This window comes from Sphaerodactylus townsendi, linkage group LG01, assembly GCF_021028975.2.
Source record: "Sphaerodactylus townsendi isolate TG3544 linkage group LG01, MPM_Stown_v2.3, whole genome shotgun sequence".
In the NCBI taxonomy this organism is placed as follows: Eukaryota; Metazoa; Chordata; class Lepidosauria; order Squamata; family Sphaerodactylidae; genus Sphaerodactylus; species Sphaerodactylus townsendi.
Window position 1 is genome coordinate 76,659,418 of NC_059425.1, and position 52,197 is coordinate 76,711,614.

General features: G+C 40.8%; 2 protein-coding genes across 3 annotated transcripts in view; both read right to left on the minus strand.

Annotated features, from left to right (window-relative positions):
• Positions 1–1,885: 1,885 nt before the first annotated feature.
• On the minus strand, positions 1,886–29,022 carry LOC125426222 (opsin-5-like). Of its 2 annotated transcripts, XM_048484486.1 has the most exons (6): positions 28,854–29,022; positions 25,775–25,980; positions 12,738–12,837; positions 10,549–10,653; positions 7,742–7,965; positions 1,886–5,933 (listed from the first exon to the last, which is right to left on the minus strand). In XM_048484486.1, exons 1-6 carry the CDS (start codon positions 28,972–28,974, stop codon positions 5,490–5,492), a joined length of 1,200 nt encoding a protein of 399 aa, XP_048340443.1. In that variant the 5' UTR covers positions 28,975–29,022; the 3' UTR covers positions 1,886–5,489. The 2 variants fall into 2 exon arrangements, with proteins under 2 accessions (XP_048340443.1, XP_048340449.1); XM_048484492.1 differs by lacking the exon at positions 10,549–10,653.
• A 15,626-nt stretch (positions 29,023–44,648) lies between these two features.
• Positions 44,649–52,197, minus strand: part of FEZ2 (fasciculation and elongation protein zeta 2) — a 33,579-nt gene continuing 26,030 nt past the window's right edge. Inside the window, exons 5-6 of the mRNA XM_048484514.1 lie at positions 49,778–49,843; positions 44,649–45,539 (exon numbers count right to left, since the gene is read on the minus strand). Of these exons, the coding sequence (XP_048340471.1) occupies positions 45,523–45,539; positions 49,778–49,843 (83 nt within the window). The 3' untranslated portion in view covers positions 44,649–45,522. The remainder of the gene's footprint in view (positions 45,540–49,777; positions 49,844–52,197) is intronic.

Genomic DNA, 52,197 nt, shown 5'->3' on the forward strand with positions numbered 1-52,197 from the left:
TGTTGTGTGGTAGTGTAGTGGAGTTGAGGGCACGAGAGTGAAAGTTACCTGCGTCAATGAGAGGGAACCCCACCTGACGTCTCACATGGCAACATGCGTATGTGTTTCATGTCCACTTGAGTTATTGCCTATGTACTGTTTTCACTGCTCATATCTGGCCATCTGAGCGAACAATCTAAGGGCAGGAACATTCTAAGGGTGACAGTTACACACAGACAGCTTCATGGCCTGGTCCACCAGGAAAAAGATATTTTACCTGGCTCAGGTGTGTTGTCTGACAGCGGAAGATATGTAAGAACACAGTCGGGGGGATGAGTAAGTGTCTGTGAAATTTTCAGAGCGTTTGGGTCAGCAGGTTTGGGGTTATTCTTGAAGCAACAAACACATGGTTCCATTTTTATATATATAGATATGTTAAACTGAAAATATTTTGTTCTTTTCCTGTGCTCTGGCTGGCTTTCTATTGATTTGTTTTTAACACTTTATTGTAATTATTTTATGCTGCTTTATGTTTTTATCATGTTTTATTTTGTAAGCTGCCTCAAGCAGGTTCTCTGGAGAGGTGGAATAGAAATTTTCTAAATAAATAAATGATACCCCACCCCCATCCCGATCTGCCTTCCTGACTCCCAAGGCCAAGTGTGTCTGTGTTATATAAGTGTTTTAAATTGTATCACAAACACTGCATGCTGTCATATTATCCCAGGGGACTATATTTTAGTCCACTAAGTTTTGAACATACTGATTGTCACCTGTCTGTGCAGATTCAAAGGTAGCACGTGCAACTGAAACTGGTTGATTTTAAATGATGCACAACTTGCCCATTTTGAGCCAGGGGCATGTGTATTCCAACAAAGCCAGTCATTTGTGAGAATGCGCCAGGCGCAGCTTCTCAACCAGTTGTCCTAAAAATGCCACTGACAGGACAGGTGCAAAGCTAATCACAATGTTGCTTGTTTTAAATCATCGATATGATCCATGGGATGCTTGACTTGAGAGAAAGTGGACATCAGCTGAAAAATGGATCACTATAAGAGAAATACCAAAACAGGTAAGTAGAGTTTCTGTGGCCTCTTTATTGACATCCTGATTCTATTTCTTAAGTCAAAAACAAGAATTGGTTGTTTGTGTCATTGGTTCCATGTGCTTCTGGGGTGATCAGAGAAACATACATCTGTTAGCTTTTCATTAGTTATGGTAACAAAGTCCAAAAAAGTCCCAATTTTGTCCTAAAAATAAATGTGCATTCAGTGGAAATTTGTGACCATGAAAGAAATCATAGTTTGCTTTCTTATTACTTATAAAGTTTATTTGTTTTAAAATTGGAAGTAGAGATGATAATCTCAAAACAAATATACATAGGGAGGAAAGGAAGGTGGGCTTTTTTGTAACCATCCCAAGGAACATGAATAAAAAAGGTAGTTTTTGCAAAAATGTATTTGCTTCCCCAGCCCTCTTGGACTGTGTAAGAGGTCATGGTTTTTCAAAATTGTTAATGTTTTTCTTCATTTTTATTTATTTATTTATTTATTTATTTATTTATTTATTTATTTATTTTCATTCATTCATTCATTCATTCATTCATTCATTCATTCATTCATTCATTCATTCATTCATTCATTCATTCATTCATTCATTCATTCATTCATTCATTCATTCCACTTTTATACCGCCCTCCCCCAAAGGGCTCAGGGCGGTTTACAACATAATTACAGGCAAGTGGATAAACAGGATAAAATGCTAAAAATTAATACCAGTTAAAATGCAGCGCTCCAAATCCATAAATATTTAAAACAGATGGCGTTCAACCATTAACTCCTCTAACTCTGAGAGGGGAACAGCGGATCTCAGTTGTTAATGGGCACCTATCAGCAGCCGGCCTCCCCATTTAAAGATGAGATGTATGAACACCATTCTTTAAACATATGTGTGCTCAAAAAGAACATTTCAGGAGGCAGGATTTTACCATATGTATCAATCCATTAGTTCAATTTGTTAATCTGTTTGACAGACTAAAATGCATATGGTGATAACATGTTGAGGGGGGTATTTCAGCAAGATCCACCCTTTGACTCGGGGCATTCACTCGATTTTTAAATTAAATCTAATAAAGACAGAAATTACACTGTTTACTTCTGTACTGAAAATGCTATAGCAGGTCCTAGAGTTATTGTTGAAGCATTACAAAAAACCCTCAACCAAGCACCCATACCATTTATGATACACAGCAATCATGCTATATGGGATGGTACCCTATACAGGGCAAGTATTATACTGAATAGTCCAGGTTTGATCCTAGGCATTTTAAGGACTCTCCGGAAGAAGTGCATGTGAACTCCAACATGCTAGACGACAGTGAAAGTGTGAGACTCTGAGAACCAAACTACATGTTATGTGGTCCCAGGTCCAACCTGTGGCAGCTGATTCCAATTTAGAGGAAAACAGAGAAGTTTAGAAATTGCTATGAGGCAGCACCAGATGATCTTGTTCTGTTTCTAGTGTTTTTCAAGTATGGGGGAGGGAAGGTGAGTGAAAAAGTACAGGGGAGGAAAGGTGCCTGGAACAAGATCGGGGGCCACTGCATCAGAGCCAGTTTTGAAAAGCTAAATTGTCTTCTAAAATAGCATTGGCTACCACAGGTTGGACCCAAAACTGCCATAATATGTAGCTTGGCTTTGAGCCTACTACATTGGCAATGCCTATCTAGGTTTAGCACCTTCATACAAGTATATGAACTTCCCTTAAAAAATCTGTTTGTTACACTTTTATCTAATAGCTAAGTACTGACCCCTGTGTGGATCAAAAAAGGGAGGGGGCTACTTCTGACTTCAATTTACACTTGTACTAATTCAAGGGAACCCCTGGGTTTAATGAAAAATCCAGTTACCAAAAAAATTGTGTGGAAAAGGACCGATGATCTCTAGCAAGCAACACAAAAACCTAATCAGGTTTCTTGCAATATAAAAACTGCCTAGCAAGAATATTGTTGCCATTCTTAAAGAACCACAGAATGCCAAGAAGATATGTTTCTGGAAATCTGCTATAGGGTTTTGTGCCCACTTCCAAGCATCTAGTGCCAGGTGGGTTGCTCAATGCTTGGGGGGTAGGTACTAGGCAATACAAATACAAAACTTGTAGGAAGGGGGATCCATCTCTCACACACACATCCTTCAGGGATGGGGGAGAAATTCCATCTCCCCCTCACAGGATGGGGGGGGGGTGAATCCCCCTTACTGTAAAGCCTAAATAATTGTTATGCACCTTTTGTGGCAGCGGCAGGGACCCAGGATGGCCTCAGGCATCTGCTACCACTGTGGCCATCCCTGGAGCAGCCCCAGGAATCCCACCACGATGGCTGCACAGCCTAGTAGCCATGCCTGGCAACATGATGTGGGCCTGGCTGTCTTCAGTGGTGGCAGCCACCATCATTTTTATATGCTCAAACAACATTTTAAAAAGATTGGGAAGATTTGACCCTACTTTTTTTATTTAAGATTTTTTGGCAGAACTAGGTGGTTCCCGCAAGTCTGAAGAGACATCTAGTTGGGATGAGTGTGCCCCCACCTGTGAATTTAGGTATCCACAGAAAGGGGGTACATGTCGGAATTAGATATATAGATAGGCAGACATCTTGATGTTGTGTAGCACTCTTGGTGGTCCTGGACAATATCAGTGGCTACAGGAAGTAAGTGGTGGAGAAGCAGAGGGGGAGGCAGCAAGGGAAGAAAGCATTTTCCTTTATTCCACTAGTCCTCTCAGGCATTGGTAGAGATAGGAAAGGGTGATAAATCAAAGGAACTACAAAAAGATGTTGAGAATGAACATTGATAAAATGGGGGATGGTTTGGTGAAACAAAGAGCAAGGTATCTAAAGCGGGAAGTTAAGGGAATGAGATGTGGAGAGTCAACATGAACTTAAGGGAGAGAGGAAGGAAGGGGGGTGAAAGCTTGCAAGAAAGGTCTTGCAAGAGAATGGCATGAGGCACTTAATGAGTGCTGTAGAGGCAGTTGAGAGATTACAAAATCAGAAGATGGAAGTGGGGCTTAAGTGGAGCGGGTACTAGGACCACAATGATGAACAGGTCTTGGGGGCAGGTTTGGAAGGGGATGATAGAGATGTAAAAGATGACATCTGAAAACAACATGCTTTGGGAGGAGGGTAACGGGGAAAGGGAACAAGAATGGCAAGCAGTTGATGCTCAGGAAAGGTATGACAGAAGGACTGTTATGAGGAAAGGGAATGATTATGGCATGATGTATTATATGTAGGGAGAACAGGGAAAGAAGGAAGTGGAATTATATAAAGGGAATAGTGGCTAAAAAGAAAATGTATAAGGGGGTGACTAAGGGGAAGCAGAGATCTAAAACAAGTGTTTTTAATCTGCTCCCCTTTGGCTCTGTGAGTCATGCACCATATTGCCATTCAGATTTAATTCTAAGAAAGCTAGAAACAATCTACAATATTTTATTGTGGGTTCCCATTTGTTTAATAATAGTTTCAAAGTATGTCTTCCCTTGTTTGTTTGGGAGAATTCATTATCTACATGTTCAGCGCAGCTTCTCAAAAATTAACGGGATTTCATTCTGCTTAGCTAAAGAATGTTTAAAAATAAAAGACAATTTTTGAAGGGCCAGTTTGCCACAAGGCAAAAATAAGCTTATTCAGGTATTGGATTCCCGAGAAGGGCACCATTTCCTTGCCTCTTCCAGCTGCCACCTCTTACAAAATGAACACAAGGAAGGTGTCATTTTGATGTCTCACTTAGGCCAGTACTGTAGCAATAGTAATAAGAGGAATGTGAGTTGAAGTAGGAAGTAGAAAGGCCAGCAGTGTTATCCACAGTTCACAGTTTTGTATTTAACTTTTTTATGCTATTAAAAGTGATGATGATGACTAGCTCAGGGTGCAGTTATTGCTACAGACCTAAGACTTAGTTGTGGCTCCAGTGGCCAGAATGAAGCCTTCAAACAAAGAGCAGGGTTCTGCTGTCAGGACAGGCATGTGAAATATTTAGTCTCTCACAAGAACAGTAGCTAATGGCCACCCTCTGGTGGCTGATTGTGGCACAGCATACCTGTACCATGCCTCCAGGTGATCTTTTCCACAGATCCCTGAATAAATGCCTGCTTGTTGAAGCTGGGAGCAAAACTGAATAAAATTGGAATTCTGAACAAAGAATAAAACTGGAATCCTAAACAAGCAATTCTGAATGAAATGTCAGAAAACGTTGTAATATCTAAATTAAATTATATGAATTTGTTTTTAAATGCAAATGGAATTATTTTCACATAAAACTTTTCATTTGCTGTTGTGCAGCTGTGGGGAAACACTTTTTCACTCACGCTGGAGTTGCCCCCCCCCCTTTGTATTTAATCTGCTACAATTGTACTGATGTGTCATTAGTGCTAGTGGAAAAAATGGAGATAAAGGTGATTGGGAAGCATTTGTGTTGTTTTCATCTGCTGTATAACGCACAGAGCCAGAGTGCTCACAGTCGAACGCATTCAATGTCAGAGTTGTTGGATGGCATATCAAAAGCAGTAAAATATGCCTCTTTGGTTACAGGTGGAGGGGTGTTAGAACGACTCCCCACCCCAGAATCAGGACTTAGTGCAGGCTGAACAATTTCCACATATTTCTCTTCAGTCTGAGAAGGTGAATTCTCCTGTTTCTGCCTGAGATTCTTGAACCGTTTGAGCTTCACTGGATCCTTGATCTCTCTGGCACAGTGAAGCAAGATGAAAATGTCCCGCCGGAATTTGGAGCTCATTCCAAAGTAAATGATGGGGTTGTAGAAACTGGCAGACTTTGCAAAAAGGCTGGCAAAGATGCTCGTTAAACTAGGCACAGGATAACCATAGGCAGACCACATAGAGCTGACTGCATATGGAGACCATGCTGTAATAAAGGCTGTGCAAATGACTATGGAGACCTAGAGGAGAGAAGAATGAGACCAATCATTTCACATTTTCCTACCCCAAAAAAGACAGCATTGTAGTGAAGGCAGAGTTATATTATTGGGTTAATGGGAACTTGGAAAAATGATATGTTTTTAGACTCATGTTAGTCCCCTCTCTCTTAGCTTGCTGACCTTTTATAGATTGTCAATGTTTTTTACATTGGAAAAGGTGATGATTTACACCAACTGCCCTCTCAGTTGATAACCCAGAAATAAGCAGGTATGGTGGAGGAAGAAGTAACTCTGTTGTGAGATGGGGGATCTGAGGTTACCTCCTTCTATATTTACTTCATAGCAGTCCCTTCTGTAATGCTAGTTGCTGACCAGAGATTTAAACGTGGTTTTACCAAAGGATGAAAATAAAATTGCTGTCTACTTACTAAAGGATTCTCAAGTGATTAAGCATCTGCTTTTTGACTGAGAGCCCCATCCAAAGAGGGGAGACTTAAAGGGCTTGTGAGAGCAGCGCACCCTCGCACCAGCATGTTTGCTCTCCCTGGGGAACTTACTCTGGCGGAGAGGTGAAACCGCTTGTGTGTGGATGCCGCCAACCTCCTCTGGCACTTGAACATGGTGTGGGATGCTGGTGCATCTCTGCCATCACTGGTGCGACGGGTGTGGTCCAGGGACGTGGCCAGAAGTGGAGCTGACATTAGGCGGCTGTGTTAGGCTGGTGGTGGGAAATTTAAAGGGTTGTGCAAGTCTATTTAGCCCTATAGAGGCTTCTTAGTGGCAGGGAAGCTGTTTTGTTTTGCAAGCCTCTCCATGCCGCTGGGGAGCCTCTCTGGGAGGTCTGGGCTGGCATGGTTGAGGTGTAGACCCACTTTTTAAAAAAAATAATGATCAGGAATAGGAAGCTGGATTCAGTTTACCTTCCACAAACCACTGAACAGTTAATAGATGGCATTTTCACTTTTCTTGCACATGCATTCCTGGACTTTGGACTGGAAGGGGAACCGCATGTAGAGGATTCGTTTGTGTGTGCAGTTTCTCCTCCTGTTAGCTATGGACTTGGCTAAAGGCTGCATCCATGCATGCACTGCCCTTCTTTGGATTGGAGCATAGATATTTCAACCACGGATTATCCATAACATATTAATTTTCCTTAATCTCTATTTGTCTTTGTTCCCCCCTCTTCTTGATTCAGTGGCCAAATTCCCACTGAAAATTCAATCTAGATACAACCAAGTTTCAAAAGAATCGGCACCTTTTCATCCAGGTTCCAAGATCCTCACTGCAGCATGTTTCTAGTGAAGACATCTAGGCCTGCCCCTTGTGTGTGTGGGGGTGTGTGTGTGCCTGCTGTCAGGGGTGCAATTGTTAAGCTAGCAGCACCAAAATTTCAGAGTATCTTTAGGAGACCCTCCTGATGATACCACCCAGGTTTGGTGAATTTTGGTTCATGGGTGCCAAAGTTATGGACCCTCAAATGTGTAGCCCCCATCACCTATTAGCTCCCACTAGAGTTTTTTTTCCCAAAAAGGTGCATATACAAGCAGGTCCAGGAAAAACCTGTGATAAGGGAGGAGAAGCACCAGAAACAAGACTGATCTGTACTCCATGGTTCGACTGTGAGGACATCCCAAGGGAACCTGGATATTTCAGGTGACTATCCCAGGATTAATCGCCAGTGAGGATATCACTAGTGACAGCTTTTCTGTTTTGTTTTTGATCCCCTGATATTTATTTTCCACCACTAAATCTAATTTGGAGTATTTAGACTGGGACAGAAGATAACTGCTCTGCCTTGGATATACACTTTTAAACATTTCCAGACTGACCCTTGTGACACTTCGTTCTGTGCGTCTCTGCCTGTCAGTTGGATCACCCATTCCATTTAGTGCATGGCTTGACTTGACTGTATTGATGATGGACACATATGAGAAAATCATGATAGTCACAGGTAGAAAGAAACAGCAGATGAAAATGGAGACAATGTAGGCCTTGTAGAATGTTGAATAGTTGGCTTTTGCCCAGTCTATTTCACATGTTCCATACATGCGGTCTAAAAAAAATACAATTTGGTTAATTTTTTTAGAAATTGGCTAATACAGAAGTCTTTACTTGATGCCCGATTCTTCCCTTGGATCTTTGCTTTGGCTTCCTGGGGGTGCCAAAAACAAAGTAGGTTAATATCTGCTTCCACCAAGGACTCTTTCTCCTACCATAGTCATACATCTAGCCCTCTATGCCTGTGTTGCTGTTAAGAGGCTCTGCACCTCCCATTACACTCCTAAAAGAAAGTGCAGGAACAATATATTGCCACTTCATAATCTTGAGCTATCATGATCTGAGGATGATGAGCTTATCTGCTGCACTTCCCCATTACCATACTCAGACTGAAAGACCAGATAGGCATAGTGTTTTCCCAGACTTAGAGCATTAAAAAAATAACATTGAATAAATAGACAATAAGAATATAAATGTCCAGTTCAAGTATTTCAGGTATAGCAGGGAAAGAAAGAAAAGGTGAAAACACACAGTCCACATTCACTAAACTCAGAACTTATCCTAAAAGATGTTCAATGAGGATAGGCTAGCTTTACTTCAAGTTATAATGGTTTAAAATTCAGCATTACCTTATCATGATTAGGACTTCTCTCCATTGTTACTCGCTGCTTAGGTAAGATGCTTAGGTAAAAGCTTAATGCATCATGACGTGCTCCGAAGCCAGCAGCAAAATGCAGGAGAACTTTTGCCACCTTCCTGTCCTGAGTTTAAGTAACCTCTGTCTTTCTCCTTTCCCTCTTGGGATGATCTTACTGTCCTCTCCTGTCCCAAAGGAATAGTTTTCATTTTATCACTCTCTGACATTTTCCCGATGGGATGAGAAGGTGAAACATCCCAGTTTGGCCATGACTTCTGCATGGGTTCTGGGTCTAACTCGGGCCCGCCCCGTGAGGTTTCCCTTACCCCTCGCCTTTCAAAAAAAATGATAAAATTGGTGGTTCTTTTAAAAAACCTGCTCTGATCTCTCTCCCATGCAAACATTGTGGGAGACAGACTGGTTTATTTTTCCCGCCTCACCGCCTGCAGCCAATCAGAATGTCAGAAAGACAGGACAATTCACGCATGCGCAGCAACATCGGCAAGGAAAATGAAACTAAACAGGGGCTATGCAAGTTCTTCTTCCCGGCCTGAATGTGCTGACAGGCTGCTGTGCAGAGGGAGAAACCAAGATAGAAACATCCCAGTGTGTATGATCCCAGTTTTCCCATCAGGACATTTTGTCCGACTGGAAAACGCCTCTATCTTTCCAGTTTTATGACTGCAGTATGTGTGATGAAAAACCATTATTTTGCTCTTTGGCTGGAGTCATTAGCATAACAAAGAGCTTGACTGCTCTGTGCTTGTAGCTTGACAGAGGCAAATTGCTTCTGATTGCCCACATGGTGGGGTAGATGTGTAAAGGGATAATAAAGTAAAGGAGGATAGTCACTCAAGGAGAATCAAGGGCACATGCAAGGCAAATCAAATGAGACAGTGTGGTGGTGGTTCTATGCTAATGCCAGAAGCTTCCAAGTGAAAATGTATAGTTGGTTCCAAGGGAACACACAGATGTATTTAAAGGAAAACACAGAGGATTACAGAAACCTCATGGAAGGGAGAGAACCAGTGGAATATGCTAATCCCTGGATACAAACTCAAAAGAAATGACATGAAAGGGTGTATTATAGTGGGTATGGCTATGTACATCAAGGAAGGCATTTATTTCTAATGAACTAGAAACTATAAAAAGGGCGTACTTTTCTACAGAACCCTTGTGGGTGATAATAGCAGGCACAAATATAATTTAGTACATGGGACATTCTGTGGGCCCCCTGACCAACAGGGTGATCTAGAGACAGAGAATGAAATCAGGGAGGGGTCCAAAGTGATGAAGTAGTAACAATGGAAGATTTTGTCTACCCCTCATATTGACTGGATAAATGCATGCTCCAGTCAAGCCAAAGAGATAAACTTTCTAGACATCCTCAATGGCTGTGCACTTGAACAGATGGTCATGGACCCAACCACAGGGGAGGCAACCCTAGAGCAACCCTACTCAATGGTGCTGCCAGAGACTTAATGTAGGATGTGGGTGTAGTTGAACCAACTGACAACAGTGACCACAACAGCATCAACTTTATATATATGTGGGAAACTGCAAGGGAAATCTCACACAATTACATTTGACTTTAAAAGAGGGAACTTGTGATGATGGCTGCCAATTTGGAAGGCTTGAAGTGGGGTGAGGGTGTTCATGGAGGATAGGACTACATGATGCATACCTGTTCTCTCCGGTGTCAGTGGAGCATGCTTATTATATTAGGTACTGTGGAACACAGACAGGACAATGCTGCATCAATTGTCTTGTTTGTGAAATTCCTAGAGGCACCATGTGAGCAGACTGATGGATTTGAAGGGCCTTGATCTCATCCAGCATGGCTTTTCTTGTGTTCTTATGTTCTAAATTTAAAGGCCTGAAATTCAATTTGTCGAACTAAACAATAGAAATGCAACAATTCATGCAACAATATCCATCTGGGAAAATAAATTACTGGATTAACACAGATATCTAATTGATTCCCGTGGAGAAAACCATTACCTGTATAACTGCCCCATCCCAGAACTGGAGCTACTGACCAGAAGAAAGCTGCTACCCATATAAATACAAGGGTCACAATGATGCTGCTGCTGCTGATACAATGCACTGGAATACAAAACAGCAGATGCTGTTGACATGCAACACATTTTACAATTATATGAGACACCTAACTAGAATCAAGAAAATTATATTAATAAATCTGGAGGTCTACAAATTCAATTACCTTTACATAATCTCTGAAAAAGCCCCCCCCCACCTACTTTCAAGACAACTGTATACATTTAAAAGGTGAAATGTTAATTACTTAAATATACCATATAACTACAGTCAAAGCTAACTGACCATACATAAGGTAGCCTCACCTAAAATCTCTCAAGCCTCTCAGGTGTGGGCTGCGTGGATTGTCTAATCTTTCTGAAAGCTCTTTAGTGATAATCTTAGAAATTGTATTTTATAATTTTGAGATAGATAAGATGCAACATGTATTTGGTAGTGTTGCAATGAATTAGCAGAGTAAATAATATAGCAGAAATGCAAGTGTGTTGTTTTGTAGAAATTTATTGGATAACAAAATAAAGTTACACTAAATATAGGAACAGAAAACTATCTATGCAAGTGCTCAGTTTGGGTGTCTGTGCAGTCCATCTGTGCCTGTGTGTCTGCCTCTCCTCTTTTGCTGAAAGAAAAAAGGAGAGATCTTTCCAGAAGCTCATGTGATTCTTGGCATGTGACTTTAGCAGTTAACTCTCGCTTGATTGAATGAAACAGGCACTTGTACAATCCTAACAATATTCCTCTATTTCTAATTCTATTGACTTACACAAGTGTTTTTGTATCATTGTGATTCTTTTATATTAAATCATTTCAACAGTGATTAGACTGATTTTACATAACAATTTTAGATAACGTAACTGATCTTTGACTGTGGTGCAAAGTTTTCACTTGACACCTGGAATAAACAAATTCTGACTTCACTCAGAGGCCTGGCTACCTGGAAAGAATGGTTGTAGGAGAGAATAATCATCTCAGTGGTCTAGTGATTAATGTGTTGTTTTGAAACAGACAAGCAGACTCTTAATTTCCATGTGTCTGCTTTGAAGGCAATGAATTCTGCACAAGAGGAATAAAAACCTGTGTCAATATGAGACTTAATTTGGCTTCAGGAGCAGTTCTTGTTTTAGAAGGAAGTAATTATTACCATGCATCCCTTTATCTGTTTGTGAAGCTTAAATTGGGGGAGGGGGGAGAGAGAAAGAGAGAAGGTAGCATGATGTTGCAAAATACTGTATATCAAAATAATCCTCATACTTCTATAGGATCCAAACCAAGGCTTCTAGATCTTGTGATATGCTCATGATAGTGCTTCTGTCTTCAAAGCTCCTATTCAGCTGAAGTTGTTAGGACATAACTTTTACATTAAACTTATGAGTTGTGTAGAATATAGTGTTTCTGGACATTTCGATATATTCTGTATTGGCCATTTCTACTCTAGACAATCAAACATTAAATCAAGTAATCATTTTGGCAGATCTGTCTACTTGGTTTCTGGTTTGTTAGTGGGGTGAAATTATTAAGTATGATAAAAAGTATAACAACCCATATTAGGTTGAATGCAATTAATTTTGGCAAAGATCTGTAGCTGTTTTTGTGTTCTGTACCATGACTAAATGTATTAATAAAATGGTGTTGTAGAATGAGGATTGACAACATTCTTTGTTAAGATAGGACCATCTTTCTACATTGGAATGTTCGTAATGGCCGATTACCCACTGCAGCTGTTCCCCGCCCTTGTCCCACTCCAGCGCAAAACGTCGCACCAGAAGTGCTCTCACTTTCCCCGCAGAAAGTGAAGAGCGCGCACTGGGCAAAAGGAAGTGCTCCAGGAAAAGAAATCTTGCCCCAACGTTCCTCCTCTCTCAGCACGCCACAAAGAGGAAGCATGTCAGGACAAGATTTTTTGCTTCGATACGCTTCCAGTTCCACCATGTGCCAGAATGCCAGTGGGTAATCAAGCCATTGTGTCTGCACATTGAACAATGAACCTGATTTTCTGTGCGTATCATTTTTAGTGGTGCAAGTATAGCGTAAAGCAGTATATTGCTAAATTATTTTGCTTTTCTAACCCCATGAGAAAGTAAATCAGGCTATAATAATGCAAAACAATAAAATCAGTATTTTCAATTACTTACCTTTATTGGGATGGCAGCCTTTTATGTAGCGGGTCACACTTATCACTGTGAGTGTGTTAATGCTAGCAAGGCCAAACAAAAATGTCAGAAATCCATCAATCTGGGAAAAATAATTAGTAAAGAAGTTGTTACTTCTACTCAGCTTCAGAATGTCAACAGCAATTAAAAACTATTCAGATTGTCTTAGTGACCCTAAATTATTATGCTCTGAAATGAACAAGCATCCTAAACGCCATGAGATATCAAATGCCAAGGAAGATATAATTCATATGATCAGAGAACATATAGATATAAGAAAAACGGATGGATCATGTGGATCAGATATACTTTAACTAAGCCAATGAAGGTCTAGATACATAGACGTGAGTTGTTGAAATGAAAATGGCAGAAAGAAAAGATGGAATACTTTGTACACAAAGAGAACAATATTTTGTGCGCAGAGAATGAGCAGCATAGCTAATAACTTTTCTTATCCACTGAAATCAGTAGTAATTAAGTTATTAAATCAACAGAAGTGAAAAGCTGCTCATTTTTGTTGGAATAGGGCCAAAAGAAATATGTAAGACCTTTTGAGTGACCTTGCTGCTGCACAAGGGTCAGGTCTGGCCAGACCACTGGGCAAATGTGGGTGGTCACCTAGACCATCAGATTGGCATTTTCCGCATGGTCCAAATATCCTGGAATGGGAAGGTGAAATATCCCAGTCTACTCATGATTTTTGCATGGTTTCCGGTCCTAAATCACCCCATGAGATTTCCCTTATCCTGGGTTTTTCAAAAATCGGTAAATTGGTGGTTTTTTAAAAAATACCCCATGCTGATCCCGCTGCCATGCAAACACTGCCGGAGAAGGACCAGTTTATTCTTCCTGCCTCACTGCCTGCTCTCCCCGCCCCTGTGCTTGTCCAGGGTCTTGCTGCCACTGCTCCTTCCTTCTCTGCCACTGCCCCCCCCCCCGTTCAACCCGTTCAACGAACAGTGAGCTGGGCATCGTCCCGCTGGAGGGGCAGGTAGTGCCTTCCTCTTCCTCTCCCTCCTGCACTCGGATGAGCGGTGGCGGTGGGGGAGCCAAGCAAAAGGAAGAAGCTGCGGTGATGGACAGGCAGCGGCAGCACCCAGTGGGGAAACCCCCCACCCACCCATTTGTGTTGTAAATTACAAAGAAACCAGCCCGTTTGCATTGTAAATACAAAGAAACCGGGGGTTCATGCAAAATTAACTGGAGTACTTCAACTCAATACCTTCATGGAAATGGACAGCCATGTAAAGGGAGAAACCGAGATACAAACAACCCAGTATGTATGAGCCTGATTCTACCCCAGAGTAATTGTGGTGTGCGGAAAACGCCATTGTTAGGCATACCAAAAAGGTGAGAGGAGTCTCCTGTTTCTGCCTTTCTTCTGGAGGCTGCAGGGAAGCCATAGGTCACCTGGCACCCTATTCTACCCAAACAGAGGCAGTCTCTGCTATCATTGCTCTGCCATCACCACTCGGTAAGGGGCTGTGGAAGCAACAGCAGCACCCAGTCTGCTCTCACCTCAGGGCCCACAAGAGGATGAGGATGAGGCAGGTGGAGGAGAAGCCAAAACTTGTTTTGCAGGAGCTGAGTTGCTGCAGCCCATGCTGTCTCCCAGTTTCCATCACCCCTTTGCTAGCATTCTGAGCAGCAGCACTTGCATCACCTTAGGATAGAGCTCTCAACTGCTCACCAGGGTGAAAGTTCCCCTACCAATGGGATTGCCTTCCCACCAGAGAAATCAGGAGGAAAATAGCCGCTGCATTAGGAATTCACACATGTGGAATGGTTGCAAGATATTAATGCTCTCACTCTACTCTTGAGGGTATTAAGAAGAGGAAGGATGGAAAGCTACAGTGTCCTGGGCCATCAACCTCAGTAACCAGCTGTGCATGCCTGCTCTAAAGATTTAGGTAGGCAACAGCATCAATAATTCTGTTGCTCGCGTCAGCCTGCAGAATAAGGGTGTTCTCATTCTGCCATGGTCATATGTGACTCTTATTTATGGACCACCTGTTGCAGTAGGACAAGGCAGTGCACCTTGGGTCCCTATATCACCACCACCTCTGGACATGCTTAACAGAACTGAGGAGGACCTGTCCTCCAACATGAGACTCTATGTGCTACTTGGAATGCAATGATGAAAGAAAGTCAGAATATAAGAAGTCATAAATAAATGCTGTGATCCAGCAGCCATGCAACTCTAGACAGATAACCTATACCTGCCTTGTTGCTGGCAAGTTCACTAGTGCTTCTGGAGGAGGGGGCACAAGTTTAATCACAGGTTGGATTTGCTGATTTCAAACATCCGTACTGCAGTGGTAGCTTGAAGGAACGCATTAATGGGCTTCTAAAATCTCTACATCTGTTGACTCTGGTCTTCTGCAGCTGCCATGATGGAACATGGAGGGATTTTGAAAAGCATGTCTAGTTTTACTTTTACATTTTTCATTTTGAATGCTCGGTAAATAAAGTATTAATCTTCTCAGTTTTATTTCTGTTGGGCTGGACACCAAAGTCATAGTTTGTCCAGAAAAATTTGGACTTGCCCTGGCTAGGGTATCCAACCTCAAAATTAGGCTTGAAATTCTCCTGGAATTACAACTCATATTCAGACTGCAGAGACCTTGGAAGGTTTTCAAGGCAAGAGATGTTGGGTTTTCAAGGCAAGAGACATTCAGAGGTGGTTTGCCATTGCCTGCCTCTATGTAGTGACCCTAGTATTGCTTGGTGGTCTCCCATCCCGTTACTAATCAGAGTCAACCCCATGTAGCTTCTGATGAGATTGGGCTAGCCTGGATTATCCAGGTCAGGGCACCATAGAGTCTAGGAGAAATGAAGGTCCTGGAGTGGCTATGAATAGTAGTAGGATTTCTATTTCTCCTATGGTATACCACAGAGACTAAAAGAAACTGATAGTCAGTGGTAAAGACATTATTGAAAGATGGATGAAATTGCTGTTGGCTGGTATTCTTTTTCCTAAGCACAGAGAAAAACCTGAAAACCATTATGAGAGGATTTTTTTTAAGGCTGAGTGATATGAGGCTGGAAATTTCAATTTAAAATTTGATTTTGGATGGAAGAGGTGAGAAATTGGAAGAACTGACCTTTAACCCAGTTTTGTCTGAGTACCCATCCTTCCAAAATTATGTCCTTCCTAGGTACCATGAACAAATCTCTCCAAATTTTCCAAACTACAGGTGGCAATCCTATCTTACACCTTTAGCAGCAGCTTGAATAACACAAAATCAAGGTGGTAAAACTTTTCCCATTCTTTTATCACCATGATAGGAAAAATGGCACCTGCTGAACAACTGAGTGGCAGGATGCTGTTAGCCAGATGTGCAGAGTAATAATTATAAGCAGTATTAACAGATTCTCTGACAGATAATTGTTGTATCCTTACAACTACCATTGCAGTGTGCTGAAACACAAATCCTCTCCCTGTTCTCCTTTGGAACACTGGAAAAAAACTGATGCTGGTTAACACAAGACCCATGTGCAGGGGTAGTCTAAGCATCCCCTGAGGTGGGGCAGGGATTCTGGCAGGCCCACCACTGTCACCTCTACCCAGTCACTTGCTACCGCTCTGCCACTCATGTTCCCAGATGCTCATCTTGATAGTGTTGCTGAGGAATGGACTGCAGGCAGTACAGGTGGCTACAAGCAATGGAGCTAGGAGGGCTCTGGAAAAGGTACCTACTGGCTTGTTCCTGTGCCCACTCGCAGCAAGTGAGGCGTTTCCCAGTATTTATACAGTACACATTGCACATGGTCACCTGATATGTTACACATTAGTCTGCTTTTAAAGGCAGAGTTACAATGATCTGTTAAAAAGCTGTAAAATCTTAGGCTTATTCCAGACATGCAGAATAATGCACTTTCAAACTGCTTTCAGTGCTCTTTGAAGCTGGGCAGAATAGCAAAATCCACTTGCAAACAGTTGTGAAAGTGGTTTGAAAATGCATTATTTTGTGTGTGTGGAAGGAGCCTCAGAGAAAGGCAGAGGAACCATTGTATAGAGTTACAGGTTATTTAAAAGCTTTTATTGCTACACTGTATGCAGAATTTTGTAAAATTTATACCATTAAATATTGTACTACTTTTTCCTATACAACTGCGGAATTATCCTGTAAGGATTATGACTTGCATGTCTTTTTCTCTGTCCTCCTTCCTCTTCCCCTGTATACACAGTTGGGTTTGCACCAAACTGTGGCTTTCAGTTCTAAAAGGCTGGCAGTACCATCCTAAGCTGAGTTAAACCTTTCTAAGTTCATTGTAGTCAGTACTTAAGATGGCCTTCTAAGAAGAGAAGCCAGTTGACAAAGGACAAAGGTGAGGGACAGAGTACGGTGCAGGACTCACTGTTATTTGCCATTGCCATCCAGGGGGGAGGAGGGAGGGTGAAGGTAGCATCTGCATTGGCCACATAGTGCCCAAAGAGCAAAACTGTTAAAGATAGGGCCGTCACAGAGCTGTTGGACCATGTTGGGATCTGTGGGGTGGGGCCTTAGTGGGTCAGGTATTTCAGAGCCCCCCTGCCAGGACCTTGGGGGTGTGGTATTTTATTATTATTATTTATTTATTTTATTAGATTTTTATACCGCCCCATCCCCGAAGGGCTCTGGGCGGTGTACAACATTTAAAATACAATATAGTTAAATAAACATTTAAAAGCAGCGATAAAATTTCCCAATGCGTTTACCAAATATATAACTCAAGGCTTATATAACTCAAATATATAACTCAAGGTGGGCCTCATTACCATGCCCAGTCAGAGGTTTCTAGTTGGCCTACACACCAGGCAGCAAGGAGATTTCCAGTCAGTATCCAGCGTTTAAATGGCTACCATAGTTTTGTTGCTATGAGTTTCCCACACTATCTGGGCTGGGGGAAAGGTGTTGCACTGGGTTCAGCAAGTGTGCTGCCTGATGACAGGATCCATCCCCTATACTGAGCCCATTGCTCTTATGCCTTTAACTAATAAACAAGTTGCAGCCAGTTATTTTACCACTTAATGGAGTGTCTCGAGTCATTATTCCTGTGGCCTTTTCCTCCCCTTCCCCCTCCCCACCTCTGACTGGCAAACCACATTTGATGGTGAACACAATAATTTTGACACGTCCTTTTTGACAATAATTGTAATATTACATGGATTGGAATTCTCTTGCTGCCAATACTAGGTCTTTGCAACTCCATCCTATTTTCAAAAATGGTGTTATTGATTCACATAGCAGTCTCCATCAACCACAGAGAGAACAGTCTGTGTTTTTAGAGATGAACAAGGAAAATAAATAAAAAGAACAGTTACTTATGCAACCTGGAGACACTGGACTATGTTCCTGAAGTCTGGGCCCTGGGACATAGGGTCTGTGCAATGCAGAGCAGTTGTGCATAGAAGAGCATCTGTTGCTTATGCTACACTATTCCAGCATGATTTGATTGACCACTATACATCCAAATAATTCAAACAAAGACCTTTTTTCTTAAAAATTATAGAGCAACCAAGATTCTGTTCAAAATTTACAGCATCACAATTTTTGGAACAGGAAGGAAGGAGTTTACATTCTAGGTTTCCCTTGTAGCACTAGGCAACTTTTTGTCTTTAGCCATTTAGTTTATCTTGAAGAGACTGCATTAATCAGGATGTTGAGATGAACTGAATGAACTTACACAGTGTGTCATCTCAGCACCTTCACCACCTGCTTTATCTGTTAATGCTCTTAGGACTGTTAGATCCATAGTTTGCCTGTCAGTTATTTCTATCTCACACAAATTTCAGGAACTGTGAATAATATATAGGCATGAGCTTCAGCTACTATCCTGCTAAGTTGGAGAGTCACTCAGCCCTTGTTAGATTCAAGTTTTGTTGCTATTCTTGTTTTCATGCAGGGTATGTCTTTACAGTTGTTTCATGACAGACATGGAGTATACAGTAGCTTACTATAACAGGAAGTCCCTTCTTATAGCAATTCAACCAAACCTTAGTATTTTTGGAATGGTGTTAAGACATTTTAGGGCTAGTTTTTGGACACTTGAATTAAGCTTACTGACCACATTTTGTTGTTTAAAACTTTTAGTCTACTTCAAGGCTTAGTGAAGGACAAGGGTTATTGCTTGTACAGCCCCCAAACTATATCTCTGGGCCCAGTATAAGATTGTAATGACTTTCTTTCTCTCCTTATCACATAACATATGTCAATTTTCTCCTTATTTTGGAAATGGTGCAAATAACCATGGCTGCATTTGGACATCATGAACAAACTCTGATTTATTTGCAAACAGAACAAACCTAGCTTATTCTTGGTCTAGTGAACTCCCTTCCAGTGATCTTCACACATCATACTTGTGTTTATGTTGTACACCGCCCAGAGCCCCTCGGGGATTGGGCGGTATAAAAATCCAATTAATTAATTAATTTAATTAATTAATTAAGTATTAAAAAGTATTAATTAATTAATACTTAGAGATGAGACAATACTTCCTGGTTTATAGGGCTGCCAAAATTGGGAGGGAGAAACGGGGGAATGATAGCAACAATGTTGCCAGTTTCACTAAGGAAGTAACAATGGGTAACTCTGAGAATCACCGTGAAATCTATGGTAAAACCATAGGTAGGCAACATGGATGACTGGCGGGAGGCCTCCCACCATGTCAATCCTAATGATTTAGGAAGCCTAACCACAATTTGTTGTGATGGTCAAATTAGGGTACTTTAACAAACTAGGGTACTTTAACAAATTGTGGGATGTTTCATATCTAGAATTTCAGTTTGTAGGTAAAAATTAAATCACAGTTTATTAAAGCACTCCAATGTGAATGTTATAACAAAAGGATATATAGGCACAATGGATCTTTCATGCTGTTAGCTTAAACATTTATCTGTTGATGTTGTAAAAATTCAGCCTTTAATATGAACCAAAGCAAATAGAACACTGGGAGATCCATTAATAGATCTATGATATCTTTCCCCTTCGTAAGTAGCAAAGAAGGTCCTAATTTGGATTTGAATCATGCAGTAGGGGGTAAAGGTAACTGTTGCCTCCATGCCATTTTTCCAACTTCAAACAGCTCCCTAGATACATGCTCTATTCAGTAACACATGCTGAGTATGACACCAATTTTAGGTGAATAGCTGCTTTTGAAGGCCATCTGAGGTCAAGAAAACAGCTTGCAGAAGAGAAAGCCTCCCCCCCCCCTCCATGTTGCAGTACTTATCGTATTAGGGCTTTCTGCAGTTTCTACTTACAAAGAAGATCCAAGAACAGACCTTCCTGTGTCTTCTCTTGTTTGACCCTCACTTTGTAAATGACTAATATAACTCATGGCGTTTTTCAGAATGTCACAAGTAAAAAGGGGGCCATTCAAATTGCTTGTGAAACAAATGATTACATCTTGCATATTTTTGGGAGATTCCAAAATCTGTTTGGAAATTTTTGCTTCTGAATGCATTTTATCTTTCAGTGTTATAAATTATGGGGATGAAACTACACAGTAGAAATCTGGATTTGAATGATTCAAAGGATTGTGTAAGGTTATTTGTTCAAACTGGTCTTAGTCATTCCCTTTGCAAGTGACATTAATTAATCCCACGTGTTGGCAGACTCTGCAAAGGCAAAAGGTTAAACACACTGAGTGAACAAACTGTTCCTTGAGGACCTCTGGGTCAGTTTTGACGCACACTGGCAAGGTGGCTGAGAAGATAAGTAGAGCTCTGTGCTTGGAGGAGCTTGGAAAATAGTTGTATATGCACACAATTTTCAGAATGGCTTTAAGGCTCTGCTACTGTCAGGTCTGAGTCCAGGGGTATCTCACACTCCAACTCCAGGGTGGCTTTTGGTTGGGCAAGAGTCTTAGAACAGAGAAAAAATGGGGTTTCTCTTCACCCAATTTCTCCACTCTGCTCTGCCATTTATCTATTTTCAGCTGCTTTGGAATGGATTTGACTCTTTTCCCCGGTAGCTCCTAGGCACAGCCTTAAAATGTTCCCCCAAGAGAGGGCCCTCAAGAGAGGGCTAACCCTGGGCTCAGCCAGTCCTCTGTCCCCATCCAGCCCTGGGGAGTGATCCTTGCCTTGGATCCTTGCCTTGGAGAAGTGGCTGTTCCCCCTAGACTTCTTTAAATAGCAGGCTTCCCTGCCCAACTTCCTCTAAGAAGATCAGTGTGGCTGAACCTGCTGCTGAGAGTTGGCTGGACTCCTTCAAGCTCATCTATTCAATAGACTCTGCCAAGGTCAGCCATTGCTGCAACCTGACAGACACTTTCGCCAGCTGTGAGGCTTGTTGGCACAGTGACCCTTTAGAGGGACTTGCAGTCTCCTGGGCTAAGTGTGCAGATGGAATTGTTACTCCCTGAAACAATGACTTTAGAAGCTTTGATCTACTGGCTGCACAAAACCAAAGTGGTTGTGATTGCCTAGATTTATGTTGTACTGCGGCACCAGAACATAAGTTGCTACAGACTTCTAAAAGTGTCCAGCTGTCCTTAACCTGAGCCAGAGCCTTTTCAGCTCCAACCCCAGCCTGGTGGAACTCTCTGTCAAATGAGATCTGAACCCTGTAGGATTGAGCTCAGTTCCACAGGGCCTGTAAGATAGAGATGTTCTGCCAGGCCTATGGTTGAGGCAGCAGCAGTTGATCATTGCTGGCTTCCCCATTCTTTCATAACCCTCCCTATACTGTCTCTATTATTAGGTTTATTTATGGGATTTGTTGGGTTAGTATTGTTGTTTGTTTAGCTCCCACCTCCTGGGTCAGTCAACCAGGAAGATTATATTAGATTGTCATCTTAAGGTACCAGGAGGTATTTAACTGGTGGGGTTTTAATTGGTTTTATGAAGGATGTATTTCTGTATCGTATTTTCCATTGTAAGATGCCCTGAGCCTACATGGGAAAGGATGAGATATAATTCGAGTAAATGAATGAAAACTCTTCTTCCATACATCACTGCTTTTGAGCAACTGGTAAATTAGGTCCATTAAAAAAATCAGCAACTTCAGAAGCCAAGACCCTTCAAAAGGAATGCAAATGCTGTATCTCTCGGTTCTTCCTCCCCCTCAGTCAGCTATTGTTTTTTTTCTATTTTTGCAATGACACTTGACCTATACTTACTAGATTTGTTACATATCTCCTTTCTCTCCTGGTATGGTTTCTGTCTTCCTGGAATTTCCCAGCATTCTTATGACATCAACACTCCCTCACCTTTTTTGCCAGATGCTGTGTCTCAGCTGCAAAGGCTATCTGGGTGTGTATTAACAGAATTACAGGAAATCATAGTCATAAAACCATAGAGTTGGAAGGGGCTATGCTGGCCATCTAGACCACATCCCTGCTCAATGGAGAATCAGCACAGAGCATCTCTGACCTTAGATAACCTCCAGTAAACATCCTGTATTTCCTCCACTAAGAATGAGGACAGCCAGCAAAGAAATATTCTGATGAGCCAACATTGGCTTGAGTAGCATCTGGTGTTAATATACATAGTCCTGGGTTATCTGAATAAATCTGTAATGCATCTTCATTTAGTCTCTGTAATGTTTTTATACTATTTTCCTGCATCATAGATTCCAGACCAAATCCTTTCAGACTCAATAACTGGAGTCCTAATTCCAAATCAGTTCCCAAGATCCTTATCTTGGAAGAAATTTTACTTGAATATTTTATCAACACTGATTTTTCTATATGATTAGTCTTTGTTTTCTGGAGAAAGTTTGTACCTAAGATCACAAGAAAAGATCTGCTGCAGCTGGGTCAGACTAATAGTCTATCTTGGCCTTTTCCGCATGGCACTATTATACAGGGTTACAATTGGTATCTTACAATCTGGCTCTATTTTATCACAGTTTTTCCCTTTGCATGGGTGCCCATATCTGTGAAGGAGTTGAGTTAATAAGATTGGGAGGAAATACTCTAATTTCTTTCGCATGAGCCTGGCTTTTTTTGTTTTTACATCGTAGATGCAGCATGCATGCTCGAACATCCCTGGTGTGCTGCATTCTGATTGGCTCCCACCCCCAAAGGCAGTGCTTCTGATTGATGGATGCACAGCAACCGCAGGAAAACCAAGCAGGACACTCCCCCTTTTTCTCTAGCTTTTGAAAGAAGTCGGTGCAATGAGCAACATGGCAAGAATGTTGTGCTATGCAAATTAAAACTTTTTTGTGCATTTCCCTTATTTGTGCCAAAATGAATTACATAACTTAAAATTTAAATCAACCATCTTTATAATTTGGCTAATACTGGGCACAGCACTATGTCTCATCCACATTTAAAGATGTGCAGGAAACCACACCATGTGACATTCACATGCACATCACCACCCCCCATCCTCCGCCACCACGATATACCAAATAACATTTGTCTGGTCTTTGGGGATGTCACAGAATGAGAGCATCTGCTAGGTAGGCGCTTCCACACCCCTCCCCTTCCAGGGTCCCATTGGGAACATGAGCTGGGAGCTGCAGGACTTGGCTGGCTGCACCTCGGCTAGCAAGCGGCGCTTGATGAGAGTGAGCTGGAACAGGGTGAGCATGATGTAAAGCACGGAGATCAGGCAGCAGGGTGGAAAAAATAAATCGGTTTTGCTCCTGTGGCCTTCACATGGAAGTGATTAAACGCGGGATTTTGGCGGAAAAAACAGCCCTAGTTCAGCATCCTGTTTTCTGAAGTCTCCAACAAAATTCTCCAAGAAAGCCTAGAAAGAGGGCACAGACCTTCCTCCTATTCCTGGTCCCTATCACTTGGTATTCAGATGCACATTGCCTCCAGATACAGAGATTCCTGATAGCCAAAAGACTAATGGCCAAAGATGAACCTGTTCTCCATGAACTGGTCCCAGGACTACCGGTAGGTCTTGCCCGTTTGTTCCCAATAACGGAGTGCACAATTCACTGTTTTGAAGCAAACAATTCCCATACTACTCTAGATATCACACAAAAATACTGTTATGAACTGGTGTAATTCATCCTCTCTCATGCATTCTTAAGCATATATATCCATGAATATTATCAGTGACATTGCTTGCTGTTGTTCAGTAGTAGCCACCCCACACAAACCCCACAAAAATCAATGTGGGATAGAGGTTACAGTTTCAGATTAGGATTTAAGAAATGCTGTGTCTAAACTGAAGAAACTGTGTGTGTGTGTGTGTGTATCTCTACGCTGCTATGAAAGGTATTTTGATAACCGTGGGCCATTCACATACTCTCATGCTAATAATACTAAATAATAGTATTGTTGTGAAGATAAAATGGAGGAGAGGAGAATTATGCAAATTACTTTGGGTTGAGGAGAAAGGGTAGGTATATATGAAACAAACAAAAAATAAATTAGCTGAAAATGGTGGGTGTACAGAGAGATGCCCTATATGTCATTGTAGGTCCAGGCTTGTACTGTCATGATATGTATCTGTGTTTCTCCCCGCACCCACCTATGGTCATTGCCACTGATTTTAATGCTGGGCTTCTCATAGAAATCTGATGGCACACTATTGTTTCAAATTCCGAAATGTGTTACATTTCACTGTCTTTTTGAAAAAATAACATGATGGAATCTTAGTGTTGACAAAAGTTTGAAATCAAAGTTGTTATCAAAAGGACAAACAAACCCTGAAAGCAAAAGTGCATAATTTTCTGTAATTGGGCACTTCACTCGTCAAACTTGGAGGTTACTAATTCATGGTTCTTTAATATAAAACTGACAGGTTCTTCAATAAAGGGATAAGAGATTTCTGACATATACTGTGTTTTGATGGCTCTGTTATGTACATGCATTGATTTTTACAACTGTCTTTTGATTAACACTTGTATGAAATTTTTATTAACCACATATTCATTTAGCATTTTCTTCCAGCCTAGCATCATTCTATGTACAATAAGTAAATAGTATAACTTTGAGAATTTATAGCAGGGTTTTATGGAATAACAGAGCCAGTAGACTATAAATCAGGGGTGTCCAACTCTGGTGCTTCAGCCAGCAGGGGATGATGGGAATTGTAGTCCATGAACATCTGAAGCGCCAGAGTTGGACACCTCTGCTATAAATGATTAAACAGTACATTAGCATTTTGCCAAAAAAGAGCTGCCTTCTGCAGACAGTTCTATTGCTTAAGTTAAATTGCATTGATTTCAGTGAGCATCCAGTGCTTATTTGAAGCCCAGTAGTATACAGGATTGCAGCCAAAAGCATGCACTGTTGAAGTCCAAGTCCTGTTGTAATTTTTTAAAAAATGTGATATACTTTGTGATTAAAAATATTGCAAATCTAAATGGCCCATTGGAAGAAGTTGCATATTTTGAGGATTCACTAGTCTTTGTTGGTTTCGGGGTGGGGGATCTGAATTTTTAATGAATTTTCATTTCAGATTTTTAGTGTAAATCTTTCTTTTGCCCAAGAAAGCAATTGTAGGCAAATCTGAGTCAATACAAAACACTGGTGCAGTTCCAATGATTTTAGCTAAGTTTTATTTCTCTATAAGATCAAATAAAACAAATGGACCTTGTTTTGAGTTTAGTGAATAGTGCTGTGGAGACAAATGTTGTAGAAATCATCTGAGTGAAGCCATATTGGCAAGCAAGGCAGGAAAAGTCCTTTCTGGGAAATGAGTTCCAGGCCTGATGCAGGTTGTGAAACTGAATGACACTGGATATCATATGGGTAGTCCTGCTTCTCCTCTTAATTGTCTTTGACAACTCATTGTTATCAAAATTATGTTTATACTTGCAGCTAGAGTTCCTCTTCCTAACTCTATAAATTACGTAAAAGAGACAATGACACTGTATAAGCAACATATGTACAAGGATCATCATGAATTGATGGAATCTGAAAAGCATGTTTTTAAGTGAAATGCAGCTTAGCCACCATGTGAACACTATGGCTAAGGCTGAGGTTTTGTTAAGGGGAGGAAGGAAGGAATGCACCAGAGCAGAAAGGACAGAGGAGAGGAGCTCAGCAGCATTATGACTGCATTCATTCTACAGTAGTTATCTTTCCCAGCTTCATCACCATCAATATTAAGTTCTTACCTGACATGTCCATACTGATGTTATAAGAAATCCATCGTCTCTGAACACATTGAAGATTTCAATGATGCCCCGGGAATAACCAAAGACAGAAATACTAGCGTCAGATACAGCCAGGTTAAACGTTAGGTAATCTGTGGGCTGCAGGACAGCTCGCTGCTTATACAGCACAAACATTACAATGCTGTTTCCAAACCAAGACATCCAACCTGGAAAAGAAAGGAAAATGGTATAAATATAAAGTCATGAACAACTACGATAAGCCAATCAATACACCAGTGGTTCTCAACCTGTGGGTCACGACCCCTTTGGGGGTTGAATGGCCCTTTCATAGGGGTCCCCTAAGACGCTTTGCATCAGTGTTCTTCATCTGTAAAATGGATTAAATGTTAGGGTTGAGGGTCACCACAACATGAGGAACTGTATTAAAGGGTCACGGCATTAGGAAGGTTGAGAACCACTGCAATATACTGTTCACAGTAGAAATGTGTTGGATCCTTATTGAAGCTCTCCTATCTCCTGCTGCTGCAGTCTATTGAAACCCCTTTCCTCCAATTCTGATCCTTGGAAGTGTGAGTCAATGAACTTTCATGAACAGCTTAAGGGTGAAATGGTGTATACCTTTGTCACATGTCTGTGTGTGAACTGTTGAAGAAATCTCTTAACAGTGATAAAGAAATCCTAATTGAGATCAAACAATTAAAAACCGTATTAGACATGCCTGAAATAGAAAAAATACAGGAGAAACTAAGATTTCGAAAACAGAGACATTTTAAACATGAAAATAACCCTGGAAGATATCTGGCATATTATCTATGGAAAAAAACTGAAAGAACAACAATTATAGGAGTAAAGAAAGTGAAGGAGATCAAATTGCGCATGTAGAAAAGGAGATACCAGAACAGTTTGCTCTCTTTTTTTGAACTTATATAGAAAAGATCTTTCAACAGAAAATGGAATGGAGAAGTATATAAAAGGGATATAAACTGAGAAGTTCACATCTAAACCATTACACTTCAAGAAATGTTGCAAGCCTTAAAGGAACTGAAAAAAGGCAAAGTGCCAGGCCTGGATGGACTGATAGCAGTGTATTATAAATGTTTGGAGGCGAATTTAATATTACCTCATTCACTAGAATGAAATAAGAGGAAGTACTCAAAGTTAATGAAGCAATCATTGCCACAATCTTATAGGCCCATCTTGCTGTTAAATGTGGACTATAAACTTTTTACTTCAATAATGGTAAAATGATTAAGGAAATGTATAACAAAATTAATCAATGAGGATCAGATTAATCACACTATGAAAGATGATAACATGTCAATTCAAATTTTATTTTTGTAAGAATTTTTTTAAAAAAATTGTAATAGTAACGGTTCATCAATGCTTTTTACCTATTTTGTATAATTAGGATTTATATCACTAATGGCCATTATTGGTAATTATTTCTGTTTTTTATATATAATATTATATGTATAATTTTCTATCTAACTGAATCCGAGTAGTCATTGATTCTGGTATCAGTTTTGAGTAGTAGCCATGGCTATCCTTATCCTCCATGAACATGTCCACCCCTGTTAAAGCCTTCCAAGTTGGCAGCTATCCTCACATCCTGGGGCAGGAGTTCCACAATTTAACTATGCACAGGGGGAAGAAATACTTCATTTTTAATCTCTTACCATTCAGCTTCAGCAGATGACCCAGTAATCTATTACCATGAGAGAGGGAGATAAACTTTTCCCTGAAGAAAATGGCTGCTTTGGAGGATGAACTCTGTGGCATTATGTTCAGCTGAGGCCTCTCCTCTCCTCAAACCCTGCCCTCCAGAGACTCCATCGCAGAGTGTCTAGAAATTTTCCACCCTGGAGCTGGCAACCCTAGCCAGGCAAGGCCCCAGTTAGTCCTCCCTCAAATGCTCTGCCTGCCCACTGCCTTTACTGGTAGAAACTGAAGTCTGGATATGTGGCTGCCTAGCAACGGTCACTGGGGGAATCCATTGCTTAAAGTTCTTTATATCATTTTTGAATTTTTATACCCCCAATGTATTTTTTTTAATTGCAGATTTCAGACCTGGGATTCTTCTTAAGTTTGTAGAAGGATCTGTCTCACCTGGTCACAACTTCACTCATCAGATTTAAGTATCCAAAGATTTGGTTGATTTAACCATTATTTTATTTGTTTGTTTGTTTGTTTATTACATTGATACCTCGCCTTTTTCTGGAAGACTCAAGGCAGCTTGCAATAAAATCATATCATATAAGACTGAATTAAGTAACATATCTACTTGTGCTTATAATACACAAAGGTTGTATTGTGATAGTGACTTAAAGTGGGAATTAAAAGTATTCTCTATACTGTTACACACAGAGATGTAATATTAAGGGGCACTTTTTGAAATGAGAGCAATTGAGTGCAAACATTTCATTGCACAATGTTAAAATTCTGTTTGCTTCCACCTCCTGCATTAATACTTCCATAAAAACTTGCCATGCAGCACAAATTTTGTTTCTTTTTTAGTCCCCTAGAGGCATACATGTTAATAAAGGGAATTACTTTAGCATTTAAGCTAGTTTCAGTAAGCCAAAGTTAGCATATAGACTTTAGCATTAAATATATGCTTCTATGTGTGTACATACAATATAAAGATGATAGTTGCTGTGCCAAACATATGTTGAGTTGAGTTTTGCCGAGGAGCAGCTTGAATTTTATGCAGCATGGTTAGTTACAGGAACTTAGACTGAAGACATTTAGTCCCCTGAAATGAGTATAACCTATTTTATATGCTGGTATTTCAGTTTGCCTGAATTGTGACTTGCTTGATAGGTGAGCTCTCCTTGTCCTCCTTTTTTCAGGTTCTTAAACTTTTGTCTTTAATATATATATACACACATATATAAAGAAAATTAATTACAATTTATAACACCTTGTCCCTCAATATAAACACAGTAGCAATTCCCATCAAGCATTATATACATGATTTTTGCAATGCTTAATTCAAAGTTTTATCCTAAGCAAAGTTATACATCTCTAACACTTAGAAAGGTGTAACTGTACATACATACCCAAACTGTACTATACATACCCAAAGCAAGCAAATAGAAGCCAATAACAGTCTCTCCTTGTTCTGTGAAGGGAGTTTCTCTGGTCAGAAAGGTAATATTGTTGTTCCTCCATGGAGCCTGAGGAGACAATGGGAAAGACATTTTCAACAGTCTCTAAATCAGAATTCTAGGACCAAGCAGGAAAAAAAATGCCCGTGCCTGCTGTATTCTAGGGAACTGAGCTCTAAGAAAGATAAAGCAGAGGGAAATCCAAGGAGACAAGAAGAAGCTTTGCAGCCTGCTGGCATGCTTGTATTTGCTAATCCTATCTATTAATACGAGTGATCTGTGTAGGCAAAGGAATCAGGGTTTTGTCACTTACCTGGCACTGTTACATGCAAGCACACATTTTACTTTTCTTGGTAAATGATGTGTATTTGGCCTGCAGTGGATGCCAATAAAAGTTAAAGGTGTTTAAATGTGAGGTCTACTGCTTGACAAATCAAATGAACATTTAATAACCTCTTTCTAGAATGGATTAGCAAATTTACAATCAGTGGGTTCAAGGAATAAGAGGGGAAGTCCTCCTATGGATTAAAAACTGGTTGAGGAACAGGAAGCAAAGGGTGGGTGTAAATGGGAAGTTCTCACAATTTATTTATTTTATTTATTTATAATTATATTTATAAAACCGCCCCATCCCCTAAGGGCTCTGGGCGGTGAACAACAAGAATTATCGACAATATGGCAATAACAATATCATTTAAAATCAATAGCATTATTAAATATAGAGATTACATAAAATTACATAAAATTACAGCGTTTCGTATAAACCATAAACCATATGGCGTCCAGTATTAGACTAACAATAAGAACCCCCTCCCGAAGAGAGGGGCGGTATAGATGTTGTAGCTCCCAGAGTGGTAATAGGGAGGAGCAGGAGGGGCGCACACTATCAGCGGCCGGCCTCCCCAAAGGCCCAGTGGAACAATTCGGTCTTACAGGCCCTGCGGAACTCTCCAAGATCCCGCAGGGCCCGGACAGTTGGTGGGAGAGTGTTCCACCAGGCTGGGGCCAGGGCCGTAAAGGTCCTGGCCTGGGTGGAGGCCAGCCGTATCATTGAGGGGCCGGGGACCACCAGTAAATTGGCCTCTGCTGAGCGCAGAGGCCATGTAGGGACATATGGGGTAAGGCGGTCCCGAAGGTACGAGGGCCCCAGGCCGCGCAAAGCCTTAAAGGTTAATACCCATACCTTGTGGATGATCCGGAACTCCACTGGGAGCCAGTGCAGCTGGCGCAATACAGGCTGGATGTGATCACGGTAGGCACCTCCTGTAAGTAGGCACGCTGCTGCATGCTGGACAATGGAGAGATGTAGGGAGTCGTGTCCCCCAAGGATCCGTTTTGGGACCAGTGCTCTTTGACCTATTCATAAATGACGTGGAAGTAGGGGTGGGTAGTGTGGTGGCCAAATTTGCGGATGATACCAAATTAGGTAGGGTGGTGAGAACCACAAAGGATTGCGAAGAGCTCCAAGCGGACCGTGATAAATTAGGTGAGTGGGCTAAGAAGTGGCAAATGCAGTTCAACATAGCAAAATGTAAAGTGATGCACATAAGGCAAAAAATCCAAACTTCGCATCCATGCTACAGGGGTCAGTGCTATCAGTCACAGACCAGGAAAGGGATTTGGGCGTCTTAGTTGATAGTTCCATGGGAATGTCAGCTCAATGCATGGCAGCTGTGAAAAAGGCAAACTCTATGCTGGGGATAATTAGGAAAGGAATTGATAATAAAACTGCAAGGATTGTCATGCCCTTATATAAAGCAGTGGTGCGACCGCACTTGAAGCACTGTGCTCAGTTCTGGTTGCCACATCTCAAAAAGGACTTTGAAGCGGATATTCTATAATTAATACAATATTGTCCGCAAAAGCCCTAATTTTATAACATTCTTTTTTAATTTTTATGCCTTGTATATTTGAATTCTTTCTAATTTTTCCAATTAGCAATTCAATAACTAAAATAAATAATAGAGGGGAAAGGGGACACCCTTGCGGGTTCCGTGTTCAGTCTGACATTCTCTCGTTCTCTAGTTGTTTACTATAATTTATGCATATTGATCTTGGTATATTTTTCCTATCCAATTTATGAATTTAAAGCCAAATTGTCTCTTCTGTAAAACTTCTTTAATCAATCTCCAGTCTAAACTATCGAACGCTTTTTGCATATCCAAAAACAAAAGTGCCAGTTGTTTGTCAGGATGATTTTCAAAATACTCTAGAATGTTTATAATAGTCCTAGTATTTTCTTTCATGTGCTGTTTAGGAAGGAAACCTGTTTGGTCATGAGGTATAATTTCTGACAGAACTACTTTTAACCTATCTGCCAATATCGAGGTAAATATTTTTAATTGACATTATTTATTTTATTTATTTATTTATTTAGATTTTAGATTTCTAGGCCGCCTCTTCCCCGAAGGGTTAACAATATAGGTCTGTAATTGGTTACATCAGTTTTATCTTTCCCTTCCTTGGGAATTAAGGAGGTATTAGCTATTTTCCATGTATCTGGTATTCCATTTATTGATATATCATTAAACAACTTAACTAAAAATCCATTAAGTCATCACTAAATTTCTTATAAAATAAATTAAAAATGCCATCCGGGCCCAGAGTTTTATTTAATTTGAGTTTTTTAATTGCTCTATATATCTCCTCTTTACTTATATTATCGTTCAATAAATCCTGATATTTTGTATCTATTGGTTCCATTTCAAATGAATTTAATATCTTATTATATTCTTCTGTATTCTCGAATAATTCCCTTTTCTGGCATAATATCAAGTAAAACTTTAAAAATTCATTTTTAATCAAATCATTATCTGTAACGAACTGATTATTCACTTTGATTTTTGAAATCCACTTCTCAGATCTCTTTCAGTCGCCATGCAAACCATCTATTTGGCTTATCAGCTTGCTCGAAAATTTGCTTTTTCCTTAAATATTCTTCTTTATATGTATCTTTTTCTAGTAATATTTCAAATTGATGTTTTAATAAAGTAATAGTTTCCTGAATTTCATGTTCATTTTTATTTTTAATCATTTTTTGTTCTTTTTCTCTTATTTGCCGTTCTATATTTAATAATTCATAATTTTTCTCTTTTCTTATCCTAAATTTATGACCTATCAGGATCCCTGTTATATATGCCTTAAAAGAATCCCAAATTAAATTCCTCGTATTACCTGTATCAGAGTTAAATGCAAAAAATTCTCTTATTTTTTCCTTACAGTCACCAATGTGATTTCATCTTGAGGTAGTTTACTATCTAGCGACCATCTAAATTCCCGTTTATTAGTCTGAGTTATCTTTACTGAAATAGGTTTATGACCTGAAATATTGCTTGAATGAATCTCAGCTTTATATACCCCTTTTTTAATTAATGGAGATGTCAAAATAATATCTATTCTAGAACCCATATTTAGTCTTGACGAGAAAAAGGTATAATCTTTGCCTCTAGGTTGTTTATGATGCCATATATTCAGTAAGTCTAACATTTCTAAACCTTCCCACACTCACAAGGTGTGGGGCTCACAAGGTCTCCTGGGAAGTATAGTTCCCATCAGGCAGTTTTTACTGAGAACAGGCCTTTTGCAGCCTGAAAAATTCTGAAAAAGGAAAGGAACTAAGGTAAGTGTGGGAAGGGGGTGGGGGACACTGTGGGAGCACTGCTGGGGGCAGGGGGCACTGCTGGGGGCAGGGGGCGTTGCGGGGGGCCATGGGGCGGAAAATTAGAATGTGCACTGGGTGCAGTTTGGCCCAGCTATGCCTCTGGGGAGAGGTATTGATGTTCCCCAGGGCTCTCAAAGCAAAGTTTTGAACAGGGGACAGGACTGAACCCTGGGAAATCCCATAAGGGAGCTCCCAGAATTGTGAACTTGGGTTTCCAAATACTATCTTCTGGAACTGCCTCTTCCAGAAGAGCTGGCACACCTCCTCCGTCAAAGAGGAATTTACCACCTCTTGAACTCACTGGGCAAGCCCTCCACCTAGCTTTTATCAACTAGGGTGCACAAAGGTCCAGAGGAGGAGGAGTACACCGCATCCCTGCAAGCAACTTGTTCACATCTCAGACCTCAAGAACTGAAATTGATCCAATAAACCAGTCTAGACAGTTATCTGGACATCTTCCACAGGATACTGTTCAATGATGGAATCCAATCTCATGATCATTTTGGACTGACCTGGCATTCACAAGCTGCACCATGAGGTCAGCACGCTGGATGACATGCACCCCTGATCTCTTAAGGTTGGGGGGCAGAGAAGAAGGGGTGGTAGCATGCAATCTAGGACCCCTTCTCTATGTCCCATCACCAGTGTCCCCTGCCTATCCACACTGGGATACAACCTCCTTCTCCACACCAAGGCACATGCTCCTGATCAGTCAATACCCTGTCCCAAATACCAAGCCCCCAGATTAGACACCACTGTAAGCAACACTAGCTAGCAGGTAGGCTGGACCCTCAGTCTCCCACTTGAAAGGAGAACACTGGTGAACTGCTGTTTGTCTCCCACTCAGAATTACAGCACCCTCCTAGGGCTATTTCTCACCCCACCCCTATCCGCCACCAACACTACCCAGTCACAGTGATGAGGGGGTCTCCACTCTGTATCCAACTGCTGGCCAAAGACCACTCTCCTGACTCATGTTTAACCCAGAATCCATCCACCCCATTCATCTCAAGTCAATAAAAACAATTTTTAAAAAGTGGATCCCCCCCCCCCCATGGGCACCCCAGTGGGTGCTGCCTTTCCATTGCTGGCAGAGGGCGCTGGCCCCAGAATCAGCGTGCCTCTTTTAGGCACAGCAAGCTGAACTGCCCCACCCTGTACAAGTGTAATTGTCAGAGGTGAGTAGAGCTGCAGCCTACCTCCCCCCTCCTCAGCTGCATAGCAGCAGAAGCCCAGTGGGCTGTGCCACACTAAAATGTGGTGTAAATCCCCAAGTGGCAAAGGAGGTGTTCCTGGACCGAAAGCCCTGTGAAACCTGACTAAAGTTGGCCTGGAGAATGCATCTGGACTGCCCTCTCTCACACCAGTATGGGCTGATGCAGTGAACAAGCATCAGTGTGTGCAGCAGCTTCTGGATTCAGGCACCACACAGTTGCATGGTACCCTGCTGCCAGCATATAACCTTCTCCACCAGTGTATTTGCCACTTTCACTGGCAGAGCCGTGCACTCTCACACTTCTTCCAAGAGTCCTTTCACACACCCTGGATTATGGTGTCTGGCAGCTTCATGTACTCATATAAAAGATTTAATGACCGATTTTCTGAAAAGGGACATTTTATCACTTATTGTGGACTTGTGGAGGTTAAGAAAACTCCATCTATACCTACAATTGAGGAATGGTGGATAAAAGTGTGAGAGCTGGCAGAGATGACCAAGTTAAAGAAGTTATATTGGCTGGCTCTGCCAACTCTAATACTTTTATCCACCATTTTTCAAAAGTTTCTGAACAACTGGAAACCTCTGATAGACTATTTGGATAAAATAGAAAAAAAAACAAATTAATGATTAGTGCTTTTAAATGCTAAGGATTACTAAAATAAGAACCAGTAGAGAAAAGTGAGACTTTTATTAGTAGCAGGTCCGAAGATCCACCTTTTATTTAGATAGTTAATGACCAAGTGGTAAAAAACTTTTTTAATTTTAATATTTGGCGCAGAAGAAACTGGGGTATCTTATAGAATATGTACCTTGTACTTCGGTGTATTCTTCTTTCTGTGTTTTTGGGGATGGAAAGAGTTAATCCAAAATTTAAAAAGAACATTTAAGTAACAGTTGAATTAACTGGATTTTAGTCCAGATATAGCACTTAAGCTAGACAGAGTTTATTTTTTTTAGTTCTAATAATGCATTTTTAAGATCGTTAAGCAGTTTGTGCAGTCAGGAGAAAAGGAGGAGTTATGATTCCATGGAATTTTCCAGATCTGCAGGCATTTCCAGCTAGCAGGCAGCAACACAGTGCCTGTATTTGTGAACTGCACAATGAATGCAATGTAGGAGATCAAAGAGTTCTTGTAAATTGTTATAGCGAGTGGTTTCATTCCCTGCCAAGCTGCATTTCTATCATTGACCCAAATGTGTTGTTTTGGGGAATGTGCAACATTACCAATATGACACAGAACAGGAACAGATATTAACCTGCAGTTTTGAGGAAACCTTGAGCACTCACAAGATAACAGAACTTCAAATCAAACCTAATCACAAAGATTATGATCCCTCAAACCATCTCTATTGCTAATCCTTCTCACCTGCATGGCTGTTTAGAAAGAGTGCTTGTTCCTGCTTGTCTTGTTCTCAGAGTAGATTTAATTCTTCGAGTTTGTACTGAAGCACAGAAATATTTTTTTAAAAACACACACATATCTTTCAGCAGAAATTAATGACTACATTTTATCTGTTGCTGCCAGCTAGGATTTCCTTTATTTGTTATAATTGCTGTTATTCTGAAAATAAAAAGGAGAATGAGAGGTAATTGCTAAACTTAGCACTGGTCCTAAGAAACAAAGAAGAGGTGAAATACATCAGCTTTGAATGAGGGAAGGAGGGAGTGAGGACATTCATTCAGCCTGAGAAGAAACTTTTTCTCCTTTAAACTATATTATGTCCCATTTGTTTTGCTGGTATTTTTTCTGGCAACAGCTGTAACTGGAAGCCTATTCTAAAAATCTTATTTAAAATGTTTATTAAAATATTTCATTAATTTTCAAAAATAATACAATTTTTATGTCCTTTCATTTAGAACAGGTGGTTGGGATTTGAGAAGTACAGTCACCCCTAACAGGAGAGGCATCACGTTGAAAAAAACAAAAAAACCATCCTTTTGTGTTAATCATTAAGAATTAACCCGCGTCCACCTGTGCCTCACTTACCCTAGCCGGTGATTGCAGCAGTCCTGGTGGTTGCTCCAGCAGCGGTCTCAGGCAGCCTGGTGGGGCCGGGCCGAGGAGCGCCCGGTGGGTTGAAGCAGCCGGGCTGGGAGCCTGCCATCTTCCTACTGCCTGGTCTTCAGCCTCTTGCAGGGCTGGGCCAAGGGGCAGGGAGGCGGCCGGCCACAGGCATGGACCCACCGGCAGCTGCTGCCGCTCCCTAGCTCAACCTCCATCAGCGCCTGTGGCCGGCCACCTCCCTGCCCCCCCGGCCCAGCCCCACAAGAGGAAGAGGCCAAAGCCAGGCAACCTGGAGGTGCCAGCTACAGGTGCCGATGGAGGTTGAGCCAGAGAGCAGCATCAGCCACCGGTGAGTCCACGCCTGCAGCCAGGCACCACCCTACATGGTCTTTGGTCTCTTCCTCTTGCGGGAGCCAGACTGAGGGGCACCCGGCAGGCCCGTGGAAGGCTTTGGTGTGTGGGAGGTGATTTATGCTCCCCACATGACCAGATGGGTGGCACCCGGGGACATGGGTTTCCCCATGTCCCTCTGGAAGGTACGCCACTGAGTAATGCCCATGTGTTTGTTAAGCATTGTTTAAGGAAACTGTGTTCCACAGTACTTGAGCCTTAAAGGTACAGAATATTCTTGTTTATAACTTTCAGGTGTACCTACCCTTTTTTCTTATGAATTAGTTCTTTATTAGCATTAAGCAATTTGCACTTCCTGCTTATGCAGCTCCCTACCCACCAGCTCTGAATTGGGTGTGTCCATGTTGTAATTTTAAAGTATTTTTGCCATCTTGAGTAAGGTACGGCCTCCCCCGTTTCCACATGTCATGAGTTCATAAACTTCAGTTTACTGGGACAAATTTACTGACCCTACCGCCAGTCTGCATGCCCTTCCCCAACTGTTTGTTTCTATAGTGCTCTTTCATGTATGCTCCCAGCATCATTGGGAAAGGGAAAATAGGTGGTGCCCCAGGGCAGTACCCTGGTGGCCATGACAGAAAGCAGCAAAGCCAGTATCAAGCACCAGCCCTTCCCAGTGTCCAAACAGAGAGACTCAAAATCGGGAGGGTGCAACAGTCTAAAGTTCATGGTGTTAAGAAAATCCAATCTAGAATGAGTATCCAGGTTTGAACTTGTTTTTGTGGAATAACTATCCACTTCTTCAGTATATATATTGCAATATACCCTTCTTGTTTTTGGAACATTAACAATAAAGCAAAAATAAGTTACAATCAATAATATGTTTTGTAACCGTCCTACCTTATAAAGGTGATTTTCTTGATTTTAGCCCCAGGAGGGCCAGAAGCTTGTCCCTTGGCCTTTGACTTTCTGGGTGTGTAAGGGACTGCTGGCAGACTATTTGCTGGAGCTTGAGGAGTAACACTTCAACTTTTTTTTTAACCTTTCAGAGGGACTTTTAATCAGGGTCTATTGCCATATAATAATAGTCTTTTGATCTGTGCAATGTTAATATTTACCAAGTTGCTATACATTATACCGTTGCCTATTTTTTGGTGAAATTTGCATCTATTTGTTATTGTGTGATTTTATAGCATCTTTAAGACTCAAAAAAAGTCATTAATGTAAGTAGTCTAAAAATGTTTCCATCTTTGTTCATACTCGGTGGACGGTCTAATGTTCACCAAATATGTCAGTATTACCACTGTTGAACATTTTGTTAACTTGCTCATCCATTCCAAAAGATCTGGGTGGTCGACTTTTCATCTTGTTGCAAATATAGTTCTTGCCGCTGTCAGCATATATTTAAACAATTCATTATACAGTTTTGGTATATTATTTGGCAAGATATTTAATAACATACATTTAGGATCTAAAATAAACTTTACTTTCACCATGTTTTGCATTTCAGCATGAACCATAATCCAATATTTTCAGGCTTTTGGATGTGACTACCACATTTGATAAAAAGTAACAACAATATTTTGACAGACACCTTCTGAGTTAGGTGGGACTGACAGAGTTCTGAATGAACTGTGACTAGCTCAAAGTCACCCAGCAGGAATGTAGGAGTGGGGAAACAAATCTTGTTCATTAGATAAGACTCTGCCACTCATGTGGACGAGTGGGGAATCAAACCTGGTTCTCCAGATTAGAATCCACCTGCTCTTAGCCACAACCCCACACTGGTTCTCCCTACACCATGCCGGTGTATTGTATTAATGGTCTACATGGTTGTCACTGGTTAGTATTTGTATGGGAGACCTCCAAGGGATACCATGGTTCTGATGCAGAGGCAGACCACCTTTGAATGTCTCTTGCCTTGAAAACTCTACTGGGGTCACTGTAAGTTGAGACTATTATTTAGTCCAAAAATTAGCAGGTGTAGAGCATGAGGAACTCTCTGCTATTGCGTGGATTCGGATTTGGTTAATGTAAAGCACTCAGAGCCAAAACATTTTTTTCATTTATTGTGAAGTAAAATATTTCTCAAGAAACAATAAAAATCAAAATGCTGTATGTGAAGCTTATGTTGGTTACAATGTACATCAAACTAAGTAATTCTTTTAGTTTCAGTTAATTTGTTTCACATTCAAGTTGTGACTAAACAGTGAACAACCCCCAGTGAACTAAATACATGCAAGTATATAGAGAGACTTCTCTTTTTCCACCTGCTCAGTCTGAGGGCTCAGCTTAACTGCCCTAACTGCCTTAACTGCTGCTGACGGAATGTTCATTCTTTTAAAAATTTCTCCCATCATGCAATCAGCAGGTTCCACAGACTTCAACGGATTGTTAGAAATTAAGCCTTTCTCCACAGCGGGGATTCATATAGACTGTGTAAAGAGAATCATCTAAATTGATTGCTTTTTTAGGGTGAACCAGTACATTAACTGAGAGAGAACAAAAATTATTTTCTAGACAACTTTTTTTGATTCACCTGTAAGAGAACATTTTCCTGTGCCTGGAACAGACTGTACAAGATAACTGGAGGTGGATGCTGCCATCATGTGGTTATGTTTAAATGTTTTCAGTAGCATTACTGAAAATAAAAGTTACAGAAGCAGTAGTTTTCCATTCATGAAACTCATAGAAACCTTTTAAAAATGTACTGTGCCTGTAGAAACCACTGAAAAATAGCATCATCTGCAGTGGTGGGAGTCAGCAGGTTTGCACGACTTCGGCAGTCTCGGTTGTTAAAATGGTGCTTGTAAACAACCAGTTGTTAAATTATTTGAATCCCACCATCGGAACCGGTTGTTAAATTATTTGAATCCCATCACTGATTCATCTGCCTTCCTTCAAAGGCTGAAGTAAATTGAAATATTTCGAACACTTTTTCACTTCTGCTCATTGTTAAAGGATTTTTATTAAAGTCATTGTACTGTAGATTAAAGAACTGCTTGAGTCTTATTTACTTTAGCTTTTCTATTCAGTTAGAACAGGAGTCTGCAACCCACGGCTCCGGAGCCACATGCGGCTCTTTCAGCCTTATACTACCGCTCCGGGTAGCCTGGAGGTTGGAGGGTAGCGTGGGTGTGTCCCTCCAGCCCTCCAGAGCAGCGCTGGAAGGAAAGGTGAGTGGAGGGGCTGAACCGGAGGCAGCTCCATGCAGAGCCGCCTCTCCGGCTCAGTAGATCTTTGGGGCCATGGAAAACGGGTCCAAATGGCTCTTTGGGTGGTAAAGGTTGCTGACCCCTGAGTTAGAACCTAAGAACATAAGAACTAGCCTGCTGGATCAGACCAAAGTCCATCCAGTTCAGCACTCTGCTACTCGCAGTGGCCCACCAGGTGCCTTTGGGAGCTCACATGCAGGGTGTGAAAGCAATGGCCTTCTGCTGCTGCTGCTCCTGGTCTGCTAAGGCATTTGCAATCTGAGATCAAGGAGGATCAAGATTGGTAGCCATAAATCGACTTCTCCTCCATAAATCTGTCCAAGCCCTTTTTAAAGCTATCCAGGTTAGTGGCCATCACCACCTCCTGTGGCAACATATTCCAAATACCAATCACACGTTTCATGAAAAAATGTTTCCTTTTATTAGTCCTAATTCTTCCCCCCAGCATTTTCAATGTACGCCCCCTGGTTCTAGTATTGTGAGAAAGAAAAATTTATCTCTGTCAACATTTTCTACCCCATTCATAATTTTATAGACTTCAATCATATCCCCCCTCAGATGTCTCCTCTCCAAACTAAAGAGTCCCAAACGCTGCAGTCTCTCCTCATAAGGAAGGTGCTCCAATCCCTCAATTATCCTCATTGCCCTTCTCTGCAATATCCTTTTTGAGATGTAGCAACCAGAACTGAACGCAGTGCCAAGACCATTACCGATTTAGACTTCACTGGCACCACCTTCACTAACAGGCACTCCATGGCCTGGGGCCCTCATACCTTAGGGACCGTCTTTTCCCCTATGTTTCCACTCAGTCTCTCCGCTCTGTATCCCTGGCCCCTCCATGATACAGCTAGCCTCCACCCGGGCCAGGGCTTTTAGTGCCTTGGTCCCTGCCCGGTGGAATTCTCTACCACCATCTATTAGGGCCCTGCGGGATCTTGAGCAATTCCACAGAGCCTGTAAAACAGAATTATTCCGCTGGGCCTTTGGTGAGAAATAGTCATTGATAGTGCCATCCCCTGAATTTATATTCTATTCTGTTTTAGACCACCTTCGCGACATGATCTGGACTGTGACTTGGACTGCGATTTTCACCATCTGATAATTTTATATTTTGTAAATATGGTGGGGTTTTTTTTGCTATTTATGGTTTTAGGCCGTTGTTGGTTTTATCTTGTGAAGTTTTAATATGTGTAGTGTACACTGCCCAGAGCCCTCCGGGGGTGGGCAGTATATTAAATTCAATCAATCAATCAATCAATCAATCAATCAATCAATCAATCAATCAATCAATCAATCATGTGGGTGGCAGTAGAAAAAAATCCATGTCCATATTGTGGATTTTATATAGTTTTTCTATTTTTAAAGGAGAGACTGACCCTGAGACTGGCATTTCCCAAATGCTCTCGGCATCATTCATGATACTTTCAGTGATGGGGAGCTTCACTTGTGAGGAATCTAATTCCACCACAATGTCCAACATGGGATCAGCATCTCATGGATGTAGGACATGGTAAGTGCCTTGGCCATGTGGATTATCTGGTCCACGTAGCTCCTGTAGGCCTCTGAGGAGACTGTACGCCATCTAGCGCCTCCTAGGGAGCTGTCATTGGCAGTCACCAATTGGGAGTCCAACTTGTTCCCAGATCCTCTGTCGGAATCACAATCATAGGAGATTGATGGATGAGTCATTGATTGAGGCCCGAGTGGGCTGGAATGGTACCAGTTGGGCTTCCTTGCTCCCCCAAGGGTCATAAACTCATGCCGATGAATCCAGGTAAAGCATTCTTCTGTAGGCCAAGTCTGCATGCCTGTACATGGTGTACTGCCAGCACCCCAAGGGGTTCTGTGGGAAGGCGTGCACTGGCCATGATTGCTCTAATGTTCCCCAAGGAGGGTGAAGATGGCCTCTGGTGATTCTTGCTCCTCACCTTCAAGGAGAAGGTAGAGTGGGGAGGCATTGCTGACTCCTGGCAGATTCACGGCCCTGGGGAGCAGCCCTCTCAGTTCTTGCAGGTTGGAGAAAGGAACCTTGTCATGTTGGAATGGACTTTCTTCGCATGGAGATCTTAGTCCTTCATGGGCAGAGTGGGGGGGTTCTCCTTACTCAGGGAAGAAGGGATGATTTGCTGCCCAGGGAAACAAGGAGAGTGAACCCCTTCCAGGAGGGGGAGGTACTCTCCTGCAAAGAAGCCAAGTGCTGAGTCTTGCACCTGGCTTTCTTTGGTGGAGCAGAGGCTTGCTCCATGGAGCCGGAGGTAGCAAGTTCTGAAGATCCAGCATCTCAGTACATTCCTTTGCCAGCTGCGTCAGGCCTCAGGGCCTTCCTTCACAGGGTGGCATGCAGAGAAGCCATCCTCTTTTTCAGCAAAAAATCTGCCACATGCCTTGCATGAGGTGATCACATGAACCTCTCTTAAGCAGACAAGTCACTCGAGGTGGTTGTCAGAAATTGAGACACTTGTGCCACAGGAGTGGCAAACTTTTGATGGTGCCATCTTGAAGCTCGTGATGAAGTCAACCTTACTAGCCCAACAAGAAATTAAATGCAGAAAACAGAACTATTTGTACTGAAAACAAAAACTAAATAAGAAAAATGGCTGATTAGCAGAAGTGAGCAACTGCTAACTCTGAGGACAACTCAGGTAACCAGAACACATTCACTACACAAGGCAGCGAAGGAAGATCTGGAGTGGGAGAGTGCGCCCCTCCCCTTTGGACATGTAGTCATGGATGGGAAGATCAGATTGCCTAGGCTCATGACTGAGGAGAGGAGCACTCATTTTATGATCAGAAAGCTCTTTAAAGCTAGTTAGAATGCTTTGCAGCTGACCTGCTCAAGCGCAGTCCCACATGAGGCTGCCCTGAGGCCATGACAATGAACCATTACAGCCCTGAGTATATTAACCACAGCTGACACAATAACAAAAAGACAGAATCTTGGGCTTCAGATTGGAGAAATGCAATAATAGAAGTCCAAGAGTTGTGGCATATTTAGTTATGCAGGAGTACAGAAGATCGTGTGCAAGGATTGTACAAAAAGTAACAACTGGAATGAAGACAGAGATCTCCATGAATAGAGTCTAACAAAGTGTTGAACATAAAATGACCATTTTTACATTGGGAGCTCGTAAAGTGTATTTGCAATTGAAGTGTATCAGAAGCATATCAGCAATGTCAAAGGGTTTTGGAAATAGGCATTGATATTCTGTTAAAGTGGGCAGTTTAATTGTAGCTTTGAAAGAACACAACATTGCAATATTTTAAACCTTCTGTTCCAATTTCTGTGTCAGTTCTTAAAGGGATACAATTCTGTGTTTTTGTTATGGTGTCACTTCTGGTTAATACACACAAGTATATAACAATTATGTGCATTTAAGCTTGGTGTTATTGAATATATAAATAATATTTTTAGTCCAGTGTTAGTTTTCCTCTTTTTTGTATAATTCTATTCTGTATCCCACTATTTGTGTATTGTAACTGATTTATGTTGCATGTTAAGCTATGTTCTTAGGTCTGTTGATTTACATTGGAGTTGACAAATAATTTGCTTAAATCCTGTTGAAGTTAGAGGGTGTAAATTCTTTCAGTATCTCTCACAGATCACAGTTGTACATCATAAACTCTGTTGCTAAGTACACACATGGCTATTTTCTGAACTAGCTGCCATTTCCGACTCATGAAATTAGAGCACAAGCGGAGGTAAACTGATCTGGAGCGTACAAAGATACGCATTAATGTGGTGAGGTTAGCACCCCCACAGGGAAGGTCAGAATTTCCTGCTCAGAAGCAAATAATATTGGACTTCATTGGCAGCTACTGCGTTCAGTCATGATAGCTTTATTGAGATAATTTCAACCTATCACTGTGTTTAATTTGGCCAATACATAGATTTCAACCACTAATATGTGATGTTGCTGCATCCAGAGCTCACCTGTTAACTTTCAGTGGATGAAGGTTATATGGGCAAGGTTGTATGGGCAGAATGTGTAATCCAAACACTTGTCATTTTAATGCCTTATTGGAAAGTTGGGAAGAGTATGATAATCATTTTAATTAAATATCAGGACTATTGTTATGGTCTCAGAAGTTATTTGGAAATATTTCTGCTTCATTGGTGCAGTACTGCTAAAGTAGTGAAAATGGAAATCATGCCCTTTCTGAAGGAAATTAAAATGATAATTTTAAGTCTCTTGCAAGACAGCAAAAATAGGGAGGGAGAAAGGAAGGGAAGGGGCAGGGTTATTTTCCAATGCTCCAGCTGGTCTGCAATATACCAGCTCATTAAACTTTAAAGGGCCACTATTTTCTATGGGCAATAGATCTGGCCTCTGAGTCTTCTACCAATAGAAAATAATGTCTTTTTAAGATGTAAAGGGCCAATCTGCCACAGACCAACCCTGCACCATTCCTAATTCCAATATTAGTGGTAGTGGAAATATCAAGTTGGCCATAGTTGGAGACCTTTTGCACAATCAGATATTACTGATCTGATCCTGGAAATATCAGCCCCCTTGAGTTTTTGGCTGGAAAAGGCATCAGAATGTTTTGATTGCTCACCTGGAGCCTTGTGAGATAGCATATTAGCTTGTGGTTCATTGGTGGGTATAAATGGGTCCATCTGAGATTGAACATATCTATGAGAAGATTCGAGGTTATAGCGGCTACCACTTCAAATGGACACTGAAGAATCATACAAACAGCCTTCATTGTGTAAAAAAGTATTTCCTTTTGTCTGTCCTGAATCTATTGCCCATTAGCTTCACTGGATCCCCTCAAGTACTAGTGTTTTGAGACATGGAGAAAAATTTCTGTTTGTCAATTCATTTCACCCAGACCTCTGAGTAGAAAAAATTAAGGTGAGAATGGTTTGGCGCAAACTCTACCAGGACATTCTCCTATTCTGATCTCTATCAGAGCCAATTTCTTCCAGGTTTTTCATTCATCTATGGGGCATGAAACTAATTTTGTAACAAATGAAACAATTCTGAGTAACTTGTATGCAGACTGATAAGTCCAGATTTTTCTGATCCCAACCACTTTGGCACTATTTTTTGCTGCCCCATTCTCTCCCATGTCACAGGGAGCTTGCTTTTGATATTTTTTTTAAAAATGCTGACATTCAGATAATAGAATAACATTCTAACGAATAATCATTCATTAAAGAAAAAACCATGTGGACAAAGATGGTTGCCCTATGACTGGGGCAGGGAAAATGTGAGGAAGCCCTATTGCTGCTGCTCTGCATTGGCAACAAGAAGCCTGTCTCTAAGTGGAAAACACTAAGGGCAAGAGTATACATATGAACCACAGGATGCTGAGTCTTTAAAAAGAATTTATTAACATACTGTAGCATATAAAATGTTACACTATGGCCAAACATTTGTTTAACATGGAGACTAAAAACGCACAAGAGCAGCAAGATATCCACTCCAACTAAATCAGTTTTAAATAAAGTTTAAGAAATAGAAGTGACGAGACAGTGCTTTGGAGAAAAATCTACAAGGAAGTTCTCCTGTCCAAATTATTTCAGTTGGGCTTGTGCTGGGCAACTTCCTAGTCAATTATTTGTCAAGCAAACCAACAAGGAATGGATACAAATGCTCTACACCACTTTTTATTTCTAAAGGTTGCTGAAAAGTTCATGAGAATCAGGAAACACACGACAATACTGCTTGTACTAGTACATTAACAAAACCGAAGCTCAGTGCTAGATCCCATGTTGACATGTCCGATGAAGAACTTCCACAGAATTTTTGCAGTACGGGTTCAGCTTTTGATTGCATTATTAACACAACAACCCATTACTGTTGACTGAAGTTCAGTCAAACTTGATAGGCTTCTATTATTTACACAAAAGTTTATTCTTCCTCCATCAAAGAAGTTGGCTGTGGAGATTAATTACATGCCATATACTGTAAAAAATAGTACTGAAAAGCCAAAGCGATGTTTGTGAGTAAAACTGTACAGTCTGTGTTCTTTGTCTGAATACTTCATGGTTAAGTGGAAAAAAAGCTAACAGCACCATTCTACATGCTCTTAAGAACTTATTTCATGATCCAAAAGTCCAAGCAGGCAATGAAAATAGTAAACACATTAGAAGTCAACACAGTGCCGAACTAAACTGAAAGGCTTCAAACAATCCTCTTCACAGGAATTAGCATGGTTGTCTTTCCTCCTAAACAACACTCTTCATGTAGGACACAGAACTGCAAAAAAAATCAAGATACATATCTGTTAACATTACTGGAATCAGCTCAGCTGGGAATAGCATCAGATACAAGCTACTCAAACTAGAAGCGTAACTATAATCTAAAAGTATAAACCTTATCCCCATCACACAAAGAAAAATCCATAAAAGGAACACACATGCGCATACTACCATCAACTAATTCCTTACAGAAATGAGTTAACTAGAAGGACATGGCTTAGACACTGAGATAAATCCTTAAAGAAAATTTATTTTTGCAGAACACTTAGGTATTATGTACAGCAGTAATTAAAGAATGTGCAATACACACCTTTCAAAAAATCTGAAGCAATAGACATACCGCCCTGCTGTGCACAACCTATAGATTATGTACAGTGACAGTCAAGACATGTCCTTTACATATTCCTCATTCCTGTTCCACATCTAAAAGACACAAACCTCAGAGCAATCCAGCTTTTAAACCAATGCTAGCACAACACAAAAGCAAATGAAGAAGTCAGATTTAGGAGTCAAAATGAGAAAACACACACACACACACACACACACACACACACACACAACACACACACACACACACACACACACACACACACACACACACACACACACACACACACACGTGTCCTAATCACAGTTTGCTGATTTTAGAATAGGCAATCTCTTCTAACATTTGAAACAAAAACTTTAATCTTGCTGCTAATTTGAATGAGAAAAAACAACATAACAAGGAGAGAAGAGAACAGTATTACTACAATAATCCAAATGATTATTATCCCACTATTTCCGAGAGTTCTTTGGACTACTTCTGGCCCAGAAGAGGAGGAGCAGAGTCTTGACTGTGAATTCTGTTCTATTCACTTGTTCAATTCATGGTTTTCAGAGTCTTCCCCAATATTTCACAGCACACACTATTCCCACACTATATTTCAGTGACAGAGAAGAGTATATATTCCTCTGGGTATTGTGTTGTAATAATTTCTGAATGCCATTATGAGAAAGCCATCACATATAACAGCATCCTTTGCATGAACCCTTTTGCTGTAAATAAATCACACACTTTTTGAGAACTTAGGTATGATCAACTTAATAAAATTGCTTACCGAACACTGGTTCTGGTGGGTCTTGTTCCTTACGTTTTGCCTGCATCTGTGGCTGGCATCTTCAGAGGTGTATCACAGAGGGAAGTCTGTTACACACTGTGTCCAGAGAAAAGGAAATGTTTGGGGTATATATTGTCCATGTTCCAGGGCGGGGAACCTCTGAAGATGCCAGCCACAGATGCAGGCGAAATGTTAGGAACAAGATCCACCAGACCACGGCCACACAGCCTGGAAAACCCACCAGAACCAGTTGAATCCGGCCGCGAAAGCCTTCAACAATACATTGAGCTTACCAAACAGTTTGTATCCACCATTGTTATAACACCCAAGAACAATGGACTGGAAAAGATTACATAAACATATTCTATACCATTCACTGTATTCTGATAGAATTGACTAGACATTCACTAACATAGTGAAACAGTCATATAATAAGGAAAACAAAGTTACAAAAACTTTTTGGCATCTTTCATAAAGCCTCTGGAGGATATTATTCCTATATGGAAAGAACGGGACAGGAACTTGGCTACCTTATATCACTTTGTTGATGGGAATGTCCAATTTTTTACAAGCCTTGTTTAGAAAGAGGGTGCATGAGTCTCACTTATGTCTCAAACAGCAGCAAGGTACTTTACTACTTTAGTGTTCATACAAACTCAGTGAAGATTTCTATTTAACAGTGTAGAAATACCTGACTGCTAGCCTAAGTTATTGCTTGAACATGCAGAACTGAATGCACCCCAAGGTGTTAAAATGATCCTTGGAGTGAAATTTTGAGCAAGTGTGTGGATCCAATTAACACCCTACTTTCCCTCCAGGCAATCCACAGTAAAGCTGTTGATTTCTTCTTTCTTAAACTTATTAGAATTGAAAGACTCTTCTAATTTTACCCTGTCTTTTAGGAGTCTCCAACTTAGCACTGATTGTCTGTTCTTCAGAAGAATGTAAAGAAATTCTTGCACGCAGTCATGTGAATATAGCCTGCTGCTGCATGTTAGGACCTATGCAGTGGCACTACAAAAGGAATAAGCATCCCCTCTTAATTCCTTTTTGCAGCCACACATAGGGAAATAAAGCACCAACAAAGAACTATTTCTGAACTCTCCTCTGTCCAATTCACACTGCAATGGTGGGAAAACAAGTTACTTCCAAAAAACTATTTACATTTTTTAGCCCACCTTTCTTGTCAAAACTCAAGGCAGATTATAGAATAAAACATGCAGTCATACAGCATAAGACATCTAATGAACAATGCAATTACAGAATTAGCAGACAGTGGGAACCATGACTGTCTAAGCAAAGTATAATGGAATGACAAAGATAATGCAGTTATATTAAAAGCAAGGTGATACCTGGAATAATCTTGGCAGTGGACTGAAGTCCTTTTCTGTTATAAAAGTGCCCGCCTGGACCAGTACTATAAAATGCTCTCCTGAACATTCCTATTTTACACATTGTGTGGAATGACAGAATTGTGGTAGCCTCACTGACCTCTTTGGCCAGTCGGTTCCATAAAGAGGGAGCTACCACAGAGAGTGCATGTGAATGGGCAGTTGTGGATTCTACCCACTTGCAGAGTAACACCTTCAGAAGGTGAAATTGTCATGGCAGAGCATAGCAGAAGGGGCAGTCCTGGAGCTATGTAGGTTGAAGGCAACAAATGTCTTTGTAGACAACAAGCACCTTGAACCGAATCTGGTAACTAATTGGGAACTGCAGCATGAAGGTGACATGCACGCTCTGCCTAGCTACCTGACAGTAATCACATTCTGGGGTTTCAAATCAACTGGAGTTTCCAAGTTGACTTTAAGGGCAAAGCCACTTAGAGATGATTAAAATATAGGCCACTAAGCATCTACTGTCAAGAGGCAGTCAACCTATCCAGCTTTAGCAGCTTCAGATTTCTCTAGCCTGTGGGACTCTGCGTACCCTTCAGATAGCCCACATAAACTGTACGTCCTTAATAAACAGTCACAAATTACTCTCTTGCCATTTGGCACTACATGAATTAATCAACAGAACACAAAATGTTCTTTACAAATCAGTTTACAACACCTTGGATTTAGCTGGTATTCTAAAGCTTAAGCATCAACTTTGAATCAGTCCTGAAACACAGGATTTTTACACCGTGCTTCTAGTATGAACAGCAACAGAAAACTTGGGTGGTTGAGGAGTGCTTTTGAATAACAGCTATGCCTACCCAAATTTTAAAATTTGTAAGAGACAACTACATATGCTTCCCACTAAGCTCCTTAGACGACAAATGGGATAAAATGAACTGGATATATTGACTTTACATTGTGAGTTAAAGATATAGCGTTGGATTCACACTAAATTGGCGATTTCTACTGATTTCCTGCTGCAGACCTCCTTCATGTCATTCCTTGGGGTCCCCTGACCCCCAGGAACAGTATTTTAAGGAGATTGGTAGATTGTAGTAGGACATGTAAAGAAAGGAAATTCCATTCTTCTAATGGAAAGTTTAGGTTGGAGCTAACCCAAACGATAGGATCCAACTAAAGTTAAACTCTTTAAAATCCTACATCTTTAATTAGAAAGGAACTATTTGCTACATAAATAGGCCATAAGTGAGCAGCAGTGGCGTAGTAGTTAAGAGCAGGTGCATTCTAATCTGGAGGAACTGGGTTTGATTCCTTCTCTGCCGCCTGAGCTGTGGAGGCTTATCTGGGGAATTCAGATTAGCCTGTGCACTCCCACACACGCCAGCTGGGTCACAGCTTTTCAGAGCTCTCTCAGCCCCGCCCACTTCACAGATTGTTTGTTGTGAGTGGGGAACGGCAAGGAGATTGTAATTCCTTTGAGTCTCCTACAGGAGAGAAAGGGGATGATATAAATCCAAACTCTTCTAAATGAAGACCAAGAATTTTAGTATTGATACTATATAATGTCCTATATTTGTTTTACTGCCCAATAGTGTCGTCAAGAGATCAGCAATTCACCATGCCATTTATACAACAACATGCTTGGAGATTCCTTTTCACATAAAATGCAAGTATAAGAGGATTTAAAAGAAAAAGGCAATGCTGCTAAACTCATGATGCTGTCAGAAGCACACAAGTCATAGCCCTACATAGTTTTAAAAAGCCACCTCATGGCTAGCAGTAGGCATACTTACCTTTCAAGATGTAGTCTGTTAATAAGCTTGGCACTTTCTCACTATCTTCTTTCATGGCATGAAGAACTGTCAAAAGTGGGGATTAGAGTTGAAGAAGCAATAATTTAGATCATTATTTTCAATTTAGCCGAAACCAGGCTGAACATTATTCTAAACATTGTCCACACATACCCTTCCAATAGAATAAACCCCTGGATGAATGTACTGATTGTACGTGGCAGTGGCAAAACACTTTTTGCTTCTTGCATGCAAATAACTCCACTCTCAAAAAATACACTCTGTTTATTTTCCATTATACTATCTGAAAGGATGGTACCCTGTGAGATGTAATACCTAAAACAGTCACATAGAGGTGTTACGAGATCAGTCATACTGTTGAATGAAAAGGAAGTCTGAGAAATTTATTTAAAAAATGCCCCTCTATGTGTGACTTAGTTTCCCTTATTTTCTCTCCTTGCCCCCACCCCCAGTCCCCAGAACTGCGAAGTGGAGGAGGTGGAATGCAGTGATACTGGAAGAAGGGGTAGGGGCAAGAGAAGTCAAAACTTTCTGGTACTGCCTGACAAAAAAGGACTCTGAACAGGAGGGCCTTGGAGGATTACCAGGAACTGTTATGTTGGGTCTATGACTAATTAGCGAGCTGGGAGGATACCAAATAAAGTCTCATCAAAACGCTGTACAAGTTGTACAATGATAACAATACATGTTTAGAAATCTGAAGTCTAGAAAAGCCAAAGGTACTTGAGAGCCATCGAGACAGATTTTAACGGAGTTGTTTACTAACAATGTTGCTTCTATAAATATGGTCTGATAAGTACCAGACAAGTTTTCTGTAGTGTTAACAGCTTGCAGAGTATGGGACGATGTAGAGTGTGGTAATAAACTCACAAATAAATCCAAAGAATTAGCAGTCATAGCTGAAGAAAAGATTCAGATCAATATTTGTAATTAATCATTTACTACCTTCATGCAGAAAAAAGGAAGTTCTGTTTATGTCAGCAACACTAAGTCTATTATACACAAACACTTTGTAACCATGATTTGTTCCAGCTCCTTGAAAGCCATTGGCAGTTATTAAAAGTAAGAACTCCAGGAATGTGAAAGACATTCATGCCTACAGGGTTTTATTTCACGCCTATGAACACTCATCCTACTGCAAGAGCACTAAGAACTTCAGACTATGCAAGAATCTGGTTTCCAAAAGAAGGCTATATTTGAGAAACTGCTCAAAGGGTCAGAAGCACTTGTGTGATCTTAAGAATGCCAAAATTGTGTTCAAGAATTTGCAGAATTTGAGAAACTGGCCAAAAGTATGAGGTTTTGAATTGGCTTGTGCAGTAATTCCAGAACCTCAAACATAATTAAACCTTCTCACTGTAAGAATTACTTTGAACAGACCAAGCCTGTACAATTGTATGCTGTACAATCTACAGGGACTATAAATGTTTATTGTTTGATATAGGCACCCAAATTAACCATACACTATTACACTATTTTTTTTAAAAAAAGTTTAGTCTATTATACATAACATTATTCATAATTTTTTGTATGCTGTTATCCAAACAATATTTTTAAAAGACCAATTTTTCAAGGCTACACAAAAATATAGGAAATAAACATTTATATCACAGGAATAACATTTACCTCTGATGTGCTGTCCAAATTATTCATATCAGCTTTCTTAATTTTTCCCCCTCAGTTTGGTTTTCAAAAGGAAATAGATTATTTGGCTTTAAATAGCAATACAGATGTGGGAAATAATGTGAAGAACACATCCTATGCAACCACTCTTGGACATTCTGTTTACTGTTTGTGTTGAAAACATTCAGGCCTTAACAGCTGAGAGACTCTAGTGTTCTAAATAAATTGTCTGAGATCTGCCTCACTACAGAGAGTCAGAATGTCTGTTACTGAGACAGGGATCAAGTGTCAGCTAGTCTGTGGAAAACAACACTGTTAACTCTTTACACAGATGCATCCTCTGAAGCTCTCAAGAATGGTGAAGAGACACTTATAGCTGCCTTCTTATTTTAAAGCAACTTCACTGTAACTGTTGCTAAGTGCTGTGTGCATAATATTTGCCTACATTCAGGCCTTGACAAATTTTCTTTGGACATAGGAAACAGCCCAAATAATTAAGAAACCCAGAGTTTAATATACCCTCTAAGTTATAACAGGTCAGGGTTTGATTCTTCAGAGGTAAGAATACCAGTCAGTTGTGAAGCGTCTGGAGTTTCACACCATTGGCCTGAGATTCTGGAATGACTTCCTGAATAAGGTGCAGAGTTGCTTATTCCTCATTTTCTTTCAGAATGGAATGCAAAAAATTTCTGCACATGTAGATGGTTTCCTGAAGATGCACCATCCAGGACAAACTTGAAAACTCACAACCTCTCAGTTCCCCTCCCCAACAGGAACTA

Excerpts from the sequence above, each read along its gene's own strand:
- LOC125426222 (XM_048484486.1), bottom strand. The coding sequence starts at position 28,974 with ATGTCTTTCCCATTGTCTCCTCAGGCTCCATGGAGGAACAACAATATT. Across the intron at positions 25,981-28,853 it reads CTTCTATTTGCTTGCTTTGG|GTTGGATGTCTTGGTTTGGA; the intron begins GTATGTATAGTA and ends TTTCTTTTCCAG. Across the intron at positions 12,838-25,774 it reads CATCAGTATGGACATGTCAG|ATTGATGGATTTCTGACATT; the intron begins GTAAGAACTTAA and ends TATTTTTCCCAG.